The sequence below is a fragment of the Hyperoodon ampullatus genome, assembly GCF_949752795.1.
Source record: "Hyperoodon ampullatus genome assembly, chromosome: 1".
In the NCBI taxonomy this organism is placed as follows: Eukaryota; Metazoa; Chordata; class Mammalia; order Artiodactyla; family Ziphiidae; genus Hyperoodon; species Hyperoodon ampullatus.
Genome location: NC_136914.1, coordinates 141,053,449 through 141,125,537, shown reverse-complemented (window position 1 = coordinate 141,125,537; position 72,089 = coordinate 141,053,449).

Below are 72,089 nucleotides of genomic sequence, written 5' to 3'. Positions count from 1 at the left end.
AATATGTACATAAGACATGTATACAAATATTGTGTTGAATTATACATTAAGAACACATTAAGACTTGAGAAGAAAATAAAGAAAAATATGCTTCATAGCATAAAGTACAAGGAAATGAGTTTAGAGTCGTTAGTTCTATATGCAAATAAAATACCAAACTAGACTCTCATAAGAAGGAGAGAATTTCAAAGTGGAATTAGTTATATCTACCAAAAGTGTCTAAAACTTAGAACTATCAAAGGATCAACTCTATCTCTCAGCACCTTACTATTTAATCTCCTCATGTGCCAAAGCATCTTTCACATCCTAGTGGAAAAATAATTAGGTATATATTCACATACACTTCATCTTTCACAATTCTGCATGCTTCTTTTAATATTATCTGTTTAAGAAAATATTGCTTTTTTGGTAGTCAAAAGAGTAATATTTTATCCTTAACAGGTCAGCATGCAATATTGTTTTCCTCAAATATAAAAATGTTGGAATGTAAAGAAACTTCTACAACTTTGTAAAGATAAAATGCAGAGTTTTTTGAAACTGTTTTCTCTTATCCAACTTCAGGTTCATAGTGGTGAGAAGATCTTCCTTCCTTGCTTTGGTCCCAAGAGTTAACTTGAAACGATGCAGGATAAACATTCAAACTGAAAGGTCTAAAACTCTAGCAGTCTACTTTCCTGCAAAATAAGGATAATCTGTATCCACATTCCAAGATACAGTCAAATAGTAAAGCATCATAAGGTACCAAAGAGATGAAACAAATTTTGTCTCTCATATGAAGTTATTATCCTAACAATACTGAGTTTTCTCCATATATATGCTATTCATGTATGGCTTTAAGGAAGACACGACATTTTGAATTAGTGTATGTTTTCTATTATGGAAACTTAAAGTACACATGCTGATGAATATTACTCTATGATAAAATAGAAAATGCACAATTTCCTTCAAGCTTGAAACTGTCTTTGTTTTCTATCTAAAATTACACTGATCATTCTCAAAGTGTATGAAGAGAAGACATAATTAGCTTTAAAGAAGTGAAATGTATTCAGCCAGAGTTATAATAATAAGATGGATATATTTTTACTGACAGTGTTAAAACCTTAATTTTAAAAAAAATCCTCAACTGATAGCAGTATGGTTGAAATAACAATATAATTCCAGTATAATAATTTATCAAGTTTCTTGGTATGGTTTTAAATGTTTTGCAATTTTGGTGAAAGATTTTAGAAGGGAGATAAAGTGAATTTATTTTCAAGTAAATTTCTCTATACTTTTTTTCCCATCTCTTTCACTTTATCCAAAGTGATAATGTATAAATTTGTTTCAGACCTCATTTTATAAAGGAAACATCAAGGTAGTCCTTAAAAGTTTTTACTTATTTGAGCAAAAGAGATAGAATATAGTATCCAAAATTTGCCTTTTTAAGCTTAATAGATTCTAAGGAATTTAAATGAAGACTGTAGCTAATTAATATATTCATCTTCTATTCAACATAAAATATTCAGTATATATCTGGCATTGGTAAGTACTAGAATTATAGTTCCTTGATGTCAAGATGTTAACATGCTTGCTATGATCTGAATGTTTGTGTCCCCCCACCCCCAAATTCATGTTGAAATCCTAACCTCCAAAGGCAATGGTATTAGTAGGTGAGGCTCCATCGTCAGAAGTGGGATTAATGATCTTATAAAAGGGATCTCACGGAGCTCCCTAGCCCCTTTTGCAATGTTAGTATACAAGTTAAGCACTCATCTGAGCACACTGACATGCCCATCTTGGTCTTCCAGCCTCCAGAACTGTGAGAAATAAATTTCTGTTGTTTATAAGCCACCCAGTCGGTGGTACTTTGTTGCAGTAGCCTGAACAGACTAAAACAGTAGTGAATGAGGAAATTCATTCAACTATTTTTAATGAGGTAAATAAAAATAATGATTTTAAAGTGTGTTGGGAACACAGAGAAAGAAGTACTGATTCCAATGACGTAGAAGAGGTGATAAGAGTCTGCATGTGTGGGACAATGGGTCTTCTAGAAGGAGGTGAGATTTCAATTGATCCTAAAAAATGAATGTTTTATGGGAAAAAATGATATTGAGCTATTCCAAGCAAGAATTAAACTTAGAGACATCATGGATTGGGTAGGTAATATGCTTCTGCTCACATTCAGATGGTTAAAATCATATCATGGACATCCCTGAATCCCAAAAGATCTGCAAAATACAGCTCATGGCTGCACTACTACTTCTAGCAAAAATAACACACAATTTTGCAGAGTCTGTGGAAATTGTTGGACAGCAACAAAAGAAGATAGTTCATCTTTCCATTTGTTTACTGCTGTGTTATGTACCTCACAAACCACAGTGGCATAAAACTAGAATTTGTAATTATTTCTCATGGTACTGAGGTTTCACTAGGAGCAGACAGGTGGTTCTTACTTGGAGTCTCTCAAGAGATTACAGTCAATTAGTGGCTGGGGAAGAAATCATCTGAAGGCTCAGCTGGGCTGAATATCCAAGATGAACTCAGGGCTGTCTACTGGGGTGCATTTACTCAGCGTTTCTGTGTGGCTTCAGCTTCTCATAGCATGGTAACTGAGATCTAAAGGTAAGTCTTTAAAGGATAGGAAGTATATGCTGCTAGTGTCATAAGGACTGAGACACAAATCTAGCACAGTCTCACTTCTGGCTTATTCTGTTGGTCAAAGTACTCAGAGAATCTTCCTACAGTCAAAGGAAGAGGAAGTAAGCCCCATCTCTTGATGACAGAAATCTTAAAGAATGCTTGGCCGTCTTTAATTCACCATGGGTCTCTCTCTAGACACATGTTGATTATATTCTGGCCTCCTTCCCCTAAAAATATACATTCACTCCATCCCAACATCCTTAAAGTTTCATTCTAATACAGCATTATTATAGCTCAAAGTTCTGGATCTTATTACCTAAGTTAGATCCAGGTGTTATGATATTCCTTAGGTATCATTTCATGAGTATGGTTCTTCTCACTCTAAAATTGTGTAAGTTCAATTGATAAGTTTTCTACACCGTTTTTCACCAAAAAACCTACTAAATAGCGATAAGAACGAGACAGGAGAACCACAATAGGCATTCCTATTCAAAAAGGAAAAAAAAAAATCCTTAGGCACATAGCAGCCACTGTTTCACAGAATTCTGAGATTCAGCCTGGAAAATGTTACCAGATCCTTGATTAGTTCTGAATCCTGCTTCCTGGGAATATTTTCTGTGGCTCTTAATTCTATCCTATTGGCTCTTGGTTTTGTCCTCTGAATTATCTTTCTTGGCACGTGTTTGCAACCACATGGTCTTCTATGCCTGTTTGGAAACTAGGGAGGCATAAGAGCTCTTTTCATTTTGTACTTTCCGTGTCCCTTTTAGTCTAAGCTATTGTTGCTTCTGATGATATAATTCTCTTAAAAACATTACAGGTTTTCAATGAATATTATCAGGTCACTAGATTAGATAGATAGACCCTTTCAATCTTGTGAAAGACCCTGTGTAAGGTATCTGTGAGACAATGTCTTTAAGATTCTTAGAAGCTTTCTGTCTTAGAAGAGAAGATTTATAGAATAATCCCTTTGGCTTTTGACTAGCTGAAAGTGTGTTGCACTGCCACAGATCTTTCTGCAGTCTTAACAAAGAATCTTTCAGCTCCATGCTGGATTTGATATTTATCCTGACGCCATTTTTTTCTTTAAAAATGCTTTGCTGGAAGAGAATGTGGATAAGAAACAGATTGGTTTTCCAACCCAGGAAGACTTTTCTCCTTTATATTTCCCGTATACTCTGCTTAAAAGTGAGCAGGTCCTTCTTTAGTTCATATCTGCATTTCGTATTTTCTCATAGGAACTAAGAGAAATGACTGGCACCTTTTACCTTCTGCTTGAAAATCTCCAGAGTGAGATCGGTAAGTTAATTAGGTACCCTTTTTATTTTCCACATTACTGCCAAATTTTCTGCTACACATTACGAAGGTATCATTTTCTCTAACTACCGACTGCAAATTCCTCTCTGTTCTCTCAGCCCTCACCATAAATCTCATTGAGATGCCTCCAGATTTTATTAAGAATCTCCTCTAGGGCCATCCAACTTTGCTTACCACCTGGTCCAAAAGTCAGTGTTATTTCCAGATTCCAAATTCCATCTCTTGTTGCACAACAAATTACCTCCAAAATTAGAGGCTTAAAACTCTAAGAATTTTATTTTATCTCATGATTTTGTGGGGCAGAAATTCAAGCAGGAATCATCTGGCCAAATCTTCTGCTCCATGTGGTATTGATTGAGGCCACTCAATAGTATCCAGCTGGTGGATGGGCCAGTCTAGAGGAATCAGAGCAGCTTCATTCACATGCCTCATGCTTTGTCAAAGAGGACAGGAAAGATAGGCTCAGCTTGTACTATTAACCATGTTATAATGTGTGGACCCCAAGAATGGTTGTCAAGATAGTCAGACTTCTTATGTGGTGGATGAGGACTCCTGGAGGGAAAATTTCCAGAGGCAGACATGGAAGCTGTCAGTCTGTAAAGACCTGAGCCTGGACTCTGGCACAGTGTCATTTCATCATTTTTCACTGGTGAGGGTAGTCATAGAGCTTACCCAGATTAAAAGTGTGTGTGCATGTTTGTGTGTGTGTGTGTGTGTGTGTGTGTATGTGTTGGGGGTGGGAGATTTGTAAAGGAATTAGCACCCCTGTTTAATCCATCACATATGTACTTGGAAAATGAAGCAGGAGAGATTTACACATGATATTAGGCTTTCAGGAAAGGCACCATGTGGAAGGAGAAATTGATACATAAGAATAAAAGAATAATTGATGGGACAAGGTCCTGGGGTGAAACCAGAGGAAATGAGATCACTAGTATAGGCGTTAGGATTAGTCTTGCAAAGAAGTAAGCTTGCTCTTTTCCTGGACTCCAAAAAATATAGTAACTATGGCTAAAATATTAATAAATTTGAATTGGAATATGTGATGGCTGAAAAACAATTCACTTCCTAATTCTTGGATCCTATGAATGTTGCTTTATGTGGCCAAAGAGACTCTTGGCAGAAGTGATTAAGGATTTTGAGATGATGAGATTACCCTTGATTATCCAAGTGGGCACTAAATACAATCAAATATATCCTTATAAGAGGAAGATTCGAGGACTTTCGGGTAAGATGGCGGAAGAGTAAGACACGGAGATCACCTTCCTCCCCACGGATACACCAGAAATACAGCTACACGTGGAACAACTCCTACAGAACACCTACTGAACGCTGGCAGAAGACCCCAGACCTCCCAAAAGGCAAGAAATTCCCCACATACCTGGGTAGGGCAAAGCGGAGAGATTCCCGCACAGAGGATCGGTGCCGAGCGGCACTCACCAGCCCGAGAGGCTTGTCTGCTCGCCCGCCGGGGCGGGCGGCGCTGGAAGCTGAGGCTCGGGCTTCGGTCAGAGCGCAGGGAGAGGACTGGGGCTGGCGGTGAGAACTCAGCCTGAAGGGGGCTAATGTGCCACAGCTAGCCAGGAGGGAGTCCGGGAAAACTCTGGAGCTGCCGAAGAGGCAAGAGACTTTTTCTTCCCTCTTGGTTTCCTGGTGCGCGAGGAGAGGGGATTAAGAGCGCTGCTTAAAGGGGCTCCACAGACGGGCGCGAGTCACGACTGAAAGCGCGGAGCCCAGTGACGGGCGTGGGACGCTGGGGCTGCTGCTGCCGCCGCCAAGAAGCCTGTGTGCGAGCGCAGGTCACTGTCCACACCGCCCTTCCGGGAGCCTGTGCAGCCCGCCACTGCTGGGGTCCCGGGATCCAGGGGCGGCTTCCCTGGGAGAATGCACGGCGCGCCTCGGGCTGGTGCAACGTCACGCCGACCTCTGCCGTTGCAGGCTCGCCCCGCACTCCGTGCCCCTCCATCCCGCCCGGCCTGAGTGAGCCAGAGTCCCCGAAGAGGCTGCTCCTTTAACCCTGTCCTGTCTGAGTGAAGAACAGATGCCCTCCGGCGACCTACACGCAGAGGCGGGGCCAAATCCAAAGCTGAGACCCAGGAGCTGTGAGAACAAAGAAGAGAAAGGGAAACCTCTCCCAGCAGCCTCAGAAGCAGCGGATTAAAGCTCCATAATCAACTTGATGTACCCTGCATCTGTGGAATACATGAATAGACAACAAATCATCCCAAATTGAGGAGCCAGGAGTCAGTGCTGTGCCTCTGAGGTGGGAGAGCCAACCTCAGGACACTGGTCCACAAGAGACCTCCCAGCTCCACATAATATCGAACGGCGAAAATCTTCCAGAGATCTCCATCTCAACACCAGCACCCAGCTTCACTCAACGACCAGCAAGCTACAGTGCTGGACACCCTATGCCAAACAACTAGCAAGACAGGAACACAACGCCACCCATTAGCAGAGAAGTGGCCTAAAATCATAAAAAGTCCGCAGACACCCCAAAACACACCACCAGACGTGGACCTGCCCACCAGAAAGACAAGATCCAGGCTCATCCACCAGAACACAGGCACTAGTCCCCTCCACCAGGAAGCCTACACAACCCACTAAACCAACCTTAGCCACTGGGGACAGACACCAAAAACAATGGGAACTACGAACCTGCAGCCTGCAAAAAGGAGACGCCAAACACAGTAACATAAGCAAAATTAGAAGACAGAAAAACAAACAGCAGGAGAAGGAGCAAGATAAAAACCCACCAGACCTAACAAATGAAGAGGTAATAGGCAGTCTACCTGAAAAAGAATTCAGAATAATGATGGTAAAGATGATCCAAGATTCTATTTCCCAGATCCAAAATCTTGGAAATAGAATAGACAAAATGCAAGAAACAGTTAACAAGGACCTAGAAGAACTAAAGATGAATCAAGCATCGATTAAAAACACAATAAATGAAATAAAAAATAATCTAGATGGGATCAATAGCAGAATAACTGAGGCAGAAGAACGGATAAGTGAGGTGGAAGATAAAATAGTGGAAATAACTGCTGCAGAGCAAAATAAAGAACACAGAATGAAAAGAACAGAGGACAGTCTCAGAGACCTCTGGGACAACATTAAACGCACTAACATTCGAATTATAGGGGTTCCAGAAGAAGAAGAGAAAAAGAAAGGGACTGAGAAAATATTTGAAGAGATTATAGTTGAAAACTTCCCTAATATGGGAAAGGAAATAGTTAATCAAGTCCAGGAGGCACAGAGAGTCCCATACAGAATAAATCCAAGGAGAACTACGCCAAGACACATATTAATCAAACTGTCAAAAATTAAACACAAAGAAATCATATTAAAAACAGCAAGGCAAAAACAACAAGTAACACACAAGGGAATCCCCATCAGGATAACAGCTGATCTCTCAGCAGAAACTCTACAAGGAAGAAGGGAGTGGCAGGACATAATTAAAGTGATGAAGGAGAAAAACCTGCAACCAAGACTACTCTACCCAGCAAAAATCTCATTCAGATTTGATGGAGAAATTAAAATGTTTACAGACAAGCAAAAGCTGAGAGAGTTCAGCACCACCAAACCAGCTTTACAACAAATGCTAAAGGAACTTCTCTAGGCAAGAAACACAACAGAAGGAAAAGACCTACAATAACGAACCCAAAACAATTAAGAAAATGGGAATAGGAACATACATATCGATAATTACCTTAAATGTAAATGGACTAAATGCTCCCACCAAAAGACACAGATTGGCTGAATGGATACAAAAACAAGACCCATATATATGCTGTCTACAAGAGACCCACTTCAGACCTAGAGACACATACAGACTGAAAGTAAGGGGATGGAAAAAGATACTCCATGCAAATGGAAACCAAAAGAAAGCTGGAGTAGCAATTCTCATATCAGAAAAAATAGACTTTAAAATAAAGACTACTAGAAGAGACAAAGAAGGACACTACATAATGATCAAGGGGTTGATCCAAGAAGAAGATATAACAATTGTAAATATTTAGGCACCCAACATAGGAGCACCTCAATACATAAGGCAAATACCAACAGCCATAAAAGGAGAAATCGACAGTAACACAATCATAGTAGGGGACTTTAACACCCCACTTTCACCAATGCACACATCATCTAAAATGAAAATAAATAAGGAAACACAAGCTTTAAATGATACATTAAACAAGATGGACTTAATTGATATTTATAGGACATTCCATCCAAAAACAACAGAATACACATTTTTCTCAAGTGCTCATGGAATATTCTCCAGGATAGATCATATCCTGGGTCACAAATCAAGCCTTGGTAAATTTAAGAAAATTGAAATTGTATCAAGTATCTTTTCCGACCACAATGCTATGAGACTAGACATCAATACAGGAAAAGATCTGTAAAAAATACAAACACATGGAGGCTAAACAATACACTACTCAATAACGAAGTGATCACTGAAGAAATCAAAGAGGAAATAAAAAAATACCTAGAAACAAATGACAATGGAGACACGACGACCCAAAACCTATGGGATGCAGCAAAAGCAGTTCTAAGAGGGAAGTTGATAGCAATACAATCCCACCTTAAGAAACAGGAAACATCTCGAATAAACAACCTAACCTTGCACCTAAAGCAATTAGAGAAAGAAGAACAAAAACATCCCAAAGTTAGCAGAAGGAAAGAAATCATAAAAAGCAGATCAGAAATAAATGAAAAAGAAATGAAGGAAACGGTAGCAAAGATCACTAAAACTAAAAGCTGGTTCTTTGAGAAGATAAACAAAATTGATAAACCATTAGCCAGACTCATCAAGAAAAAAAGGGAGAAGACTCAAATCAATAGAATCAGAAATGAAAAAGGAGAAGTAACAACTGACACTGCAGAGATACAAAAGATCATGAGAGATTACTATAAGCAACTCTATGCCAATAAAATGGACAACCTGGAAGAAATGGACAAATTCTTAGAAATGCACAGCCTGCCAAGACTGAATCAGGAAGAAATAGAAAATATGAACAGACAAATCACAAGCACTGAAATTGAAACTGTGATAAAAAAATCTTCCAACAAACAAAAGCCCAGGACCAGATGGCTTCACAGGCGAATTCTATCAAGCATTTAGAGAAGAGCTAACACCTATCCTTCTCAAACTCTTCCAAAATATAGCAGAGGGAGAAACACTCCTAAACTCATTCTACGAGGCCACCATCACCTTGATACCAAAACCAGACAAGGATGTCACAAAGAAAGAAAACTACAGGCCAATATCACTGATGAACATAGATTCAAAAATCCTCAACAAAATACTAGCAAACAGAATCCAACAGCACATTAAAAGGATCATACACCATGATCAAGTGGGGTTTATTCCAGGAATGCAAGGATTCTTCAATATACACAAATCAATCAACGTGATACACCATATTAACAAATTGAAGGAGAAAAACCATATGATCATCTCAATAGATGCAGAGAAAGCTTTCGACAAAATTTAACGCCCATTTATGATAAAAACCCTGCAGAAAGTAGGCATAGAGGGAACTTTCCTCAACATAATAAAGGCCATATATGACAAACCCACAGCCAGCATCGTCCTCAATGGTGAAAAACTGAAACCATTTCCACTAAGATCAGGAACAAGACAAGGTTGCCCACTCTCACCACTCTTATTCAACATAGTTTTGGAAGTTTTAGCCACAGCAATCAGAGAAGAAAAGGAAATAAAAGGAATCCCAATCGGAAAAGAAGAAGTAAAGCTGTCACTGTTTGCGGATGACATGATACTATACATAGAGAATCCTAAAGATGCTACCAGAAAACTACTAGAGCTAATCAATGAATTTGGTAAAGTTGCAGGATACAAAATTAATGCACAGAAATCTCTGGCATTCCTATATACTAATGATGAAAAATCTGAAAGTGAAATCAAGGAAACACTCCCATTTACCATTGCAGCAAAAAGAATAAAATATCTAGGAATAAACCTACCTAAGGAGACAAAAGACCTGTATGCAGAAAATTATAAGACACTGATGAAAGAAATTAAAGATGATACAAATAGATGGAGAGATGTACCATGTTCTTGGATTGGAAGAATCAACATTGTGAAAATGACTCTACTACCCAAAGCAATCTACAGATTCAATGCAATCCCTATCAAACTACCACTGGCAATTTTCACAGAACTAGAACAAAAAATTTCACAATTTGCATGGAAACACAAAAGACCCCGAATAGCCAAAGCAATCTTGAGAACGAAAGATGGAGCTGGAGGAATCAGGCTCCCTGACTTCAGACTATACTACAAAGCTACAGTAATCAAGACAGTATGGTACTGCCACAAAAACAGAAAGGTAGATCAATGGAACAGGATAGAAAGCCAAGAGATATACCCACGGACATATGGTCACCTTATCTTTGATAAAGGAGGCAGGAATGTACAGTGGAGAAAGGACAGTCTCTTCAATAAGTGGTGCTGGGAAAACTGGATAGGGACATGTAAAAGTATGAGATTAGATCACTCCCTAACACCATACACAAAAATAAGCTCAAAATGGATTAAAGACCTAAATGTAAGGCCAGACACTATCAAACTCTTAGAGGAAAACATAGGCAGAACACTCTATGACATAAATCACAGCAAGATCCTTTTGGACCCACCTCCTAGAGAAATGCAAATAAAGACAAAAATAAACACATGGGACCTAATGAAACTTCAAAGCTTTTGCACAGCAAAGGAAACCATAAACAGGACCAAAAGACAACCCTCAGAATGGGAGAAAATATTTGCAAATGAAGCAACTGACAAAGGATTAATCTCCAAAATTTATAAGCAGCTCATGCAGCTCAATAACAAAAAAAGAAACAGCCCAATCCAAGAATGGGCAGAAGACCTTAAAAGACATTTCTCCACAGAAGATATACAGACTGCCAACAAACACATGAAAGGATGCTCAACATCTTTACTCATTAGAGAAATGCAAATCAAAACTACAATGAGATATCATCTCACACCAGTCAGAATGGCCATCATCAAAGAATCTAGAAACAATAAATGCTGGAGAGGGTGTGGAAAAAAGGGAACACTCTTGCACTGCTGGTGGGAATGTGAATTGGTACAGCCACTATGGAGAACGGTATGGAGGTTCCTTAAAAAACTACAAATAGAACTACCATATGACCCAGCAATCCCACTACTGGGCATATACCCTGAGAAAACCATAATTCAAAAGGAGACATGTACCAAAATGTTCATAGCAGCCCTATTTACAATAGCCCAGAGATGGAAACAACCTAAGTGTCCACCATCGGATGAATGGGTAAAGAAGATGTGGCACATATATACAATGGAATATTACTCAGCCATAAGAAGAAATGAAATTGAGCTATTTGTAATGAGGTGGATGGACCTAGAGTCTGTCATACAGAGTGAAGTAAGTCAGAAAGAGAAAGACAAATACTGTATGCTGACAGATATATATGGAATTTAAGAAAAAAAAATGTCATGAAGAACATAGGGGTAAGACAGGAATAAAGACACAGACCTACTAGAGAATGGACTTGAGGATATGGGGAGGGGGAAGGGTAAGCTGTGACAAAGTGAGAGAGTGGCATGGACATATATACACTACCAAACGTAAGGTAGATATCTAGTGGGAAGCAGCCGCATAGCACAGGGTGATCAGCTCGGTGCTTTGTGACCATCTGGAGGGGTGGGATAGGGAGGGTGGGAGGGAGACGCAAAAGGGAGGGGATATGGGAACTTGTGTATATGTATAACTGATTAAATTTGTTATAAAGCAAAAATAAAAAATTAAAAAAAATAGAAAAAAAAAAGAGGAAGATTCAGGGTTATTTTACTATACCCAGAGGAGTAAACAATATGAAGATGGAACAGAGAGAGAGAGAGATTTGAAGATGCTGGCCTTGAAGATTGGAGCAATGAAGCCAAAATTCAAGGAAGGCAGACGGACACCAGAAGCTGGAAGGAAATGGAATTTATTTCTGGGCTCTCTATTCTGTGATTCTAGACAAATTAATCTTTCTAAATTTTAGGTTTTTAATTGTAAAATGGCAAGAAAATAATACTTATTTTATAGTGTTCCTGGGAAGATAAAAATACAATGTATACTATAGCAGCAAGTATAGTGGCAAAAATATTTTTAAAAACAACTGAATGTGTGTGTGTGTGTGTGTGTGTGTGTGTGTGTGTGTGTGTGTGTGTGTGTGGTTCAGGGGAGGAAAACATATAGCCTAGAAGCAGTGTGAAGAACACCATGGTTGATTTAGGGCTTCAGAGTCAAGTTCTCTATGTTCAATTTCTGGGATTACTGCTTTGTGGATTAATAACATTGGACAAGTTATTGAACTTCCCTGTTCCTCAGTTTTATTCTTTGAAAAATGGTATTTATCATAAAATCTACTTCATGGAATTGTTTTGTTGATAAAGTAATGTATAATTATAATCCATTTATAAAATGCTTAGAACTTTGTACAGACTTAATTTATACAGTGATAATTTACTACAGCATAAGGAAGTTCTAAATGTTGTTTAATAATTTTGAAGATTCTCTTTCTCCATTCCAGGATTTTTAATTTTAATTTTAATGATTCTATAATTATATGTTAATTCTATTTGTTCTGGCTCATATGCCAGTTTATGGATATAGCTCAAGCCTGGGGATTTAATTTTATGAGCCAACTAAAGCAATTGATAGAGCTAATGTGGAACATTAATTCATTATTTTGGCATTTTGTACAGTGCAAAAAGGTCTGCATCAAAATTTAAATTACTTCTGTGGATTCTGTGAGCTGAGAGGTAAGAAACCTATGCAAGGGTTAGGTTTTGTGGTTAATTCTTCTGAAATCTGTAGTATTAAATATAAAATTATCCTCATCACTAAGGATACTTGTTCTCATTTTATCTTCAGTCATATTCATTATGACTAAATGATCAGGAAACCTTTAAATAATATGTGGGTTTTCTTATACTTTTTCTTTTAAACACCCAGTCAATAAATGGATATATTCTGATAATTTATCACAGCTATTAGCACATAATTTAAAATAACCATGTTGCATCTGATATGTGTATATTTGTTCTTAATGAAAACAATGAAACTTCAAATGTTGAGAGTCATGAATTTGTAAAAAACACTACATCTGCAAAATTTCAGCCTCTGGTTTCCATACTTTCCTGCTCGCTGTGATCACTTTTATTTTTTTATTGAATTATGGTTGATTTACAATATTATATTAGTTTCAGGTGTACAACATAGGGATCACTTTTATGCTACTGAGCACTTGGTTACCCCACTCTGCTGGCAGAAGGGAATGTAAGCTAGTAAGAAACTTGGAGAAAATTATCTACATTAAAGAGTAAATTTATACCTCTCATTTCAGGAAAAAGACAGAATGAGGGAAAGTTATATTTTAAAAAATAGGGGTGAAAGAAGAGTTAGGTTTGAAATTTTGGTAATAACATAGATAAGCATAAATGAATAAGAAGAGAGGGCAAAAATCCCACATATAGACTTAGTCATTATAATTATTTCAGGTTGTTAATTAAGGTGGTTAGTGGAAGACACAGTCCAGTCTTCTAAGCAATGGGGCCTCCCACTGCCAGGGCGAGATGGAAGAAGTTTGTCGAAGGAGGAAACTGGGTTGCCAGAGCCACACAGGAAACCGGAGCAGTGTGGGTGTGTTGGGGTATAATACACCCGCCCTTTCAAATATCCTGATAAAAGAAAGGACTAAATAAAAGACTTGCAAGCTTCAGGGATCTGATGATGAAGAGCAAAGGTAAAAGGCCAGAAATACAAGCCTTCTATTTCTTAGCCTTTGAATTATAGTGAAGATATGATTTGTTAAATAAATGCATAAAGCAAAGTAAGCATTGGTGTTCATTGCGAAGTGTAGCAAATCACTTAAGCATAATTCTCCGAAAGGGAGGAGAGAAATGGAACAGTGCATAGTACACCCCCAAAAGCTGGACCCTTAATTTGCCTACTTCTTTGGTTAGAAGACCAAAAAAGCAGAGTGGGTTGCTTGGTTCCAACATTCTATTCTTCTAAATGCTAAATGCACTTTTAAAGAACAAGGTTATGGGAGTGTGAAAATCTCACCCTCTGATTGAAAATGGAAATAAGTTTGTGTCACCAGCTTTGAAAAATATGACTGACTTCCTTCCTGAATTTCCCACTCTATAACCAGTGTGTTGTTTTAATGCATCATCTTTTCCAAGCAAAAGAAAGCCTCAGAAGTTGTATGTGTGTGACCAGAAGAGATTAATCTGGCAGTTTATCAAGAGCTCATAATACCACTTAGTACTTTTCTCTCTATTTTACTTTATTATTTTTCCTTTATGAAATGGTAAGTTTGTCTTTTAGTTAAAAGTGAATGCCAAGTTTGATACTTTTGAGATAAGAGAAGCAGAAATTCAATTTCAAGGACTTTACAATTCCATTTATTTAAGTTTTTTACATTGCGAGCAGCAGCTGATTATTTTTCAGAACATACATTTTATTTTACATATTTATTTATGTATTCAGAGGCTTTATTCTTTCAATAAAAGATAATTCATAAGCACCTACTAGATGCCATGTACTCAGCTAGGCTTGGGAGTTACAATAAGGCATACACATTTCTCTGTCTCACAGGTTCTATATTCTAGTGGGGGAGAGAGACAAACAAGTAAACAGATACATCAATGAAATAAACAAGATTTTGATTACTGTTAAGAAGGAGACCTTGTTAACTGTACAATTTAAAAGTAAGTTAAAAGGAAGAAACAAAAGATGATGAACAAGAGACAGTGTTTTATATTTTTAATGAACTTTATAAAGCTCATTTAAACAAGATGTTGAGGAAAGCTATTTCACAGATACCTTATTGGTAGACAGTTTTAGGAAATTTAAAGTAGTCATGCTTGTGTAATACTTGAGACTGATTGTAGATTAATATAGATTCGTATTTTTAAGTCCACATAATGAAGTCCTAAAATATTGAAGAAGTTTGGGTTTCAGAGCATACAGACACTTCTGAATGTTTGGGAAACACATATTATTATTTCTATTGCCTTATAATTACTTTTCCCTCTGGCAAATGATCTGCTCTCCATAACACTTGTCTTTTGTTTCTCTCTTAGACCCTGAAGCGGGGCATTGGTCAAGTTTTTATCTTTCCTTGTTTTGCTATCTAAATTGTCTCCCTCATGGAACCATCTACTGCTATAGCTTTAAGCATTATTAACATTTTAGTTTTCAAAAGTGAATCTAAAAGAATTATGTTCCCTCCAGAATCTGCTCTATCCTGACTCCATCTTTCCCACATCTTAGGCAAGAAAACTCAGAGTAATGAAAGAATCCTCTCTTTGCTTACATGTTCCCATATCTAATTTACTGTCAGATATTAAAGATATTAATTCCAGTGTTTCTCACATATATTACATCCGTTTTATTGTGACAGTCAACAATCTCTTTAAAATAGATGATTATTTACTGCAAGAAATGCCTAAATAGTCTCTCTCTTACTTTCCCCCAATTTTAATTTGTTATTCAAATCTTATAGATTAATCTTTTCTTAAGTGAACCTCATAGTTCTCTGTTCAAAATGCCCTAACATCTGGCCAATTTTATTGATTTAAACACAACCCCACTGGCCCTGACATTCAAGAAGCTTACAATTATTTTCTTGTTATAATATAGTAAGGACTATGTAAGCATTTACTTACATTTTTAAATTATAGAATAATAGTAATTACTATTATTATTATTATTGTTATTAATAGCAGTAGTATACTCACTTTACTCCTCTTTATTTGTAGTATTTTGGGGTTCAAAGAACCCAACTATAGCATTCCAAATCTGTCTTCTACTTTTAATCAACCATCAAAGTATTCCATCAGGTTTCATTTAACTGCCTGATCATTTGTGTTGAAGTACGGGAAGTGTCCCTATAGCATCCTCTCCTCTCCTTCACACCTTCCTAATTTTGCCAATAGCCAATATAGATGTGTAGTTTTTAATATACACATATTGATGCATTTTCTCTGAAGTTTTGAAAGTCTTGATCACAGTTTTAAAACTATTTGTAACATTATGGTCCTCTCTCTTCTAGTGATATTACCCATTTAGATCACATACTTCTTACGGTTAAAGATTGTGTCTCATTTTTTTTTTATTATCTTCATGTAATGTAGAATAGGATGTTGCACAGTTGATAAATATTAATTAATTATTAATAATTGTTATTAAATTATAATATATAATAAATATTTAAAATATATAATTTGTCATATTGCCATCTTATTTTATAGCAATTTTGTTAGCTAGAAACATGCACTGACAAGTGAAAGGGCAGAACATAGATACAGAAATCACTCATTGGTCACAATCTATAATTTCTTTACATTGATATGCATTTAAATATCTGGAAATGTCACTTCTACAGATGTGTAGATTTTATGGAGGCCTATTTCTTCCAGATTAGTTAAAGAAATCTGAAATAAAACCATATTCAGTATCCAAGTATGGGGGATATTTGAGGAATACATCTCAAGATAAGTTCTTGTTTATTTCTATTCTTTGTTTCATACAGTTTAATTTTCCATACATGAAAAAGATTTTTTTAATCATAGTTTCACAGAACTTGGTTATATGTTATGTTTACAAAAATCTGTCTAAAAACTGTCTTTTGGGGGAGACCTTCAAGATGGTGGAGGAGTAAAAGATCAATTTCTTCCCCACAAATACATCAGAAATACATCTAAATGTGGAACAACTCCTACAGAACACCTACTGAATGCTGGCGGAAGACTTCAGACCTCCCAAAAGGCAAGAAACTCCTCACATACATGGGTAGGGCAAAAGAAAAAAGAAAAAACAGAGACAAAAGAATAGGGACGGGACCTGCACCAGTGGGAGGGAGCTGTGAAGGAGGAAAGGTTTCCACACACCAGAAGCCCATTCATGGGCGGAGACTGCGGGTGGTGGAGGGGGGATGCTTCGGAGCTGCAGAGGACAGCACAGCCACAGCGGTGCGGAGGGCACAGCAGAGAGATTCCTGCACAGAATATCGGTGATGACCAGCACTTACCAGCCCAAGAGGTGTGTCTGCTCACCCGCCGGGGCGGGCCGGGGCTGGGAGCTGAGGCTACGGCTTCGGTCGGATCCCAGGGAGAGGACTGGGGTTGGCGGCATGAACACAACCTGAAGGGGGCTAGTGCACCACAGCTAGCTGGGATGGAGTCCGGGGAAAAGTCTGGAGCTGCCGAAGAGGCAAGAGACCATTGTTTCAGGGTGCATGAGGAGAGGGCATTCAGAGCACTGCCTAAACGAGCTCCAGAGAAGGGTGTGAGCTGCAGCTACCAGCGCAGACCACAGAGACAGGCATGAGATGCTAAGGCTGTTTCTGTAGCCACCAAGAAGCCAATGTGCAAGCACAGATCACTATCCACACCTCCCATCCCGGGAGCCTATTCAGCCCGCCACTGCCAGGGCCCCGTGATCCAGGGACAACTTCCCCGGGAGAACACATGGCACGTCTCAGGCTGGTGCAACGTCATGCCAGCCTCTGCCGCCGCAGGCTTGCCCGGCATCCGTACCCCTCGCTCCCCCCTGCCTGAGTGAGCCAGAGCCCCCTAATCAGCTGCTTCTTTAACCCAATCATGTCTGGGCAGGAAAAGATGCCCTCAGACAACCTACACAAAGAGGCAGGGTCACATCCAAAGCTGAACCCCAGGAGCTGTGCGAACAAAGAAGAGAAAGTGAAACTTCACCCAGAAACCTCAAGAGCAGTGAATTAAATCTCCACAATCAACCTGATGTACCGTGCATCTCTGGAATAACTGAATAGACAAGGAATCATCGAAAAATTGAGGTGGTGGACTTTGGGAGGAACTGTATACTTGGGTTTGATTTCTGCATCTAATTTGTTTCTGGTTTTATGTTTATCTTAGTTTAGTATTTACAGTTTATTATCATTGGTAGATTTGTTTATTGATTTGGTTCTCTTCCTTTTTTTTTTTATAGCTAGGTATATATATATATATATTTTTTTTCTTTTTAGCTTTTTGTGAGTGTGTATGTGTATGCTTCTTTGTATAATTTTGTCTGTAAAGCTTTGCTTTTACCATTTCTCCTAGGGTTCTGTATGCCCGTTTTTTTTTTTTTAATATGGTTTTTAGCATTTGTTATCATTGGTGGATTGGATTTTTGTTTGGTTGCTCTTTTCTTTCTTTCTTTCTTTTTTCTTTCTTTTATAACTTTATAATTTTTTAATTTTTAATTTTTCTTTTAATAACTTTATTCCTTTATATTTTCTTCCTTCCTTCCTTCCTTTCTTTCTTTCTTTCTTTTTCTTTCTTTCTTTTTACTCCCTCTTCTTCTGAGCTGGGTGGCTGACAGGATCTTTGTGCTACAGCTGGGTATCAGGCCTGTGCCTCTGATGTGGGAGAGCTGAGTTCAGGGCATTTGTCCACCAGAGACTTCCCAGCTTCACATAATATCAAAGAGAAAAAGTTCTCCCAGTGATCTCCATTTAAACGCTGAGACCCAGCTCCACTCAATGACCAGCAAGTTACAGTGTTGGACAACCCATGCCAAACAACTAGCAAGACAGGAACACAGCCCCATCCATTAAGAGACAGGCTGCCTAAAATCATAATCATGTCACAGACATCACAAAACACACCACCGGATGCAGTCCTGCCCAGCAGAAAGACAAGATCCAGCCTCATCCACCAGAACACAGACACTAGTCCCCAGGAACCTACACAACCCACTGAAGCAACCTGAGCCACTAGGGACAGACACCAAAAACAACAGGATTTACAAACCTGCAGCCTGCAAAAAGGAGACCCCAAACACAGTAAGTTAAGCAAAATGAGAAGACAGAGAAACAAACAGCAGATGAAGGAACAAGGTAAAAACCCACCAGACCAAAAAAATGAAGAGGAAATAGGCAGTCTATCTGAAAAAGAATACAGAGTAATGATAGTAAAGATGATCCCAAAACTTGAAAATAAAATGGAGAAAATACAAGAAATGTTTACCAAGGACATAGAAGAACTAAAGGACAAACAGACATTGATGAACAATATGATAAATGAAATTAAAAATTCTCTAGAAGGAATCAATAGCAGAATAACTGAAGCAGAAGAACGGATAAGTGACCTGGAAGATAAAATAGTGAAAATAACTAGTACAGAGTAGAATAAAGGAAAAAGAATGAAAAGAATTCAGGAGATTCTCAGAGACCTCTGGGACAACATTAAACACATCAGCATTCGAATTATAGGCGTCTCAGAAGAAGAAGAGAAAAAGAAAGGGACTGAGAAAATATTTAAAGAGATTGTAGTTGAAAACTTCCCTAATATAGGAAAGGAAATAGTCAATCAAGTCCAGGAAGTGAAGAGACCCCATACAGGATAAATCCAAGGAGAAACACGCCAAGACACATATTTATCAAACTATCAAAAATTAAATACAAAGAAAAAATATTAAAAGCAGCAAGGGAAAAAAAAGCATAACATAAAAGGGAATACCCATAAGTTAACAGCTGATCTTTCAGAAGAAACTGTGCAAGCCAGAAAGGTGTGGCAGGACATATTTAAAGTGATGCAAGAGAAAAACCTACAACCAAGATTACTCTACCCAGCAAGGATATCATTCAGATTCAACGGAGGAATTAAAACATTTACAGACAAGCAAAAGCTAAGAGAATTCAGCACCACCAAACCAGCCTTTCAACAAATGCTAAAGGAAGGTCTCTAGGCAGGAAACACAAGACAAGGAAAACACCTACAATAACAAACCCAAAACAATTAAGAAAATTGTAATAGGAACATACATATTCATAATTATCTTAAAAGTAAATTGATTAAATGCTCCCAACAAAAGACATAGACTGGCTGAATGGATACAAAAACAAGATCTGTATATATGCTGTCTACAAGAGACCCACTACAGACCTAGGGAAATATACAGACTGAAAGTGATGGGATGGAAAAAGATATTTCATGCAAATGGAAATCAAAAGAAAGCTGGAGTAGCAATTCTCATATCAGAAAACATAGACTTAAAATAAAGACTAATACAAGAGACAAAGAAGGACACTACATAATGATCAGGGATCAATCTAAGAAAAAGATGTAACAATTGTAAATATTTATGCACCCAACACAGGAGCACCTCAATACATAAGGCCAATACTAACAGCCATAAAAGGGGAAATCTACAGTAACATAATCATAGTAGGGGACTTTAACACCCCACTTTCACCAATGGACAGGTCATACAAAAAGAAAAGAAATAAGGAAACACAAGCTTTAACTGATACATTAAACAAGATGGACTTGATTTTTACAGGACATACCATCCAAAAACAACAGCATACACTTCCTTCTCAAGTGCTCATGTAACATTCTCCAGGATAGATCATATCTTGGGTCACAAATGAAGAATTGGTAAATTTGAGAAAACTGAAATCATATCAAGTACCTTTTCTGAACACAATGCTATGAGACTAGATATTAATTACAGGAAAATATATGTAAGAAATACAAACACATGGAGGCTAAAGAATACACTACTAAATAACCAAGAGATCACTGAAGAAATCAAAGAGGAAATTTAAAAAATACCTTAAAAAAATGACAAGGAAAACAGGACAACCCAAAACTTATGGGATGCAATAAAATAATTCTAAGAGGGAAGTTTATAGCAATACAATCCTACTTCAAGAAACAAGAAATATCTCAAATAAACATTCTAACCTTACACCTAGAGCATTTAGAGACAGAAGAACAAAAAAACCCCAAAGTTAGGCGAAGGAAAGAAAACATGAAAATCAGATCAGAAATAAATGAAAAAGAAATGAAGGAAACAATAACAAAGATCAATAAAACTAAAAGCTGGTTCTTTGAGAAGATAAACAAAATTGATAAAACATTAGCAAGACTCATCAAGAAAAAAAGGGAGAAGACTCAAATCAATACTTAGAAATAAAAAAGAAGTAACAACTGACACTGTAGAAAAACAAAGGATCATGAGAGATTTCTACAAGCACCTATATGCCAGTAAAATAGAAAACCTGGAAGAAAAAGACAAATTCTTAGAAAAGCACAACATTCTGAGCCTGAACCAGGAAGAAATAGAAAATATGAAGAGACCAATAACTAACACTAAAATTGAAACTGTGATTAAAATTCTTCCAACAGGGTATTCCCTGGTGGCACAGTGGTTGTGAGTCCTCCTGCAGATGCAGGGGACACGGGATCATGCCCTGGTCTGGGAAGATCCCACATGCCGCGAAGCAGCTGGGCCCATGAGCCATGGACACTGAACCTGTGCATACAAAGCCTGTGCTCTGCAATGGTAGAGGCCACAACAGTAAGAGGCCCAAGTACAGAAAAAAAAAAAAAAATCTTCCAACAAACAAAAGCCAAGGACCAGATGACTTCACAGGCAAATTCTATCAAACATTTAGAGAAGAGCTAACACCTATCCTTCTCAAACTCTTTCAAAATATATCAGGGGAGGAACACTTGCATACTCATTCTATGAGGCCACCATCACCCTGATACCAAAACCAGACAATGACATCACAAAGAAAGAAAACTACAGGCCAATATCACTGATGAACATACATGCAAAAATCCTCATCAAAATACTAGCAAACAGAATCCAACAGGACATTAAAAGGATCATACACCATGATAAAGTGGGGTTCATCCCAGGAATGAAAGGATTCTTCAATATATGCAAATCAATCAATGTGATACACCATATTAACAACCTAAAGAATAAAAACCATATGATCAACTCAATAGTTGCAGAAAAAGCTTTCAACAAAAGTCAGCACACATTTGATATGATATGATAAAAACCCTGCAGAAAGTAGGCATAGATGGAACTTACCTCAACACAATAAAGACCATATATGACAAACCCACAGCCAACATCGTTCTCAATGGTGAAAAACTGAAACCATTTCCTCTAAGATCAGGAACAAGACAAGGTTGCCCACTCTCACCACTATTATTCAACATAGGTTTGGAAGTTTTAGCCACAGCAATCAGAGAAGAAAAAGAAATAAAATGAATCCAAGTCAGAGAAGAAGAAGTAAAGCTGTCACTGTTTACAGATGACATAATACTATACATAGAGAATCCTAAATATGCTACCAGAAAACTTCTGGAGTTAATCAATGAATCTGGTAAAGTTGCAGGGTACAAAATTAATGCACAGAAATCTCTTGCATTCCTATACACTAATGATGAAACATCTTAAAGAGAAATTAAGGAATCATTCCCATTTACCATTGCAACAAAAAAAATAAAATACCTAGACATAAACCTACCCAAGGGGACAAAAGACTTGTATGCAGAAAACTATAAGACACTGATGAAAGAAATTAAAGATGATACAAATAGATGGAGAGATATACCATGTTCTTGGATTGGAAGAATCAACATTGTGAAAATGACTATAGTACCCCAAGCAATCTACAGATTCAGTGCAATCCCTATCAAACTACCACTGGCATTTTTCACAGAACTAGAACAAAAATTTTCATAATTTGTATGGAAACAAAAAGGACCTCGAACAGCCAAAGCAATCTTGAGAGAGAAAAATGGAGCTGGAGGAATCAGGCTCCCTGACTTCAGACTATATTATAAAGCTACAGTAATTAAGACAGTTTAGTACTGGCACAAAAACAGAAATATAGATCAATGGAATAGGATAGAAAGCCCAGAGATAAACCCACACACATATGGTCACCTTATTTTTGATAAAGAAGGCAAGAATATACAATCGAGAAAAGACAGCCTCTTCAATAAGTGGTGCCCAGCAAACTGTACAGCTACATGTAAAAGAATGAAATTAGAACATTCCTTAACACCATACACAAAAATAAACTCAAAATGGATTAAAGACCTAAATGTAAGGCCAGACACTATCAAACTCTTAGAGGAAAACATAGGCAGAACACTCTATGACATAAATCACAGCAAGATCCTTTTTGACCCACCTCCTAGAGAAATGGAAAAAAAAAACAAAAATAAACAAATGGGACCTAATGGAACTTAACAGCTTTTGCACAGCAAAGGAAACCATAAACAAGACCAAAAGACAACCTTCAGAATGGGAGAAAATATTTGCAAATGAAGCAACGGTCAAAGGATTAATGTGCAAAATTTACAAGCAGCTCATGCAGCTCAATATTCAGAAAACAAACAACCTAATCCAAAAATGGGCAGAAGACCTAAATAGACCTTTCTCCAAAGAAGATATACAGATTGCCAATAAACACATGAAAGGATGTTCAACATCACTAATCATTAGAGTAATGAAAACCAAAACTGCAATGAGATATCACATCACACCAGTCAGAATGGCCATCATCAAAAAATCTACAAACAGTAAATGCTGGAGAGGATGTGGTGAAAAGAGAACCCTCTTGCACTTTTGCTGGGAATGTAAATTGATACAGCCACTATGGAGAACAGTATGGAGGTTCCTTGAAAAACTAAAAAGAACCCCACTAATGGGCAAATATCCTGAGAAAACCATAATTCAAAAAGAGTCATGTACCACAATGTTCATTGCAGATCTATTTACAATAGCTAGGGCATGGAAGCAACTTAAGTGTCTATCAACAGATGAATGGATAAAGAAGATGTGGCACACATATACAATGGAATATTACTCAGCTATTAAAAGAAACAAAATTGAGTTATTTGTAGTGAGGTGGATGGACCTAGAGACTGTCATACAGAGTGATGTAAGTCAGAAAGAGAGAAATAAATATCGTATGCTAACACATACATATGGAATCTAAAAAAAACTTTAAAAAATGGTTCTGAAGAACCTAGGGTCAGAACAGGAATAAAGATGCAGACATAGAGAATGGACTTGAGGACATGAGGAGGGTGAAGCATAAGCTGGGACGAAGTGAGAGAGTGGCATGGGCTTATATATACTACCAAACGTAAAATAGATAGCTGGTGGGAAGCAGCCACATAGCACAGGGAGATCAGCTCGGTGCTTTGTGACCACCTAGAGGGGTGGGATAGGGAAGGTGGGAGGGAGATGCAAGAGGGAGGAGTTATGGGGATACATCTATATGCATAGCTGATTCTCTTTGTTATAAAGCAGAAACTAGTAGACCATTGTAAAGCAATTATACTCCAATCAAGATGTTAAAAAAAAAAAAGTAGAGGGAACCAGAAAACATCAGTTTTTGCATTAGGACTAGATGGGAGGTTGTTGTTACTTAGTGATCATACATATTTCAAAATAAATTTATTGATATGCATAAATTAATTTGGAAAACACATTAATAAAGTAATAAAATTAAAAAAAATAAGTTTAAAAAATTAAAAACTTCCTTTTTTGCTAATGGTTTTCAAGAATAGAAATTTGTTGCATTTTTGTTTATATGGTGTGCAGTACCAGAAAAAATTATAATTCAATATCATATTATTTGTGAAATGAAATATAAATTTGAATAACAAAGAGTAATTAAGTGACTGTCAGGAGTAAATGAAGGAATTTTGTCGTGGGGAAAACCGAGTCACATTTAAAACATGATTTTCTTGTGTAATATTTCACAGCAGATGTTGGCTGATAAAGAATCATTTATTATTTTTACCTTAAATCTACCAGGATAAATCTGAAGATTGATGATCATACACCATTAGTTATAACAAAAAAAAAAAAAGCTGTAAAAACTAGTTTTCAGTTATTACAGAATGCAAATCTAAACATTTAAATTTAGAAAGTATAATTTTTGTGGTTTTCATTTAAAAATTGTATTTTATGTACCTTAGAGACTATTCTAAATGGGAACATTTAACCCTTTTTTAAAATGATTTTTTGTGAATCTTTTTTTTTTTCTTTTTTTTTTTTTTTAGCCATGCCGTGTGGTTTGCAGGATCCTATTTCCTGACCACAGACTGAACCTGGGGCCATGGCAGTGAAAGCACCAAGTCCTAACCACTGAACCACCAGGGAAGTCCCTGTGAATCTTTAACAGTCAAAAAGCCAATACTAGTTTTATGATACATATTTTGAATGTCAATGCTATTATTATTTTGCATTTTTATGGTTTCTATATACACAGAATTTTATTTCTATGTATTTCATTAAATTAACCCTATATAACTATTTTTGTGACCTTAAGCATTCTACAGTAGACCTCTGTTCCTCAGTTTCTTCCTCTATAATATGTGAATGGTATTACCTACCCCACTGTATCATTGTGAGGAATAGATAAATTAGTACATGTAAAATCCACAAAATTATTCTTGGGACAACACTTCAACAAATATAAGCTGTTATTACAGATTCTAATGTGAACAGTAGAAAAAAATGTGTCTTCAAACATGAAAAGTGACATTTTGAATGTCTGTACTCTTTGATGGACAGAAAATATTGAGAAAGAAGTGCCCACATCTATTTAACTGATCCCAGAATCTCCTGGCCTAGCAGAGTATCTGACACAGAGAACTCCTAATGGCCATTCACTGAGTCAATGAATGATTTAAAGACCAAATTTGTTAGACTATGAGAAGACGGTGGGATTTTATATGGAGTTCCCTCCTACTTGCTGTGAATCCATAGCCAAGTAGCCAATATTGTATATTGTTTGATGTATAATTGTTATTATATTTAATTAAATTACATTGGGGGTTAATAATCTGAGCAGCTTTCTATACTATGATTTAATCTTAAGATAAAAAACAACCAAAAATGCAAACTCCATTTCACTGCAGTTTTTTCTTTTGCAACTAGATGACAATCTAGAAGACATTTAAATAGTTAGATTCAATGGGTATTTCATATTTTTGTGAATATTTGTATTTTTATTATAAAATATGTGTGAAATGATAAAATATTGTTTGTCATTTGTTTAAAATATGCATTTTGATATATAAAGAATAAGAATTTTAATAAGCTTATGTCTAAGACTTTACATTCATTTTTATCCCCTACTTTTAAAATCTTTTCCTTTGCCTTATTACATGACCAAGTATCTAACTTTTTATAAGATTATAAACTAAAAATAACACTTTTTATGAGCAAAGAGATATTGTTTATCTTCTAATTACCAAATGTATGTTTCATTTTTCATTTGTGATTATTAATTAATCTTTCAATGTTTGTTCTTTTTGTTGATATTAGCAATACATTGTTAAAACAAAATACTGTCTTTTAAAGAGCAATTCTTTATGTTGTTATACCTTCAAAATTAATTCATGTCTCATAAGCAAAATATTTACACATAATGTCTAAAACCAAGATGAGAACTTTCATTTTTAGTATCGTCCACATTATAGAAGCCTGTTACACAACATGAGACAGTAAATGTGTGTTTGAAAGTGAAGATCTGGCCAATAGTTATGTCACATTATACAGGGTTATCTGATTGTGTAATGGAAAAACCCCATCACAGCACATGACACCAGTGCTAGTTTCGAGTTACTGTGAGAACCCAACTTCTGAATCTTCTGATTTTTGTAGGGTTCAACATCTCAGCCTAATGCTGATAGAATGTTGCTACATTTAGACTTACATGCATGTGATCTGTTAATGGGAGTATGTGTATGAATATATAGGTCTGTGTTCACATACACAGGAAGCCTCAAATACACACACAGTCAGCCCTGCACAGCCATGGAAATCAATGTGTAGATTATCACCAGTAATTGCAGGGAAGATAGTCTTGTAAGAGTCCTTGGATCCTAAAGGTAGGTATTAAAGCTAAAATAACATGAGTCAAAGAGAAGAATAGCCTCATATGCTGTTTTTACATATGGAACAGATTAACTTTAGTAAGTTGGCAACAAATGTATCCTTGCATTCAACTGTCAATCTACTAAATTTTTATTAGCTTCATTAGAATTTGGCTTCAATTAGGATCCTCTGAGGGGAACAGAGCCATAGGCCCCCAAAACTCAATTTTCTATCAAATATTTCAATATGTTCTGAAATTTAAACTAAAAACTGTACTTCATTGGTTGAATGTGCCCTTGAATTAGAAATGTAATTTGTGAATCAGAGCCACATGCTGCATTCTCCGTCCAGTAACCAGCAAAGTAGCAATAAAGCCTTACAAAATTATATTAAATAAAATTTCCTTAGGCAAATTTGTCATCATTTAAGTTCCTGTTCCTAAATGCCAATATGAACATGGCCTGGTAGGGAAAAGAACTGTATTAGTATTTGGATTTTTATTTTAAATGATTTCCTTGTAGAACTGAAAAGCAAAATCTGGGCTGTTAGTCTGAAAAAGTAATAACGTTAAGCTACTTTCTAAAGGAAATGAAATTTGAGTTAGAAAAAAAGCAGACCAAAGACCAGGTTTTTCATAAAGCCTTTGTTTACACAGTTTCAACAAACATTTCCTGAGATTCTACTGGGGGTAAGACTGCCCAAATAATGTCAGATCCAGGACAGTCCTCTATAAGAGAAGGGAAGAAGGGAGAGACAGTTCTGAAGGTTGACTGGACAAAAAAAATGACTTACTCTGGAGACTATGAAATTGTGATCCTAAAAATCACCAGAGCAATGGTTCTTAAATTTTGATGTGTCTTAGAACCAGGTGGGAGACTTATACAAGTACAGAAGTCCTAGCCTTGTCCTCTTGAAGAAGCCTGTGCTTCTGTGTTCTTTATTGGCTCTCCAAATAATTTATTACACAACTTTGAAGAACCAGTGCATCTGAATGCCTGCACCGAGTAAAGAGGTGGAGCAGAAACACCAGCACAAATCTAAGGAGTGATTTGACGTTTGAGCTGTCAGTAATGTAGACAGCTCTTTTGATATGGTGGTCAGTGAAAATTCAGAGAGAAAGGGAATAATGTCAGGAAAAGTAGTCTCGTCAAATGGAGAATGATGGGAATGATGCCATGACCAAACAGTCTAGTCAAAGATGAGTGTAAAGGTGAGGGAAGAGACAGTAAAGATGGAGAAGTATTCAAGAAAGAGAAGGATCCAAGGGCTAGAAGAGATGAGAAGTAATCGAATCCAGAACTCCACTGCAAAGACTAACTGGAGATAGAAGGCCGTTTTTTTCCCCTTGAGACAAAAAGGAGAAGATGTGTAAAGACAGCGATATTGAGATGTTGGGGGAGATAAGGAGAATACGAGTGTGTCAGTTGTTAAGACACAATAGAAGCAAAGATAGTTGGTTTTACAAGAAGTTGCTTAGTGATATAGCAAGAAGACTTACAACATCAAAGTTTGAAGGATCTTATTCTATCATGTTAGTGAGAACATTTTATTAGGCATTTTATACCACATATAAATTTACTGAAATGAAAGACATACTAGATAAATACTAATTTTCTAGTTTGCAAAGGATTGAAATTTGTACTTTTCATCACTGTTGTATTTTTGCACTCATCATCTGAGATTGTTCTTCAGCTCATTAATTTGTATGAATATCAGGTGCATAAACTTCATAAAATAAACAAGAAAAAAGAGTATTGGTTAGAATTTTTATACTCCAATTAAATGCACATAATGGGGATAACAGTTAAGAATAAAAATATACTTCCTCTCTTCTTGATTGATATCCTCTCATGACCTTTGATTATCAAGGCTGATCTAAACATTTTATTTGCTCAGAAAAGTAGAATGGCCTCACATAGGAAGGGGGGCCATCAGTGATCAGCTTGGTGTCTCAAAATGACTTTCTAGAGTCCATAAAATGAAAATAGTTTCCAGGTTTCATTGAAAAGATAATGGTGTTTTAATATTACTTGTATTCTATTTAGCATATCAAGAACAGGGAAAGAATCCTACTACATGAGAGAGGACTCAGATTTTGATATGAAGGAATACACAAAAATCTAAATGTCCAGTCCAAGGGAATTATAGGGAGAAAAAGGGCACTGAAATGGAGGAAGGGCAGAGAGAGGATAAGTACGTAAACCACAGAATTAGGCTCCTGTGTGCCTTCTCATTCACAGTCTGCAGTCCTAGAGCTGAGACTGGGAAAGGTCGAGGAGTGAGTGAAAAGCAGGATTTCCCATCTGGGACTCTTGGAGGAGTCTGTCTTGCAGGATTCTCTGTTTATTAACTGGTATAGGAAAATTTGAGTTAAATTAATAGTTGACAAGTTTGAGCAGATGGAGAGCATATGATTATTCCCTAACCTCCCAAACTCCAACCCCTACATATACACACACTCTTTTTTTGTTTTAATTTATTTATTTTATTTATTAAGTTTTGGCTGTGTTGGGTCTTCATTGCTGTGTGTGGGCTTTCTCTAGTTGCAGCAAGCCGGGGCTACTCTTCATTACAGTGCACGGGCTTCTCATTGCAGTGGCTTCTCATTGCAGTGGCTTCTCTTGTTGCGGAGCATGGGCTCTAGGCACGTGGGCTTCAGTAGTTGTGGCACATGGGCTTCAGTAGTTGTGGCTCCCGGGTTCTAGAGCACAGGCTCAGTAGGTGTGGTGCACAGGCTTCGTTGCTCCATGGCATGTGGGATCTTCATGGACTAGGGCTCGAACTCATGTCCCATGCATTGGCAGGCGGATTCATAACCACTGCACAACCAGGGAAGCCCACACACTCTTGAGTGGCATGGAAATGTCAAAAGTCCACAAATGTCAAAAGTCCACACATGTCTTGGAGTAATAGCTGACAGTGCTGGACTGGTGAGTCTACCAGGGATGATAGAACATCTGGAGTGAAATGATACTGTAACAAAGGTACAAAGCAGCAAAGCAGAAGCACATCAAAACCTCAGGAACAGGAGGTAATTCCATCAAGAATCAAGATGTGGTAAAGTCAATAGGGGTAACTACTGAGTTCTAACCAATCTGGGAGTGGAGATAAATTCATTCATTAAATATTTATTGGCTACCCACTGTATGGCACTCATTGTTCTAAAAATTGGGACTAGAGCAGTAAACATATCAATCTTCTCCTAACCATGGAGCTTTGATTCTGGTGGTAGGAAACAGATAATTTTTGACACAAGCAACTGGGAATGACTGGGATGTGAATATTTTTTTGAGAAGGTCTGCGTGGAGGTAGGGAATTAAGAGTTCCAATGTATGTTTACTATGTTCTATCAGTAGCTACATATCCTTTGATGCCAATAAGAAACAAAGCTAACAGGTGTAGAGGGATATTTCTATGAAGTTCAAGGAGTCAGAATATATATGAAAATATATTGTCAGGGACTTCCCTGGCAGTCCAGTGGTTAAGACTTTACATTCCAATGCAGCAGGTACCAGTTTGATCCCTTGTTGGGGAGTTAAGATCCCACATGCCTCGAAGCCAAAAAAACAAAACATAAAACAGAAGCAATATTGTAGAAAATTCAATAAAGGCTTTAAAAATTGTCCACATCAAAAAAAATCTTTAAGAAAAAAAACATATTGTCATAGATCTGAGGGCTTAATTCTTCCTAGACACACAAGGTAAAGTAGACCTGTCCCCCAATCCATTCAGGCACCATTTGATAAAAGCACAGAGGAGAGGAAATTTAGAAGACTGAATACATATCCAAAAAAGTCAAGCTGTTTAAAGGTCTGAATAATTTATTGGAGTAGTCTGAATTTACCTTTAGAACCTCAGTAGGAACTTGAATTAAAACATATTACATCATGCAAAAGAAAATTTAGCTTCTGTATTTCCTATATCAAATCTCATCTTTCATGTTTACATTTCAATGGATAGTGGGTAAAATAATTAATTTCTCCCTATTTATCCAATATTCTTATGTTATTTTAACTGCTTTGTATTAATAAGTTAATTGAGCTACATGGCAAAAGCCAGCATTTTTATTTTGACTACAAAAAATATATAAAAGGCCAATAAACCCTAATAGTACTTGCTGCCAGTGCATGAATTTACACAGATGATAATAACAAGATGAAGAATGAGTAGAGGGGGGAAAAGAGGAGTAGAAAAAATAAAATAGGATGGTAGTTTTCTGTGAATAAATTATTTTCATCTTTCATTGATACAAAAATATTTATTGATTGATATTTATTGAGAATGGACCATTTACCACGATAGTTCCAGAGGATCAAATATGGTGATGGATAACTTAGAACAATTTCCTGCTTTCATGGCAATTAATATTTTGTCAATGAGACAGATAATAAGTAATAAATAAGTAGGCAAATAAAAAATTATAATGTCAGTGATAATTGTTCTGAGAATAGAGTTTAGTAAGGGGATAGAAACTGTGGGGCAGGGTGCAAATTCTCTTAGATAAAGTAGTTAGAAAAGGCTTCTCTGATGTGGTGACATTTGTGAAGAGATATCAAATATGAGACTTTATTACAGGCCCATGGCTTTATTTCTATTACAGATAGATAAATAGATGATAGAGATAGGTAGATAAAGATATTAGAAAAACTAGTTGAAAAAATTTGTTAGCCATAACTGTTCTTGTCTTTCAAAGTATTAGGCCATAAAAATGTGTGTCCTCAAAATTGTGAAGTACATTTTTGTTTTGTGACATACTTCAGTTTCTAGTTCTATTTGCAAAGAGCTTGGAAGTCACTACATGGTCCTAACAACTAGTAGAAATCTTAATTTATTCAATTATGTATGCTTTTGTATATATCATAGGTATAGCTATGCTTATATATATAAGTGAGATGAATGACAGCAATGATACCAGGGATGGGAGGGAGGAATAAGGATTAATTTTATTTTTTAAGATTTACTTTTTTAAATTAATTAATTAATTTTGGCTGCATTTGGTCTTTGTTGCTGCACAGGCTTTCTCTAGTTGTGGTGAGCGGGAGCCACCCTTTGTCGGGCTTCTCCTTGGGTTGGCTTCTCTTGTTGAGGAGCATGGGCTCCAGGCGTGCAGGCTTCAGTAGTTGCGGCCCACAGGCTCAGTGGTTGTGGCTCATGGGCTCTAGAGCACAGGCTCGGTAGGTCTGGTGCACGGGCTTAGTTGCTCCACAGCATGTGGGATCTTCCAGGACCAGGGCTCAAACCCATGTCCCCTCCATTGGCAGGCAGATTCTTATCCGCTGCACCACCAGGGAAGTCCCAAGGATTGCCTTCATGTTATAAGGTACTCATACTCACCGTGAAGTGGCATAGTGTTATTTAGAAGTGGACTTGGATTAGCTGTAAATGTGTATTGCAAACTCCAGGGCAACTACTAAAAATAGTTTTTTCTTTTTAAGTAGAACTGATATTTTTTGTGTGTCTTATACTATCTATTTTATTTTATTTTTTTAAAGAAACTGCTGTCAATTAAAAGAGATTTAATAGTTGTAACAACCAAATGCAATGTGCAGAACTTGTTTGGATCTGATTCAAACCAACTAACTGTAAAAAAAAAAAAAATTCTGAAACAGTTGGTGAAATTTGAGTATGGACTGGGTATTATGTGACAAGAAGGCTGTGTTTTATAATTTTGTTAGTTGTGATGATGGCCCTGGGGTTATATAGAGAATTTCCATATTTTAAAATGATAAATACTAAACATATTAAGGGAGTGGGAAAAAAAAGAGAGGGGAGAATCTTTTGATAAATAGAGGTAAAGGAGTTTTAATGGTTTCTAATATCTGAACGAATAAACATATAATTTATCTAAAAAAAAGCACAACTGATATGCAAAGAAAATAGAAAAAAGGGAAACACGAAATTCTCATTTAAAACCATAAAAAGCAGATAAAGAGTGGAAGGCAAAAATAAAAAGTGGAACAAAGAACAAAGGCAACAAATAGCAAACAGTAATGAATATGATAGCCAGTAATCTGATTATGTCAATAATTGCTTTGAACATCAATGGACCAACTTAAAGGCAGAGATTGTCACCGTGGATCAAAAACAAGGCACAACTACATTTTGTCTACACAAAGCCCACTTTATATAGTAAGACAAATAGATTAAAAGTAAATGGATAGAAATTGTTTGAGTGGAGTAAGTTTTGTTAATTTTTTAAAAAATATGAAGCCATAATATATTTTCCTGCTAACTCTTTTAATATCTTATCTATGAACTGACAAATAATCATAAAATTATATTTCTATGAAAAAAGTAAATGGATAGAGAAAAATATACCATGCTAACACTAATAAAAAGAAACCAAGAGTAGCCAAATTACTTTCAGAGAGAGCAGACGTCACTGAGGAAATTTATAAGGGATAAAGAAGAACATTACATAGTGATAAAGGTGCAATTCATCAAGAAGGCATGATAGGGCTTCCCTGGTGGCACAGTGGTTGAGAGTCCACCTGCCAATGCAGGGGACATGGGTTCGTGCCCCAGTCCGGGAAGATCCCACATGTCACGGAGTGGCTGGGCCCATGAGCCATGGCCACTGAGCCTGTGCGTCTGGAGCCTGTGCTCCACAACGGGAGAGGCCACAACAGTGAGAGGCCCATGTACCGCAAAAAAAAAAAGAAAAAAAAGAAGGCATAATAATTCTTAATGTGTGTGTACCTAACAACAGAGCCTCAAGCTACACATGGCAAAAACTGATGGACATGCAAGGAGAAATAGATGAATTCACTATCATAGTTGGAGACTTCAACACCACTCTCTCAGAAATGGACATACCTAGTGGGCAGAAAATCAGTAAGGATATAGCTGAACATAACAACACTAGCAAGCACCTGGATAGAATTAATCTCTATAGACTACTTCATCCAACAAGAGGGAATTACACTCTTTTCTCAAGTTGACATGGAATATTTGCCAAGATAGACCACATTCTGGGACATAAACGCACTGTAACAAATTGAACGGAACAGAAATCAATGTCTTCTCTCAGATCACAATGGAATTAAAGTAGAAATCAATGACAGAAAGATAACTGGAAAATCCCAAAATACGTGGAGAATAAGCAACACACTTCTAAATAACACATAGGTCAAAGAAGAAATCTCAAGAGAAATTTAAAAATATTTTGAACTAAATGAGAATGAAAATACTACTTATCAAAATTTGTGGAATACAATGAAAGCAGTGCTTAAGAGGGAAATTTGTAGCACTGAATGCATACACAGTAGTTCCCCATTGTTTGTGGGGGATTTGTTCCTCTTGGATCCCCCAGTGGATGTGTGAAACTTTGTATAGTACCAAACCCTATACATACTATATTTTTTCTATATACACATGTCTATGACAAAAATTAATTTATAATTTGGGCACAGTAAGAGATTAACAATAACTAATAATAAAATAGAACAATTATAACAATGTATTGTGATAAAAGTTATGCAAATGTGGCCTCTCTCTTTCTCTCTACCTCTTAAAATATCTTATTGTACAAATTTAAAGATTTTTCCATTTTAACTAAGCACTTACCATGCACCATGGTTGTAATTTTGGGGGTCTGAGGTGCAACAGCAATACTAGCACAAATTTCTTTCTCCTTCTTTACAGTTTCATGGACAGAAGATCCGTTCTTACAGGAGATCATAGCAACTCCACATATAATTTATTTTTCCCTCTCCTAATTAAGCTGAGAACTTTCACCTTTTCACTTAAAGGAAGCACTTTATGGCTTCTCTTGGCATATATGAGTTGCTAGCATTATTACTCTTGCACTTTGGGGCCTTTAGAAAGTAAAACAAAGGTTACTTGAACACAAGCACTGTGATACCTGGACAGCTGAAAAGGCTACTAAATGACTAAGGGGTGGTATATGCTGGACAATGGGGTGATTCACATCCTGGGTGGGACGGAGTGGGAGACTGTGGAAAAGTTCGAGTTTTCTCCACACTACTCAGAATTTAAAATTTTTGAATTATCTATTTCTGGGTTTTCCCACTTAATATTTTCTGACCACTTAATATTTCCTGATCATTGTTGACATCAGGTAACTGAAACCACAGAAAGTGAAATTGAGGAGGGGAGGGGCTAGTATTAGAAAAGAAGAAAGGTCTAAAATTAATTATCTAAGTTTCCACTTTGGAAAACTAGGAACAGAAGAGTAAATTAAATCCAAACTAAGCAAATGAAAAGTAAGAATAATTAGAACAGAAATCAATGAAATTGAGAATAAGAAATCATAAAAAAAATCAATAAAACCAAGAAGTGGTTCTTTGAAAAGATCAATAAATCAATAAGCCTTTGGCCAGGGTAACTAAGAAAAAAAGAACGAGGGCACAAATTACTAATATCAGAATGAAAAATGGACACCACTACAGATCCTATGGGCATTAAAAGGATAAAAATGGAATACTTTGAATAACTCTATGCCCACAAATTTGACAATCTAGATGAAATGTACTAATTCTTTGAAAGACACAATCTGCCTAAACTCACATCAGAAAAAAAAAAAGAAAAAGTCTGAATAGGCCTCTATCTATTAAAGAAATCAGATTGATAATTAGTAAACTTCTAAAACAGAAAGCACCAAATTCAGATGAGTTCACTGGTGAATTCTACCAAATATTTAAGAAAAAATGTATACCAACTCACTACAATCTCTTTCAGAGGTTAAAAGCAGAGAGAATACTTCTTAATTCATTCCATGAGGCCAGTATTACCTTAATACCAAATCCAGACAAAGACATCACAAGACAACTACAGAACAATATTTCTCATGAACATGGATCCCAAAATGCTCAACAAAATATTAGTAAATCAAATCTAAAAATATACCATGACCAAGTGGAATTTATCCCAAGTATGCAAGGCTGTTTCAACATTCGAAAATCAATCACTGTAACTTATGACATCAACGGACTAAAAAAGAAAAATTACATGATTATATCAATAGATGCCAAGAAAGAATTTGACAAAATCCAACACCCCTGGACTTCCCTGGTGGCACAGTGGTTAAGAATCTGCCTGCAAATGCAGGGGACATGGGTTCAAGCCCTGGTCCAGGAAGATCCCACATACCACAGAGCAACTAAGCCCATGTGCCACAACTACTGAGCCTGTGCTCTAGATCCCATGAGCCACAACTATTGAAGCTTGCGTGCCACAACTACTGAAGGCCACGTGCCTAGAGACCATGATCTGCAACAAGAGGAGCCACTGCAATGAGAAGCCCGCCCACCGCAAGGAAGAGTAGTCCCCACTCGCCGCAACTAGAGAAAGCCAGCAAGCAGCAATGAAGACCCAACGCAGCCAAAAATAAAATTAATTAATTTAAAAAAATCCAACACCCCTTCATGATAAAGATTCTCAGTAAAATAGGAACTAGGGGAATCTTTCTCAACTTGATAAAGTCTATCTACAAAAGACCTACAGCTAACATCATACTTATTGGTGAGAAACTCGAAACTTTCACACTAAGATCAGGTGTAAGGCAAGAATGTGTATCCTCACCACTCATTTTCAGCATAGTACTGAAGGATACATGTCATTATATATATATTTGTCCAAACCCACAGATTGCACTGAGAGTAAACCCTAAGGTAAACTATGGACTTTGGGTGATGAGGATGTGTCAATGTATGTTCATCTTTGATAACGAATGTACCATTCTGTTCTGGTGAGTGATGTTGAAAATGGGGGAGACTATACATGTTCGGGGTAGGGGGCATATGGGAAATCTCTGTACCTTCCTCTAAATTTTGTTGCTCTAAAAAATCTTTTAAAAGAAACAAGCAAAAAAAAAAAGTCCTCAATAGCCATAACTGGAATAAAATCTTTTTATTAGTGATTTTTCTGAAATCAGTTTGTTTTTTCTTTGGTCATTGAGAGAAAGATTTTCTAAACTTTGTTCACAAATAGAACAAGTTCCAGATGTTTGAATTCCAAACAAATAGATGTCATAAATTAATATAGTTTATTTTCATTTAAAATAATTTTGGATTATTACTCATTAATTTAAAACTCTGAAATTATTTAATTCATAAAAGCTAGGTTTTATTCATGACCATTTGTTTATAATTTAGTTTATCTAGGCCATGTTTGGGAAAAACAATGACAATAATTGGTATAAGTAAGTGATTATACAGTTTATTGTCATAAATGTGATTCTGTTGATAAACAAAGCACTAATACCACACTGAGAGAACAGGTTATAATCAGGGTGGTCATTTAATTTTCACAGCATGATCAATCTAGCTATAACCGTTTGAGTGTTCAGACTGAATAGATTAAAAGATCTGTAGTTGAAAAGCGTGTATATTTTGTGTCAGGTGTTAAGTAACTGTAATGTAAATCTTTCTCATTCTGAAAAAAAAATTGGAAATTCTTTAGAATATAAATTCTTGTGAATACATATATAAAATAAGAGTTATATGTCCTCATATTAGGATGTCCTTGTCTCTAAAACCTTAGAAACATGATTTATCTCTTTGATAGTATTGTGGCTATTGATTAATTATAATTTCTATGCTTAATTGTCTATTATGTTTCAGAATTATGACTGAGTTCCAAAAAGCACACTTCTAGTTCTAAATCTCTAAAACTGTATTTATATTATGTAGAAATCTTTTTTATTTTTTTTCTGGAACAGACATATCAAAGAGTTTCAGCCTCTTTCACACCTTCTAAATGGCAAGATGGAAATTCAATAGATATGCTAGAACATAGCTTTAATGGTATAATCAACAATCATTGTGTTTCTGGCTTATTAGAAAAGTAAGTCTGTTACAGATGGAATAAAAATTTTTCTTTATGAAACCAGATTGGGGAAAATGAAATTTGGCTGATAATCAGAACTAGTGGAAGAAGAGATTTTATTAATTAGACCAGATGGAGACCATCAATAGCAATAATGTGGAAAAGAGTTAAGTTAAACTGATAGCTATTAATTAGAATTAACTAAATGCTTCTGAGATTAGAAACTTCTAAAAAGTTTACTTCTTGAAATAAACTTCCTTGACTTTGTTCTTAGATTTTTTTTTCCTTTTTGTAGTGATACTACCCATCACAGTTTGCTCAAAGTATATGGTAACCATGATGAAGTGATTCCTTCATTTAAAAAAATAAATTTAAAAATGCTCATTAAACATGTACTGGGTGCCAGGTAACAACTAGGAACAATGTTAACTTAAATATCTTGCAGGAGGTCAGGAACTTAGGTCACAGCAAATTTCAGGAGGCAGAGAATTCAGGATATTAAGAAGAAAATAAATAACATATACATAAGTTATTTTTAATACATGACAAATCTATCTATATAAAATACACATATTATATATTAATTTGCCCAAGATATGACTTGGTGTACATAGCAAAAGTACCTGTACAAGTCTAATTTGTTGTTCAATAAATTTTAAGTCTCTTCCTTCCCTTTTTGCTCCCTTCCTTTTCTCTTTCTCTCTTTCTAATTTATTTTTCTGAAGGAAATCAAGTGCCTGCAAAATGAAGGAAAATTTTCCTGAAGTCTTTAGACTTACAACCAGGGTTCTTGGAGAAACATAAGATAGCAAGTCTGGCAAGAAGGGTTTTATTTGCCTGAGAGCTATAGGTCACATGGGAGGAATTTGGATGGTAATTTTGGAAGGAATAGATCTAGTCCTCTGATACCAGGAATAAGTTATGAAAGCCAAAGAGAAGAACTGATGGCTGTCACCTTAGTCCTGAGATTTACCTGGACGTAGCAGAGGGTTGAAAGAGATGCACTGCTTTCAGAGGCAGGCCTGGAGTAATGAGGGACATCTAACAATGCTGCACATATCGGTGTCACCTAGCAGAGGGGGTTGTAGAATAAAATAAGTATAATTATTTGGAGGTCAGGCCAGCCAACTTAGCTGGAAATCTTGGCCTAAAAAAAGTGTTTCTGCCATTGGTGAAACCAACCATAGTGGCTTTGACTTCATTAGTTAAGCAGAGCAAAGATTTGTAGGCTGTGTTGTGATAATGATTTTGTCCAGATTCACAACAGAAAAATCAGGGTTTTTAATAAACAAACAGAGTTAAATAAATAATAAGTTATAGACAAGTAAAATATTTTTGATACCCAGAATCAATAAATGATAAAGATTATCAATTAGGCAGTATTTAAAATTAAGTGAGGCAAATATACAATTATAATAAACTCATGGGTAAAGAAAATCATGGAAAGAAGAAAAAAGAGTAATTTCCTTCATTAAAGGATTTTAACAAATCATTAGAGAAAGGTTTATAACCCATTCGAACAATAGATAAAGATATTAACAGGTGTTCAGAAAGTTGTTCACACCTCGACTAAAAATTTTCAATTTAAAATAATGAGATAGAAGATGGACTTCGATCAAGACAGCGTGGGAAGCTCCACGGTGAAACTGGTAAAACTTATTTAAAAAATGCAACCATTTAAGCCCTGTGGAAATGGCCCTAAATGCAAACAACAAATGAAGAAAATGCATTTGGGAAAATTCAGTAAGAAGGGCAAGAGACTGTGCTATTTGAACCAAAGTGACTCTCTGCTTCCCCACTCCCAGCTCAGCAAGGCAGACACGCCACTCTTGATGACTGCAACTAAAAGACACCAGGCTCCCGCTTTGAGCTCCCAGGCAAAGGGCTTTTTTTCCTGGGAGGAGCATGAGTTCAGAATCTTTCCTCCTTCTTCAACTGAGCAGTGGATCTTGAGCAAATGGTTGAGAGGAGAAGGCACCCTTCATTTGTCCAGATCCTACTCATGAAATGGAGCCTCAACCTCAGGCATGGTGTACTGAGAATCCTGGGGTCTCCATGGCTGTTGCCCTGGCCCAAGTCTAATTTATTGGTCCCCAAGACCTATCATAGTGTCTCACACATAGTTGGTGCTCAATAAATATTTGGTAGAAAGAAAGGATTTAGAGAAGAAGGAAAAACAGAGACATAAAGAGAAGAGGCATACAGTGAACATTTGAGTAGCAACCAGAAAGTTTATAAGCCATATGTCAACATCAGTAGGATATTATATATAGATGATGTTTGAATCCAATTTAAAATTTGTTCTGGAAGAAAGGGCCAACTGGATAGGAAACTACAGTTTATTTTTTTAACACTGTGACAGAATTGATGGTCTAGTGAGCCTTTAAAACACCACTTTCACAATAAAACTAGTTCTTGGCTTTTCTTTTATTGTATACAATTTTGATTTACTGAGCTGAATTGTGAAGTTCTAAATTGAAGACTTTATGAACAGAACTATTCTTTTTGGCATTTACATTCTCTTCTGGTAACAGGTGCTTTTATTTCATTTCAAAAGAACAGACTTTTCCCTGTAAATCAATATTGCATTTCTTCTTTCTTCATTACAGTGTCAGCTTCTAGCTTTATTACATTCTGTTAGGTTACACTCAGTATGGGTGCTGAACATATTTATAATATTGGTAGATCAGTTCACAACATCTGTTTATTTTTTTTCCTTAATGAGACAAGTACAATGCATATTCTTTTCTAAAACTGACAAGAAAAGTAATTTTAAGTGACTTATAAAAGGGCTCACTTTAACAAGTTTTCAATTTTATCTAAGAGAAGCAGATTCTTCTTATATGCAACTTCTGCATTTACTTAACTCACTACATATCTTTGTAAAACTAATTTGCCATCTTTATGGAAAATGAAACAGCTAGATTGGGTATGACATAGCTGGTTTAATTGCTTCAGAGACAGTCTATTCAAGATTAATTAAATCATGCTTAACATGTTGCAGTAGTAACTGTGAAGTTCTTGAAAAACACCCTTACTCTTCAAAACATTAATACTGTGAGGTTGAATCAGAAGAAACCTTAATACCAAATGGTAGAACTAGGAAATAAAATTTCCAGCCTCATAAATTAGATAGTTGTGCACTTTTATTTCATAATAATGAAAATCTGAGATTTATAGATTGTAATATGATGCATGTATGCTTCTGGGCTTTGGAGGGCACTGAAATACTTCATGTAACTTATTACAAAACATTGTTTTATCATTTCTAAATAATATTCTGTTTGGAAAATTCAGTTACTAAAAAAATCCATATTTGACAAAACCACATTGTTGTAATATTTATAATGATGTGAACTAAAGAAGACATTTGCAATGCAAGACATGCTATCTCCATCAGTGACTCTGCCTAGTGCTCCCAATATCCTTCACAGTCTACCTAGAACATGATAGTAGTACTTGCAGGGCACATATTGTAAACTGACAAATCTGCTGCTGGAAGGGAAGGAAGTTGTTGGCTGCTGAGAGGAACCCTACCCAGCGCTCCCTAAAATATATGTTCTCAAATATAACTATGATTTTTAGGCAATTTTCCCCCAAAATTTATAGGCAAAGAGTATTTGTTACATATGTCAAATCAATACAGAATAAGTATACCTAATTTTCACAAGTCATTTGACTTCATTAAGAGTTACTACCATTATGATGTCATTTCCTTGTTCTAGAATTCACAATCACTATCAAGTTATTCTCATACTATCATTACTATCCTTCCTTTTTACAATATAAATATTTTACAATATAAAAAGTCTCTAGTATCCCTATATTCCATGAACTCAATAGAAGCATTTTTGTTTCTAATTATGTAAACTTTTGAAAAATGTACTCTTTCTTTTATTAGTATTTTAACACAACTCCCTGAAGCTGGCTTGATATAGACTTTGGGATAATGGAACAGTAGGTAAAGGTTATTGTTTTCTTCTTCACAGAGTCATGATCATAATCTGTGCAGCATTGAGAAGATCTGGGCAGAGAAGACTTGTTCTCTAGGGTCAAGGATGACTTAATTAAGAGAGCTGATTTAGAATCCTCTAGATATGGGAGCACAGACTATATAAATCCAGGCAAAGAAACACAGGGACAATGATTTAGGAGCAAGGGTCTCTGTTCTCTCAACAGGAGTTTGAGATCTTATTATCAAAATGGGGAATGAATAGTAGAGAGTCACGGCAGCCAAAATCAGTAGTCAATTCAAGAAGAAAGTAGGCTTTAAGGGCAGTATGAATCTATATAGTATGGACCTGAGCCTCAAGAAAAGGAATCTTAGTCAGTGGGTGATTGATGTCCCCAAATCAAAGCAGCACCAATATCAAGGATGACCCCATTCTGATGTGGAAAGCTAATGAATGACATTCCACATATTAGGTTGTGACAGGCCCAAAGTTTGGTGACAGCATTGAGTGAATTAGTGGGTAAGTAAAAGCTTACTTGAAAATATCAGGCAGATAGAGACTAGAGATTCACGTCGGGAATTACACAATTACCCGGTTTGTGATTTAGAGCAGTACAAGAGAGGCATGTTGACCTGGGTTGGCCTTTGAAACTCCACTTAAGAAAGAAAGGATGGGTAAGATTGTTCCTTCATTTGTTTCTCCCTGCAACCACTAGCTATTTAAAAAACACCTTCCTGGTTATTGAATACAGAATATTTTGCATATTTGTACATGAGAAATCGATATCCAAATTTTAACTTAAACTACTTAGAAAAAGAAAATAGGTTTTCTTACTTCCATTTATAGGGTATAAATAGTATATTAAATATCAACAGATAAAAATATACAAAAAAGGAGAGTAAGTGATTTTCAAGTTCATGACCCATGGCATGTATCTATTACTATTTCTACTTGATCATCTACCTACTTATGGGTCAGCATTTCCAATCAAGAGAATCTCTATCCACCACTAAAATTTACATGTTTTGACAGATTAAACAAAAGGAGTAGAGGACATGAAAAAGAAACTTACTAAGATTTTAGAGTATTTTTAAAACTTTTTAAAAAGAAGACTGATGATCAGTTTTAGACAGTAAAAACATCATGCATATAAAATGCATTAAAAAACATCCTCAATCTTTTGTGCAGTGTACTTTTTTACTTAATAAATGACTCAAAATTAGTTAATTATTTAAAAAATTCAATCTCAAGAGAAATCACCCCAAAAGCTTCTAAGTATAAAAATATTGTCTTTAATATTTAGCCCTAATGATTAGATTGTCTTAACAAGTTTTCATAGTCTTCTCTCCATTTTCTTCTCCCTCTCTCTGTGTCTCTGTCTCCATTTGTCTCTCTGTCTCTCTCCACTATATTTATGTACATGTATATATGAGTGCATGTTTGTGTGAGTTTTTGCATACATACATATGTACATATTTTTATCTCCCCTGGAGCTGTACATTAAATAAAAATATAATTACTCTGTTACTCTGGTCAGTGTATTTACAATATTACAGAGTTCTGAGAAAATATATGCAATTATATCCTATATCCTAAGATATATTCTTAGAACGAAAATGGTGGAAATTTAGCAGATATAAAATTGTTTTTCCATCGCTTCAAACATTATCATCATCTTAAAGCAAACGTACATTTTTTATTATTTTTATTCTAATAATAGATTCATAATGAAATAACTGCCATAATGTGAATATTTTGTGAGTAAGTTTTTTTTTTAATAATCAGTTCAGTCACATACATGAGGGGGTTTTGTCTGTGCATTTTGAAAAGCCTAGAAAAGTTTAATTTTTTCCTCAAATTTTTTCACTTATATTTAGTTTTAATAATTTTATGTAGGAAAAGATGCAGCATGGCAACATAGTGTAAAACGGGTATTAGTTTCCTCTGACTGGACTTGATAGGGTGGTGGCATGAGAATAGATCAAGAATGCAATAGATGACCAAGGACATTAAGGTTGGTGCCAAATCACAGAGTCACTGAGGACTGGAAAAATGTCAGGATCATTCATTTGATCTAACAGGTTCTCCTTCTGCCTTTCCAACACATATGTATACCTCCTGGAAGAGGAGTATTGACAATAACTTTTGAATAAGCAATCCTGTCTCTCTTGGGTTTGGAACCAGTAGATCTTGGTGGACTCTAGAGATTTAGGACAAACTGAGAAAAGCCAGAAGATGGGCAGGTGGAGAATTATGTCCTATAATCAGGCAAATAGTGTAGGGATCCAGAAGCCAAGGAAAAGGAGGTGGAAAAACCAGGTGCATGAGAGTTGGACATTCCTATTGAAAACGCAAGCCCCAAGCAGGCTGGGCGAAACAGTAATCCCAGGCTACCAGAAAGAGTAAGGAGGGTTTTTGCCAGAGTGTCCCAGATACTCTGTCTGCCACATACACAGTCCTTGCTTATTCTTTCTAGACTTCTCTAGAAATCCTCTAGAATGGATGGGAAATCAGACACACCTGGCAGCTTCCATTCCTCTCCAACTATCCTAAACTCCTTTCCTCCAAAAAATGTTGGGGACATGAAAAAATGAAACTTGATGTACTCTACTCTAACTGGGTTCTGATTTCCAAGATATAGGGTGACAGTAAAATGTTATTGATAATGGTGATGATAATGATGATAAATAAAATAAAAAACAAGAGAAAATCTTAGTATTGCAAGACTACTTGAAGCTAAAATTGTACAACTTTTCACTCCAGGTACTACATCCTTAGTGACAAGATTTGCCAGAACAAGTTTGAGGGAATGTGTTAGCTAAGCAACATACTATGGAAAATAATGTACTATGGGAATAAGCTTAGTTTCTGAAGATTTCAATCAGGATGTGGCATCTATTTCAGTTAGAATTTATTGCTTTAGATTTCATTCTAGAGCATCATAAAAGGATCATGTGGTTTTTGATATAAAGCAGAGATCACATATACAACAACCCTAAAGAGGTTATCAAGAGTCTGTCAAAATTTAACTCATTTCAGTTTAACACAGATGAACTTTTTTTATTTGGTTGACGAGAAATCCATGTATGTAAAGCCTCCATCCACCAGTTCTATGTCTTTCTTCTGCAATTAGACAGAATAAGTCCAAATGATATCCATTCAAATATTTTAAACTTTCTTCTTATCAAGACTACTATAGGATACTTTAATCCCTCATAACAGCTTACATACACACACACACATACACATATACAAAATTTTCTTCAAGCTACACAAGGCAGAGTCTCCAAACTGTTCATCATCTTGTTCAAGTACCTTTAAATGTTCTTGAAGTCCCCAGTATTTTGCTAAACATATTTTTATGTTAACCAGAATGGAACATAATATGATCAGGAGACTATCACTTCTCTGAGCTTTACATAGTCATGTTATACTATTGTCATTTCAAGCTTATAGTCAAGTAATTCTTTGTTTCTGTCCTCCATTCTTTCCTCTACATCAAAGGTTTTGCTCAGTCATACACAACATCTCTTTAGGGATTTGTCTGAATAACCCAGTGTAAACTTTACCTTATATCTCCTTATGACATTCTTGGTTCTTTTTACTATTTACCTTGTGGTTCAATCTTCTTCTATGACATCTTATAAACAAGTGTTAGCTATAGTTTTGTTTTTTCCTTTAAGCTTGATTCTGTGTTTCTTTCCTGGCATAACTGACTTGTTTGGCTGAAAAAAAAAGAAAACCTAAAGATGAGCTGGTTCTCTGCACTGTTTAAGCTTGACTCTTGTGCCCCCCAAATCATGGTAGAAGAGTCCTATTGGTAAGAACAGACTCTAAATTATTTTACTTAAAATATTCCCATGTTGTACTGTCACATTTAAGGCTGTAATGTGCCTCTAGACTTAAGAACACAACATCACCCTATCAACCTGAAGTAGTCTTATGAGGAAATAAAACAAAAACAAGAATTAATTCTGATTAAACCAGTAGACCCAAATACCAGTATAAAAGTAATAAAATAGGGAGAAAAATGCTATATTGTACAACAAGATCCAGATAGTGAGACACTCTAAATGAAAAATACATTCAAGATAAAAAGATATTGGTAGCTAATCTATACATTAAAAGTTGAAAACCTTTACTTCATTTATTTTTAAATTAAAAATTTGAGCAAAATTTAATGTTTGATGATGTCAAGAAATTATTGTTTTAATCGTGGTAATGGCATGGTGATTACATTTTTTAAAAAAGAGATCTTGCCTTTTAGAGCTCATAATGAAATATTTACAGATGAAAAGATATAACTTCTGAGATTGACTTCAAAATAATCCATGAAGGGAGAATTGTGTGCGTAGAAATGAAACAAGATTAGAAATGAACTGACAATTGTTCAAGCTGATTGATGGTTATTTGGGAGTTCATTGTATTATTCTGTGTATTTTTTGTATATGTTGATGTTTCCCACAAAAAATTTTATATATGAGAGATGTTTTCTAAAGCATCTTATTAGCTAAATGCTGATGTAAACACACACACACACACACATATACATAAGGGATCATATAATAATCTTTTTTTCTTTAAATTTAGGGTTCCATTTCTACGTCTAGTGGGTTCAGGCAATATTGAGAAAAAATAACTTTGAAATTAAAATGCAATATAAAATGCAAAATGAAATAAATTCTAGAGAGTATAAAGTGTGAATTACTGTGCATGAGGTGCTTGTCTCTGACAAACTAATGTTATAATGAAAGAAGCAGATAGGTAAGTAACTGAAAAGCAATGTGTTTAATGTTCTAATACATGCAAATAAACTGAGCTGTGGAAACAAAGGAAAACTATGACTAACTCTGCTTACTTAGATAGAAGAAATACTTGGAAGGAAAGATAGACCAAGACAACAAAAAAGTAGGTTGATACTTGATTTTGAAAATTTCTAAATTATGTGCCAAAAATTTTGAAGTTAATCATGCAGAGGAGTCTTAGAGTTCTGTATTACACAAATTACCTTAAAAATAAAGAAAATAGTTAAAATATTCTGGTGATTTTATGGAGTATGACTAGGAAAGGGAAGGATGAATAAAAGAGGCTTGATTGAAAAACTATTCTGAATACACACAGGGACACGCACACACACACACACAACATATATGTATTACTGGATCTCTCTCTCTTTTTTTCTTTTTGGTCTTGGTATAGTGCTCTACATAATAAGAGCTGCATAATTCATATCTGTCAAAAATTGTAAGGATAAAATAAACACTACTGTATTGAAACTTCTCTGTAGAGTAATGGATTTGAAATTGAGAATTGTTCTACTTATGTGTTAGTGTAATCATAACTACTCAGATTTGACTAATATGTGACTTGAATACTTTTCTTAGCCTTCTAATATATATATATATATATATATATATATATATATATATATATAATATTTTGAAAGATTGGACTTAATAATTTTGCCAAACAAATCTATATCTCTATTTTAGAGCTAATAACAAGTTTCATTTTCTAAGAAAAATTCTTTTAAAGGAGAATGATTAGTAATTCATATTAGTTGATTACAGACCCACCAGGAAAGATATTCCAAATTTCAGTGGGTTATGCACGATGGAAGTTTATTCTCTCTCATATAACAATTCAATGGTAGGCAGGCATCAGACCTGGTAAGTGGCTCTGCCAGGGTTTTTACATGGCTAAAGTGGGGGTCCAATATGGCTGTTCCAGTTCTGGCATCTCCAAGTTAGTGAAAAGAGGGTGGGAAACTTGGGGAGCAATGCCAAATTGTTTTAGAGCAAGACCTGGAAATAGTGTATGTTTTTTAATAAAACTCATGTTCTCTCTCTTTCTAAAATGTAAATTGTGCTTATCATGTACCAGATATTATTTTAAGCCTTTATAAGATGACAGCTGAGAACATCCCATGACTAATCACATAGGAAGCTGGGAAATATAGCCTTTAGTTTGGCGACCATGTACACAACTAAAAGAAAGCCTATTACTGTGGAAGAAGGGGAGAACAAATATGAGGAATCTCTAAGAGTTTGCTATAAAGCCTACAAAAAATTACATAAAAAAGAAAAAAAGGGGCTTCCCTGGTGGCACAGTGGTTGAGAGTCTGCCTGCCGATGCAGGGGACACGGGTTCGTGCCCCAGTCTGGGAAGATCCCACATGCCGCGGAGCGGCTGGGCCCGTGAGCCATGGCCGCTGAGCCTGCGCGTCTGGAGCCTGTGCTCCGTGGCGGGAGAGGCCACAGCAGTGAGAGGCCCGCATACCGCAAAAAAAAAAAAAAAAAAAAAAAGAAAAAAAGAATACTGAAGTTGAAGAAATGCCTTAGTTAATCAAAGAAAGAAAATAGAGCACCCAACACATGTGGTGATAGTTTACCAAAGTTCTTCCTGTTCTTTTTAAATTTACTCCTGGAGTATTTTATTTCATGAATAGAGTATTGTTTGGCTGACCTAAAAAAGGAGAAAAATAGATGGAAGACAGATAATTATTTTTCTCTATAATGCTCTTTTTTCTCCTTTAACAGAGAAGGAAAAATTTAAGATATTTAATTATATTCCCTTAAAAAATACATGCATATTAATTGTTTAATTTCTTCTTCAAAATATTTTGATAGGACTGAAGTATAACAAAGCATGTATTTTTCTTATTCTAGAATTCAGTCAAATTCAGTGTCATGAATTACTGTGAAAAAAGACCCTCAAGAAAACTGCTCACATGGTCTTGTCAAACTGTATAGTATAAAAGAAAATTACCTTGACCACAGTGAACATAAAGGTACATAAACTTTAAAAATTTTTTAAATCTTATAGTGTTTGCCTATAGTATACAGCATTTGAGACTAAATGGAAAACTCATTTGATTGACTATGCTTGTGGCTAGAAGCAGATAAACCAAAAGGAGGAAAGGAGAGCTATCAAATTGCAAATAACTGCCAGCCTTATGGCAGTGTCTGGTGAGTTCATTCTTAATCACCACACACTGTCCTGACATTGAGTTAAAAATTACTCAAAATATTCAACTACTTCTGCCTTTCAGTTAAATAGATATGAAACACATAGAAATGGAAACAAGACAGACTTTGAACTTTTGATACTTCATGTGAACTTCCATTTTAAATATACATTTCTCAGCTGTTAGTTCTCACTTCAGTTTCAGAACAATATTTTTGACCTAACCTCCCTACTAGTTCTGTTATATGAAGCGAGTAAGTGTATTCTCCCCTGGGATCCTCGAAAAATGACTTAATTTGACAAAGAAATAATCTCTCTCTCTCTCTTTCTTTTTTCTTTCTTTTTTTTTTGACCATAAGCCAATGTTAAACCTGAAAAATGATACTCTGCCTTATATCAGCAGACTTCCCAAAGCTAAAAAACTAGAAAAGGCTTTCAAAATAAATTATTTAAGGATACTCTAAGATTCCTTTATGGTACTTTTAGCTGTCTAATTAGGCAGGTACAGTAAATCCTGCTGTACAATAACAAGTAGCTATAATAATACAGATGTCTATTGTTTGGCTCATAAAATTAAGAAAAAAAAATAAGCTCTTTGTTGTTTTTAAAATACAGCAAAAGCTGAATTTTTAACTTTATATAAATCTTAAATCAGTCTGACAACATTGCACAGAGTAAAATGCCAGTTTTCAGCTATAATATCTGCTTGTCTATGAAAGAAAACAAAAGCAAAAATAACAGAAATGTTTGGTGTCTGATTATTCTTTTCATTTACTTTTATCTGTTACCAATAATTTAATGACAAATGATTATTTGTTCTTAAATTAAAAGTGGAAAGAATAAATGTTTGGAAAAACTTCATTGTCATGAGGTTTCTGAATTTGTAGTTTTGTCAGTTCACAATATTTCCACCTTGTGAATAAAATGTACCTACTTATTTTAGTTGATCTTTCTTCTTTTCAGCTTTCTAATATATGAGAACATAATTGTCCAGTTGCAGAAAATAGATGTGTGTACAATAAATACTAGTAAAATTTCCAAGTATTGTGATTAAGGCATTTTTACTTTCTATATTTAAATTTTTTCTTGGTTTCTCTTGTAAGAAACATGTCAAACAATTGTTTTATTCTTAATTGACAATATCTTTTTCTGGGAGGTCAAATTGGGTATAGGAAGTAATGATAGAAGAAAAAAATGTTTTGCAGTTAATTTATTTGCTGTTTATGTAGTATGACGTTTGTTTTAATCTATTCTTATATTATTTACACACATCTCACCTTTGATTATCTTCTGTTAGGATTCAAAAACATCATATGGGCAACAGGGAAAGTCATAAGAACCTCAAACTCTAATCCAGTGATTTTTGGATTTTTTTTTGAGTGCCACATATCCTTAGAGGTAATAAACTAAATTTAACAGGTTATGAATGATATTTTTAACAAAATAAAATCAAAAAGTAAAAAAAAATGTGCATCACATGTGGTAAAAGTAAATAGGGCTTCAGGAAACTTTGTTTGAGTTTGTATATGTGTGTGTACTGGGTAAAATGTACTACTTTCTTTAAGGCATGGTCAAAGGCTTGACAAAACCAAAATAGGTGAATTTCAGAGGCCCTTCAGTACACTCAAGTTGCCTTCTGATCCTAGCTAGTCCCTTTCCAGTTCACCAAGGAAAGTTGAAAACCTCATACCTAAATCACTGCTTCTGGTAACTGGGCAAAAATAAAGATTACAATTTCCCCCCAGGAGAATAACAGACTGAGCTTCTAAACAGCCTCTTGCTGTACCTGTTGCAGGATTTCATACCTAAATTTTAAAGACATAATAAATAATCAACAGGCTTGTTTTTTTTTTATGATTGAAAACCACACTTTCTACTAACTTTCTCTCAAAACACCTAGGAATAAAATGGAAAAGTCAGAAATGACATCAATATCAGAAATCGAGTCTATTAAATAAAGTAATGCTGGAATCTGGGATAGTTCTCTATTAACTATAAAGCAGATGGAGTCAGACGTTTCAGAAAAAAAAATTGTCTTAGGTTTCAACGTAAAAATAGGTAGAAATTCTCTTTGTAATTTACCCCTTTTTTCAAGGAACTTCAATTTTAACCAGAAAATTTGGCTTTCATTTTGATACTCTTTCTTACTGAGTCCTGACATTTTTAATAGTGGCATGATTTTTTTTTACACATATTAGTATCACCACATTTTGTCAATGGGGAAACAGGGAAAGAATTAAGTAACATAGCTAAAGTCACATTGCTGTGATGTGATGGAGGCAAAATTTGACCCCAGCACTCTGACCCCTAATCTGCATGTCAAATCATCACAGTACACTGCCACTGAATATTACTCTAAAAATCATTTATTTTATAACCTAAGGTAAGTATCAAGAAAAGTTTTAATGTATTCAATAGACTTCAAGAATCCTATGAAATGTAATCTGTTGACTAAAACCACTCTTTGAGTTTTCAGAAGAACAAGAGTTTTATATAAAATATCTTCAAAAAACTAATAATTATGGCATTTCAAAAGTTGTAATGGGAGAATATGAGACAAAAAGTCAATAGGTTGAGATGAAAAGGGAAATTAATAAGCAAAAGAGGCATTCAAAAAAACCTAAAACAAAGAAAATAGAATAAAATTATATACTGATGGATATAAAAGCAAGACTAATTGAGAAACCTGAAATACAGAAAAATCTAAAGTAGATTAAACAATAAGATAGGATTTGATAGATTTGGAGGAAAAATAATGGAGATACCTGATGTTCTTGAAAATATAGAAGCAAGGAAGCCTGAAACAGTAGAAGAAAATCTTTCCTTTGCTGACAAAAAGCAATGTATCAACAAATAACTTATGCCAGAATTCAAGAAAAACTAAGATGTAAAGACCCTTAACAAGATAAATACTGGCAAGATATTTCTCCCCAACAGGAATAAGAAGATTATCCAGGCATATAAGCAGAAAAGAGTTCCATTGCAAATGAACAAGCTTTCAATGTGTACTTTTAATTTGCAACTTTAAATAACAAAGTGCAATCAACACACATGCATCTAGATAATGTTGTGGTAAAAAAAATGTGTGCACTCAAAATTTTATATTATGCATTTAATGCATATGTATGAATGCAAATACATGAATCCTTAGCTATGCAAAGTAAGAAAAGTGTCACATATGCATCTTTAAAAATTACTTTCTAAAAATTTACTATTTCTTAAGAACTGCATTATCTCTTTAATCAGAAAAAAATTATACATAGATATAAATATAAACTATATCTATTAAACCTAATATGAAATGACATGAAATATATTTACTTTTTAAATCAGCATTTAATAATATGGATAATTATGGATAATAATAATAATAATAATACATAATATAATGATAATAATATGGATATGTCAGTAAATTACATTTATATAAAGTTTAAATTAGTATTCACTTAAATAATATTATATAAACACAACTACACTTTAAAAGAACACAGGAAGAGGTGCCCTAAAACATCAAGAGCATTTGTCTGTTGTAGTAAGTCTATGGATAATTTTTTCTTTTTTTTTTTTTTTCTTTCTTCTCTTGGGTATTCTAAACATTCTGTTTGGGAATCATTTACTATTTCCAAGCATGAGGAATTAAAGCATATTGATAAATAGAAAGAAAGCCCTCTTTTGTCCCACCCATCCTCCAGAAGGAGTAATGTGAGACAGCTGAACAACAGTCTTAGGTGCCTACTAACAGTCCAAGAAGGCCAAACATTGGAATCCTCACTGCCTTGCTTTTAATCTCAGTTAACAATTAGTCCTGAATTTCCCTGCAAGACTTCTTGGAAGAGAGCATAAAGAGCATAGAGAAGATGCAGCTATCCTTTCTTTGTATCTTTGTTTCTGTTTTTATTTTTTATGTTGTGCTCAGTTTACCTGGTTTTAGGTACCTTAGGTTACCTGATCCAAAAATCTTCTAACAACTAGGAATTTTTAAACTATTCAGCCCAAGTGAGTTATCTAGTCCTGATGGTATTAGAAAATAGGCAAACTTGAAATCATATAACCTCATGTTCCAAAAGTTGAATGATTGCACTTTCTTTGACCTTTAAGTATATTGTGACACACTCTTATGTTGCCTGAAAAATCCTCCTCTGACATGTGGCAGAAAGAGATTTAAATTAGCTTTTTTAGCTAACGATTCTTCTGGGCTTTGTTTACAATAATCCTAGTTTCAACAGAAAACAAATTACCTCATGTACAAGGCTTTTGGCCCAATTTTTTGATCTAGCTGCCTATGTATAACTTTAGTAGATAAAAGGTGAGCAAGCCACAGTGATATCCAAAGAAACGAGAAAATTTCTGAGACACCAAACTTGTTAAATGTGTGTTAACTGAATGAAATTGTAATTCCTGGTGAGACAACCATTTTCATAAAGTACATCTAGAACCATAAATTGGAGGGTCCACCTTGACAGCTTTTAAAATGTTATGTAATCACTCATTAGCAAATAAATTATGGGAGCTTGAATGATGGAATATTTCTATTGAAGAAAGATATATCTGAATAAAATGAGAAATAATTGGCTATACCAATTTATATTCTAAACTATACTGTTAAATTTCACTTTTAGGGAAATATTGAGATGTAGTTATAATCATTAACAATTGAGGAACATGCATTATTATTTATTAAAAAGTTATGTTTCATATTTAAATTTTCAGGTTATGTGTCTTAAACTTCATTAAAAGTAAATGCTTCCCTTTCCACTTACCCTATTCTGTCAATATTTCTATCTGTGTGTTTTGCATAAAAATACAATAAGCCAAGAAAAGATGTTGAAAGCCTTTGTGCCTTTTGATAAAGGAAGTGGGGATAGGGGATAGGGGGTGGGAAGGGGATTAGATTAACAACTTCTAAGAGGAACAAGAACATTTGCTTTGCTGCTGCTGTTTGGATGAAAGTTTATATCATTTCAATGGAAAAATTAGAAAAAAGGGTGAGATTATGTTGGTAGAAAGAAATAGTAATATAGTAGGAATGGAGCTAAGGAAAATGTTTCCTTGCTAGAATCTTCCTCCATACTGGGCATTCTTAAATGACAATGACTGATTTGTGAGAACTGTGCACATGGATACATAACTGAGGACCTTCTGGTTTGGGGTCCTAGAAATCTGGAATAGGAACAATGCTAAAGCTCTCTGGGATAATGAATGTGAATGAAGTTAATAGATGTTTTAAATACTTACTAAAAGTGATCTCTTATCTCCACTGATAAACACAGAACATACATGTCACACACATATTTAGTGAATTATATCTTAAAATATTCATCTTTGTGCTTTTCTTTCCACACTCACCAGTCTTCCACACTGAATCAAGAACAATTAAGATTTATATAGCAGAAAAGGTATAAGAAAGAAAGAATCAAATATTTTAAATATCAAAATAGTATCTTGAGAATTAAAAAGAACGCCTGAAACCACTAGTATCTCGGTTTTTTAAAAAAATATATATTATTTAGTAATAATAATTTAGTGTTGACTATTTAGTAAATTATAAAAGGAATAGAGAGCCAGATTACCATGCTGTGCCCTTCGGCTATGAGGAAATAATAGAAGAAACCCTGGATAAATCTGTGCCATGAAATGAGACAAATAGATCTGGAGGACCGTGTGGAGAGGAGGGAAATCAGTATGAAGAGACTTCCAAGCTCCTCATATATCCAGCACCGGAAAGTTTCATGGAAAAGTATTTCAAGTATCTATAGCTTTATAACAAATCATCCCACAATTTAATGGATTAAAATAAGAAAAATGATTTTTTACCTCTCATTGTTTCTACAGGTCATCAATTTGGATAAGGTATCTCTGTTCTGTGATTTTTAGGGTCTTAATTGCAAGACCTGAAGTCTGGAAGCTGTCATCTTCTAAAGACATCTCCTAAACACATCTTCACTCACGTCTTGCAGTCAATGCTCGCTATCAGCTCAAACCTTAGTTGGGGCTGTTGATAGGAATACATACACATCGTCTCTCCATGTCATCTGGTATTCCTTACAACATGGTAGCTGGGTTCCATAGGTGAGTATCTTAAGAGAGAATAAAAGAGAATGAGAGCACCAAGCAAAAGGTATTTTATTTATCCAAAATAACTGAAACCAGAATTTTGAAGAGATATTAGCACTCCCATGTTCATTACAGCACTACTTACAATAGCTAAGACGTGGAGACAATCTAAATGTCTATCAATGGATGAATGGTTAAAGAAAATGTGGTATATACATACGATGGAATATTGTACAGCAGTAAAAGAGAAGGAAATTCTACATATGTGATAACATGGGTAAACCTTGATGTCATTACACCAGGTGAAATAAGCCAGTCACAGAAGAACAAATTCCACTTTATATCAGGTATCTAAAATAGTCAGATTCATAGAATCAAAAAGTGATTGCCAGAGGTCAAGGGAAAGTGGGAATAGGGCATAACTAGTCAATGGACATAAAGTTTCAGTTAAGCAAGAGGAGTTAGTTCTAGAGATCTGCTGTACATTATTTAGCAATACTGCATTTCACACTTAAGAATTTGTTGAGGGTAGATCTCACGTCAAGAATTCTTACCACAATAAAATAATTATTTTAAAGAAACAACAAAGAAAGTCACATAGCATCACTTCCATAGTACACCAATGGTCAGGGCAATTATAAGTACCTGTCCAGGTTCAAGAGAGGGAACAAGTCCCATCAATTTATATACATATTGCTATTTTTGGAAAATACAATCTGCCAAACTGAGGTGATAGCAAACCACCCCAACAACCAAAACGAGTATATCATGATATCTGTGGGGAAAAGCCACAAGAGGTGTGCTCTTGTTCACAGTTTGAATGAGAGCATCCTTTGATAGTGGCTACACATAATTTCCTGAGGAAGGTGAAAGCTTATACATCAGGACTTTGATGCGCCCCAACCAAAAGCCCCCCTATAGCACTGGATACCCTCAGCCCCATGAAACTTAAGGTCAAGTCTTAGTCACCAGAGGGGTGTTTAGAGTTTGGAAGGAAACACCCAAGTAATTGACAAATTACAGTAAAGAAAATTGTGTCAAGGATGCTGTTGCTAGAAAATGCTTCCACATTCTACCTCTTGTCACTTGATTTGTGCTGGGATTTTACAACTCATTGTCACCGAGTCCCAGGACAGCCCTCATATCCAGAGTTCCACAGTTGTCCTTAAATGAAACCATCAACATTAGTTTTTTTAAAATTCCTCTCCTCACAGAGACCTCAAAAAGAGTTCAGAAGACCTGCTATGGGAAAGATGTTACTCCATTCCTCTCATTGTGTCTCTTTCTCACCCACTCCCCTAATAAAATCTGTTTCTTTTCCAATTACAAAATAATGCTACTAAGTAAATAGAGATATATGTCTATGGGTTAGAAGATTCAATGCTGTTAAAATGTCAACTTTATATAAAAATTTATCAGAAAGGTTTAAGACAATCCCAATCAGAATTACAATGGGTTTTTGTTGTTAGAAATCATCAAGCTGATTTTAATATTCGTATAAAAATGCAAAGAACCTGGAATAGCCAAAATTGCTTTGAAAAGGAATGTTGAAGTTGAAGGATATACATGACTTAATTACAAGACTTAGTAAAATGCTATAGTAATTGAGCCAACATGGTACTGAGTAAAAGATAGACTTGTACATAAAAGGAAAAAAAAATTGAGCATCTAGAGGTAGATCCACACATACATACTAAATGGATTTTCCACAAAGATGTCAAGGTATTTGACTATGAAAAATTATTTTCAACAAGTGATGCTGGAACAAATGAATATCCTCATACAAAGTTAAATGAATTAAAACCTTGACTCTTACATCATACCATATACACAGATTAACTCAGAATTGATCATAGACCTAAAGGTTAGATCCAAAATTAGAAAACTTGTTATAAGAAAATATAGGAGAAAAATTCTTGTGATGCTGGGTTCTGGATAGATTTCTTGGAAAGCACACAAAAACATAAATCCTAAAAAAATTGATAAATTGGACTTGATATATATTAAAACCTTTTAATCCTCCAAAAATACTCTTTTAAAAAATTAGAAGACAATCCAGAGTCTGGGAAAAGAATATTTGCAAAATATAACTAAGTAGTTGTACCCAGAATATATAAAGGATTTTTACAACTTAAGAAGACATGAAACAACTTGACAAAAAGTTGGTATAATGTTGAGATCAAAGGGGCTAGAGAAACATTTTAGGGTGATGGACATGTTCTACATCACAATTATGGAGATGGCTACAAAAGTATATGTTTTAGACAAAAGCAATCAAAATTTAAACTTAAAATGGCTAAATATTATTATATGTATATGATAACTGATTTAATTGTTAAGAGAAAAATATTACCCATGGGCTGTTATTGTTGAAGTTGGTGGTGATGGGTACAGAAGGCTGAATCATACTATTCTCTCTACAAGTTTCCATGCTGAAAAGTTAAAAATTATATGTGGTTAAATGTTAGACAGGAAAGTTACATAGTTCTTTCCAAATATATGACTAAACAAATCAAATCTAACCTGAAGAGGATGGTGATGCTTAAGGAAACCTTGATGTGAAGGATGAACTAGAGTTAACTAGGTGAAAAAACATTCTGGGTTTTGGGAGAAGAAATTCTCTCAGCACAGAAACAGCTTTGTATCTGGGTTGAGAATAGCATAATTGAGAGACAAAAAAGGGACCAACATGGCTAAAGTTCTGAAAATAGATTTTATTACAAAGTTCCAAATGCAACAGATTTGATCATCAAAACAGTCAAGGCACAAATTTCAGTTGGCATTTCATGATGTCAAGAGCAGAGATGAAGCCAGTCTCTCGAGTCTGAGGAGAATGTAAAATTGATGACTTTGGTCTTGTCTCATTTAAATTTGATTAAGTAAAAAAAAACTTTTTTTTAATTTAAAATAAGATATTATCTGTAAGAGTTTGATAGTGTTTTCTTCTAAGAGTTTGATAGTGTCAGACACTATCAAACTCTTAGAGGAAAACATAGAACACTCTATGACACAAACCACACACAACAAGGTCTTTTTTGACTCACCTCCTAGAGAAATGGAAATAAAAACAAAAATAAACAAATGGGACCTAATGAAACTTAAAAGCTTTTGCACAGCAAAGGAAACCATAAACAAGATAAAAAGACAACCCTCAGAATGTGAGAAAATATTTGCAAATTAAGCAACTGACAAAGGATTAATCTCCAAAATTTATAAGCAGCTCATGCAGCTCAATAACAAAAAAACCCCGAACAACCCAATCCAAAAATGGGCAGAAGACCTAAAGAGACATTTCTCCAAAGAAGATATACAGATTGCCAACAAACACATGAAAGAATGCTCAACATCATTAATTATTAGAGAAATACAAATCAAAACTACAATGAGATATCATCTCACACTGGTCAGAATGGCCATCATCAAAAAATCTACAAACAGTAAATGCTGGAGAGGGTGTGGAGAAAAGGGAACCCTCTTGCACTTTTGGTGGGAATGTAAATTGATACAGCCACTATGGAGAACAGCATGGAGGTTCCTTAAAAACTAAAAATAGAACTACCATATGACCCAGCCATCCCACTACTGGGCATATACCCTGAGAAAACCATAATTCAAAAAGAGTCCTGTACCACAATGTTCATTGCAGCTCTATTTACAATAGCCAGGACATGGAAGTAACCTAAGTGTCCATCAACAGATGAATGGATAAAGAAGATGTGGCACATATATACAATGGGATATTACTCAGCCATAAAAAGAAACAAAATTGAGTTATTTGTAGTGAGGTGGATGGACCTAGAATCTGTCATACAAACTGAAGTAAGTCAGAAAGAGAAAAACAAATACTGTATGCTAACACATATATATGGAATCTAAAAAAAAAAACAAAAAACAAAAAAATGGTCATGAATAACCTAGGGGCAAGATGGGAATAAAGACGCAGACCTACTAGAGGTTGGAGTTGAGAATACGGGGAGGGGGGAGGGTAAACTGGGATAAAGTGAGAGAGTGGCATGGACATATATACACTACCAAAAGTCAAATAGATAGCTGGTGGGAAGCAGCTGCATAGCACAGGGAGATCAGCTTGGTGCTTTGTGACCACCTAGAGGGGTGGGATAGGGAAGGTGAGAGGGAGATGCAAGAGGGAAGAGATATGGGAACATATGTGTGTGTACAACTGATTCACTTTGTTATAAAGCAGAAACTAACACACCATTGTAAAGCAATTATACTCCAATAAAGAGGTTAAAAAAAACCCCAAAAACAAAAAATAAGATATTAGATAAATTCTTTGCCCATCTGAAGATAATTCAAGAGCTGAAAATATTCCAGTTCTAAATTACAAATGGTTAAAGCATGCAAGGATTAATATCTTTAGCTTGTACCTAGATCATGTGTGAAGTTGAAGCTACTTTTTAAGGAAGATAACAGAAGTAAAATTCTTCAAATGGAACTTTATTAAGGAGAGTGGAAATGATTTCCAACTTTCTCATTTTAGAGGTTTGATAAAACTTCTTTGCAGGCAAATATCAAGCCAGCAGCTAGTATGAGAAGTTTGGGGAGAAAGGAGAGAACCTATCCCTGACTCCACACTTTGGGCTTTTAAACGGTTTCTGCTCTGCACATTGAGGGATAAAATGAAAACAAACCTTTTTTAACTAGTTGTAGCCAGTTCCTCACCAGGAAATCAGCAAGGACAGAGGAGAGGCCAAGCCAGTTTCCTCATGTTCCCCATGTGGTAATTAATGCACCAGTGTACCAAATGCAGTCAGGGACCTATACTTTCCTTTAGGTACTAGTTTCTTCCTAGTAGGTCAGACACTGAGGGAAATGATCCAATATTACCTCTTTTTTTTTTTTTTCCGTCTATTTTCCCCTCTTTTATCTCCAGTGCCTGAAAGAGTACCTGACACGTATTAGGCTCCAACGAATATTTATTGAATGAGTGAATAAAATCGTTAACCTGAAAAAATTATTGCATTTAACTGAGTGTAAGGAAGAGACTTAGCCACCTGGGACATTTTTTTTTCTCTCATTGTATTGTTGCCTTAAAATACCTCATCCTCTGCTCAGCAGCATTTGTTCTTAAACTGAATTACTATTCATATGACTCACTACTAAATAAAGTTCTATTTGAATTATTTTATACATTCTTGAAGGAAAGTGGCTCAGATCTCAATTTCCAATGCACTGATATGATTTACTCAAATGAGTGTTTCTATTGTACAGTATTGCTTTCTGTATTTTTCTTAAAAATAAAAAAGTTAATGTATTTCAACTAAAAAAATTTCCAGCCAATACATATCAAATAGTAGCTATCTGTTTCAGTATAAAAAAGGCAGTTTGTAGAATCATGTAAATTACTCAGCTAATAAGTTATAAAGTATATAAGAATGTTAAAGTTTTACTTTATTTTGAACATTCACATATGTCTTAGTATGGTTTTTGTATGACTGGACTGATTAAAAATGTTGGAGGAAGAAATAGCTTTGAGCACCGTAGAAAAAGATCAGTTTGAAAGAAAAATATTACAAGATAGATCCCTTGCAAATCAAAATGGATTGTGATTTAGGGAAATGTCTCATTTTTATAATTTTTTGGCCTCAGGAGCTAATGTAATAACTGTTACCAACTATAGAGAGTCCAGATGACTGGCTTGACCTCTGAACCAGCAGTCATTATTCTGCTGTATCATGTCATCTAAATCTTTGAGACTAGGAAATCCTGAGGCTTTTTTCCCTGTTGTTGAAGGAAGTCTGTGTGCGGTCTGGAAATTGCCCACTTTTCTGTAAGCCTTACCCCTCCTCCCTTTTCTCCCCTCCAGGCAACCCTCAGGCTATTTTTTCTTAACTTTATGTTTTCCTGTTTTTAGCCTCACTGCCCACACCACTGCCTTCCCTCTTGTCATATAGGGCACTAAGCAGAGCATTCACAAACTTATTTTCTGCAAAAGATAAAACACCAGCAGATCTGGATAATAAACGAAGTCATTTCTGAGTGATCTTTTAATTCACTTATACTCATTTCACTTGATAAAAGAAACTCCCACCCTTTACTTCTGGAACAAGTCTTTCATCCTTTATCTCTGAATTCTCTAACGCTAGATAAACTATACATACCACTGCAGTCCATTTCATTTCCTTCCTTTAATTTCCTAATTATTAACTTCTTCAAAAGTTTGACATTGGTCAGTACTATAAAAAAGAATAAAAACAGCATTATAAGTATGTATCTACCCACAGAACATCTCATGACATGATTTCCTACTACTCTATTTTCCATGAAAGGGCTAATATAAAATCTGCCCCCTGGGTCATTAGAGGAGCAGCTGTTGCTTCAGAGGCTGCTGCTGGGGCTGTATGTGTGTCCAGCAGATACAAAGTACTGGGCGGGCACTATGGGGTGGGGAGAACATGCAATTGGATCCCAGTCCCACAGAAATTCCATAAGTCCAATAATTCAAATTTTTTAAGCATAAAACATGACTTTTTACTAAATTAGAAACCTGGAACACCCAGGATTCATAAAAAATGTCATATGTGACTGGGTATTCTCTGCTCAAAAACTAAAAATAAATTCAGTTGTAGCAGAAACATGGGAAGTTTAAAAATGGTTCTCCATTGCTAAAGATGTAGGACCAGTGGTGAATTGCTATACATTTAACAGCGGCTCTCAGGGGAGGGGAAAGCCCTGTTGTACAACATTTGCTGCTTTCTATGGGCTAAATAATCCTACTAGGGTCAATTTTGAGCTACCTGGATGACATCAGTAAACATGGAGTAAACACCAGTAAACATGGGAAGAAAAGTATATAATTGGCTCCTGGGAGCAAGTCTGAGCAGTCTCCAACGTCCCACTGTGAGATGAAAAAAAATAATGTATTTGAATCTGACCTTAGATATTAGTTTGAAATCAGTGCCTTAGAAAACATACATACCAAGTATTACATGTTTTCGCTACTAAAAGAAAAACATTGCATGTTTTAGGGTGAAGAATTTCAAATCAAACAAATGAACAAACTTGAAAGAAGTTTGGATTAAGGAAAGCATTGCTTCTGTTTCTGGCACAGGTTTAAATTCAGTTCCTATAAGTAATGCTACCTGTTTGTAGCTTCTATCACTCATTTTCTTTTTCTGTCCTCCATACTTTCATGGTGCTGTACATGAATGTCAATCAATTTATGATCAAGTCTTTTTCTTAAGAAGAACACAATATTAAGGAGGCTTATGGCATAATAAGGCATTAGTAGTGACACATCATCATCAGTGCCATTTGTCCTCGTTGGAATCTGTCAAGATAGCTATAGAACATTCTGGAATTCAGTTCTTGATCCATGCTGTAGAAATGTCCCAATTTCCAGTTGTATGGCTTCTAGGTCTGCCCACTTCTACCCATTATACTTCTTGGCATTGTGAAAACCTAGAAGTGGATCTGTTTTTCCAACATCTCTCTGTTGTGATGTCAGCTAAGGCTGCATCTGTCTAGAGATAACATTTAAACACCTCTATCTGAGAATGATTCAGTATTCCCCTCTACTCTCAGTACCCACAAACCTATTCATTTTGCTATCTTTTAAGGGCTTCATTTAAGCACTCAGGTACAGGGTCTCTCCCTCCTTGAGACCCACCTTTATCTACATAATTAAAATTTCTCTCCCAACTATCCCCCTCCTTTACCAGTTCCAGCTTTGGGCACCTGTCCTCTGTCCTAGGTTAAGTGGTGGGACAGGGAAGCCTTGGACGAATTCATCATGTTTTCTTTCACGTCTTTTTCCAGGTTGTGTGCACTCTGTCTTCCCTTAAGGATTTTACCGTTTGGAGCTCTAGAGTTGGGGAGAGTCCCCCTTTTCCCTTTAATAGTGTTTCTTTCCTCTTTAACTCTTTAAGTAAAATAGTGCTAAATGCTCTAGCATTTCAATTTAAGAAGAGAGAGGAGCAGGGAAAGAAAATAGAGGGGGAAAAAAAAAACCCAGCAATATCATACAACACTGCATTATTGGAGCAGTAATTTTTGTATTTTTACTGTTTCTGCTCCAAGCATAGAAGAGCTAGTGGCATACTCTCAAAGAAATTTTTTCTTCAATATTAGATTTTAAGAAACACTAAAATCCTAAATAAACACTAAAATTTGAAAAACCCACGGGAAGAAGACTTAAATGACTGAGGAAATTCAGGTGGATTTAATACTACAGCAGCCAACAGCATAATGGACTGAGCTAATACAAACTGCTGTGCCCAAGTACAAATGCCTAGAAAGTTTGCATTTTTAACAAACACAAAATCTCAAAAGCACCCAGAAGCCAAAGATGAAACTTAAAATTGAAACCATAAACTTACAATAAGCTTGCAATATGCTCTTAAACTGATACCCTGATGGTTGTAAGGATATCATAGCAAAGATGGGACCTAAGTGGTAGGACCTGAGATGGTAATGCGCATTCTAGAACAGAAGACATTGTCTCAGGAGTGAAAGTCAGACTGAGATCACTACATAAAACTGGGGCCTGCCACCATCCCAGGAGAAGTAAAAAAAAAAAGTGAACCAATTCCTGGGAGAAGAAAAAATATACATATATGTGTGTGTGCATAATCTCTATTTATGTATTATATATGTATGCTTTATATATATATATATATACATATATAATATACATGAATATATACACATATAATATATACACATTTTTATATAAATATCTTTCATGAAAACTCTGGAACCCCAGTGCTACTGTGTCACATGTGGTATGAAATCTGAATTAACATTTTCTGTATGCATGCCATGGAAATCCCTAAGCCAAGGATTTAACACAAATTTGAGACTGGTTAGAAGATATTCCTTTTTTTTTTTTTTTTTTAAAGATTGTTATGATCATTTTCTTCAAATTTATTATTTGTATTTGTATATGTGTGTAGTTGTTCTTTTTTTTTAATTACTTTCTGCTTTATAACAAAGTGAATCAGTCATACATATACATCTGTTCCCACATCCCTTCCCTCATGCATCTCCCTCCCTCCCACCCTCCCCATCCCACCCCTCCATGCGGTCACAAAGCACCGAGCTGATCTCCCTGTGCTCTGCGGCTGCTTCCCACTATCTATCTACCTTACGTTTGGTAGTGTATATATGTCCATGCCTCTCTTTCGCTTTGTCACAGCCTACCCTTCCCCCTCCCCATATCCTCAAGTCCATTCTCAAGTAGGTCTGTGTCTTTATTCCCGTTTTACCCCTAGGTTCTTCATGATATATATTTTTTTAAATTCCATATATATGTGTTAGCATACGGTATTTGTCTTTCTCTTTCTGACTTACTTCACTCTGTATGACAGACTCTAGGTCTATCCACCTCATTACAAATAGCTCAGTTTCGTTTCTTTTATGGCTGAGTAATATTCCATTGTATATATGTGCCACATCTTCTTTATCCATTCATCCGATGATGGACACTTAGGTTGTTTCCAGCTCTGGGCTATTGGGAATAGAGCTGCAATGAACATTTTGGTACATGTCTCTTTTTGAATTATGGTTTTCTCAGGGTATATGCCTAGTAGTGGGATTGCTGGGTCATATAGTAGTTCAATTTTTAGTTTTTTAAGGAACCTCCATACTGTTCTCCATAGTGGCTGTACCAATTCACATTCCCACCAGCAGTGCAAGAGTGTTCCCTTTTCTCCACACCCTCTCCAGCATTTATTGTTTCTAGATTTCTTGATGATGGCCATTCTGACTGGTGTGAGATGATATCTCATTGTAGTTTTGATTTGCATTTCTCTAATGATTAATGATGTTGAGCATTCTTTCATGAGAATATATTCCTTTTAAGTAGCACTTTTCTTCCCCTCGTGTTGAACTGTATAACCTGTACAATTTTCCCCTAATTAATATTATGTAATACATTTGAGACATCATCCATACAAATTTAGTTTTACTTTATTTATTTATTTTTAAATGTCATTTATTTAATTATTTTTGGCCACACTACGCGGCATGCAGCATCTTAGTTCCCCGACCAGGGATCGAGCCTGCACCCCCTGCAGTGGAAGCGAGGAATACTAACCACTGGACTGCCAGGGAAGTCCCAGCTTTACTTTAAAAACTTAGGACCATAATATAAACCAGTAAAAAACAGGCCTGACTGAGCCTCAGGTAATCCCTGGGAACAGGTCCCTTGGGGTGGCCCTGGCCCAGCTTGGTGTGGAGTGAGACAGAGGGTGGTGGCAGGACCTTGTCAGAGCCAGACTCATGAGTCAGAACACTGACTCAAAGGGAGGGACACCAGGGGCTTGAAGGTTACAGCCTCTGCTAAGAACAAGCAAAGGCTCTTGGCTTCCTGGTCTAGCTGTGTCTCCTTGCTCCTTCTCTGCCCCAGGCCATGGCTAAATGCTCTACCATTATATTAGGTCACGGGGCACTATGAGCAGGTTCACCAGGCCACTGATAATGCAAGGAGTGGGTTCAAAGGGCAGACGGGGAGGAGAAATAGGAAGGCAGCCTTGGGGAGGAAAGGGTGGGGACCTGATGGAAATCCCAGCGTGTCCCCAGTAAGGGCATGCTAACAGTAATGAGGTGCTAGGAGTTCACCTTCATAGCAACTGCTGCCAACTGACACACAGTTTGATTTTATGTTTGTTTATGTATTTTCTGTCTCTTCCACTACACGTAATGTCCTAGAAGTCAGAGATTTGTTTTATCCTCACCTCCTAGAGAAGAGGGTCTCGAACTGGGCAAAAATATGATCAGTAAGCTTTTGGACCCTTGGTATAGCAGCTGCTGTTGACACAGTCCACTAAGAGGACAGTTAGCAAACTGCACAGGATTAGCATTCCAAAAAATTGTAATAATAACGAGATTTTAGAAAAGTCTCTTTTAGAAGGATCAACTGTTAATACATAAAAGCAGATATGAAAATAATTAGATAAAAGTTCTAAAAATGACTTGCACAGACACACACCAAAACACATGCTTGTTTAAATTTTAAAAAACTATATAATGTGAAAGAAAAAACCTATGCTCCATCTCTTTGAAGTCATAGACGGGAAGAAATGGGAATCCTGAAGAAGTTATATATTAAGGGCTAAGAAAGTGAGCTCTGCAATCATACTCCAGAGGTTCAAGTGAGCAAGTGTTTTCACATGTTATGAGGGAGAGATGAAAGAGAGGCAAGTAGAAGGAGGGAGAGAGAGAAGGAGGGAAGAAGGAAGGAATGGAGGAAGGGAGGGAGGAAAGGATAGAAAAAAAAAGGGATGAGAGTGAGTCAAGGAGCCCAGTGGTTTTTAAAGTTCCCAATAGCAGAGAAGAGGATTCAATTTGACCAGCATGCTTTGTTTTCAGACATTTTTGACATTCCCAGTTCTAAATTACCCTATACTTTCCAATAATTTCTGCCAGTGCCGTCTCTAAAATCCTATCCTTTAGGACACTGTTACAGACTTTCTGTTGTGGAGTTCCTATTGAAACCCTCCTTCATGCTAAAGGTAAGTGTTGCTGGGCATGTGTGAGTCTGTGTGTGTGTGAGTCTACTGGTTCCCTGAAGACAAGGAAACAGAAGAAAATTGAATGATCTCTTCTTCCTTTTCTTAAGTTTTAAATGACTGTGTGTATAACTTCATATAATCTCCTAGCCATTTACTTTGGAAAGAGATGGGCCAAAATATACACTCTTAGTGTGCATATATTCCAAAATATTTTTTAGGTTATTGTCTGACTTACCTACCAAAGAGACTGTGATTGTTCACAGAATGTGGTTGTGCTTTTAGCAAAATGGGGATGAAGAGTGTGGTTTGTGTCTTCAACAGTAAAACATATTTATTTAATTCATTAATCTAACTCTTCTCTATGTACTTAATCCCAAGATAATTTATTTGGTTAAGTATGGGATCTCTGTGGATTTGAATTTTGAAAATAGAAAAGGTTTTGTGAGCTTTAACCTTGGTACAAGATGTAAGATATTTAAACTCTGAATAAAATTGTGAATGGAGTCAATTTCCATCAAATAGAGCCTCTTAATAAGGAATGAGATAATATTTAAGGAAGTATTTTAGAATATGGCAAAGAAATGTAAATAATAGAACAATGTGTGATATTATACAGGGTTTAGTTTGAAACTGCTAAAAATATTATATATATTCACATATGTGTATATTTGATTTTATCATTTGTTAAACTTGTACATTAGGATAGTTATATAAATATTTAAAATTAGAAAGAACAATGAAATATAAATGATTAATAAGCATAAATAATGCTTGAAAGAGTACTTCCCAAACTTCCACTGCCAGTGTCTTTGTCACCGTGGTAAGCCACAACCATAACCCTGTCTCTGCAGGAGACCCTCCAACACTAGCAGCCATGTGGCTGACAGGGTCTTGGTGTCCTGGCTAGGTGTCAGGCCTGAGTCTCTGAGGTCGGAGAGCCGAGTTCAGGATATTGGTCCACCAGACACCTCCTGGCCCCACATAATATCAGTCGATGACAGCTCTCACAGAGATCTCCAACTCAATGCTAAGACCCAGCTCCACTCAACGACCAGCAAGCTCCAGTGCTGGACACCCCATGCCAAACAACTAGCAAAGCAGGAACACAACCCCACCCATTAGCAGAGAGGATGCCTAAAATCATACTAAGGTCACAGACTCCCCAAAACACAACACCGGACATGGTGCTACCCACCAGAAAGACAAGATCCAACCTCATCCACTAGAACACAGGCATCAGTCTCCTCCACCAGGAAATCTACACAACCCACGGAACTAAACTTATCCACTGGGGGAAGACACCAAAAACAATAGGAACTACGAACTTGCAGCCTGTGAAAAGGAGACCCCCATACACAGTAAGTTAAGCAAAATGAGAAGACAGAGAAATACACAGCAGATGAAGGAGCAAGGTAAAAACCCACCAGACCAAACAAATGAAGAGGAAATAGGCAGTCTACCTGAAAAATAATTCATAGTAATGATAGTAAACATGATCCAAAATCTTGGAAATAGAATGGAGAAAATGCAAGAAAGTTTAATAAGGACCTAGAAGAACTAAAGAGCAAACAGACAATGATGAACAACTCAATAAATGAAATTAAAAATTCTCTAGAAGGAATCAATAGCAGAATAACTGAGGCAAAAGAAAGGATAAGTGACCTGGAAGATAAAATAGTGGAAATAACTACTACAGAGGAGAATAAAGAAAAAGAATGAAAATAATTGAGGACAGTCTCAGACACCTCTGGGACAAGATTAAATGTACCAATATTCAAATTATAGAAGTCCCAGGAAGAAGAAAAGAAAAAGAAAGGGACTGAGAAAATATTTGAAAAGATTATAGTTGAAAACTTCTGTAATATGGGCAAAGAAAGAGTCAATCAAGTCCAGGAAGCACAGAGTCCCTTACAGGATAAATCGAGGGAGAAATATCCCAAGACACATATTAATCAAGCTATCAAAAATTAAACACAAAGAAAAAATATTAAAAGCAGCTGGGGAAAAGCAACACATAACATACAAGGGAATCTCTGTAAGTTTAACAACTGATCTTTCAGCAGACACTCTACAAGCCAGAAAAGTATGGCAGGACATATTTAAAGTGATGCAATGGAAAAACCTACAACCAAGGTTACTCTACCCAGCAAGGATCTCATTCAGATTTGACGGAGAAATTAAAACCTTTACAGACAAGCAAAAGCAAAGAGAATTCAGCACCACTAAACCAGCTTTATAACAAATGTTAAAGGAACTTCTCTAGGAAGGAAACTCAAGAGAAGGAAAAGACCTACAATAACAAACCCAAAACAATTAAGAAAATGATAATAGGAACATATATATCCATAATTACCTTAAATGTAAATGGCTTAAATGCTTCAACCAAAAGACACAGACTGGCTGAATGGATACAAAAACAAGACCCACATGTATTATGTCTACAAGAGACCCACTTCAGACCTAAGAACACATACGGACTGAAAGTGAGGGGATAGAAAAAGATATTCCATGCAAGTGGAAATCAAAAGAAAGCTGGAGTAGAAATTCTCATATAAGACAAAATAGACTTTCAGATAAAGACTATTACAAGAGACAAAGGACACTACGTAATGATCAAGGGAAAAATCCAAGCAGAGGATATAACAATTGTAAATATTTATGCACCCAACATAAGACCATCTCAATACATAAGGCAAATGCTGATGCCTGTAAAGGGGAAATCATCAGTAACACAATAAGAGTAGGGGACTTTAACGCCATACTTTAAACTATGGACAGGTTATCCAAAATGAAAGTAAATAAGGAAACAGAAGCTTTAAAAGACACATTAAACAAGATGAACTTAATGGATATTTATAGGATATTCCACCCAAAAACAACAGGATACACTTTCTTCTAAAGTGCTTATGGAACATTCTCCAGGATAGATAATATGTTGTGTCACAAATCAATCCTTGGTAAATTTAAGAATATGAAATTGTATCAAGTATCTTTTCTGACCACAATGCTATGAGATTAGATATCAATTACAGTAAAAAAATCAGTAAAAAATACAAACACATGGAGGCTAAACAATACACTACTAAATAACCAAGAGATCACTGAAGAAATCAAGCAGTAAATCAAAAAATACCTAGAAACAAATGACAATGAAAACACGGTGACCCAAAACCTTTGGGATGCAGCAAAAGCAGTTCTAAGAGGGAAGTTTATAGCAATACAATCCTACCTCAGGAAACAAGAAACATCTCAAATAAAAAATATAACCTTACACCTAAAGCAATTAGAGAAAGAAGAACAAAATAACCCCAAAGTTAGCAGAAGGAAAGAAATCATAAAGATCAGATTAGAAATAAATGAAAAAGAAATGAAGGAAACAATGACAAAGATCAATAAAACTAAAAGCTGGTTCTTTGAGAAGATAAACAAAATTGACAAACCATTAGCCAGACTCATCAAGAAAAAAAGGGAGAAGATTCAAACCAAAAGAATTAGAAATGAAAAAGAAGTAACAACTGACACTTCAGAAAAACAAAGGATCATGGGAGTTACTACAAGAAACTATATGCCAATAAAATGGACAAACTGGAAAAAATGGACATATTCTTAGAAATGTACAACCTTCTGAGACTGAACCAGGAAGAAATAGAAAATATACACAGAACAATCACAAGCACTGAAATTGAAACTGTGATTAAAAATCTTCCAACAAACAAAAGCCCAGCACCAGATGGCTTCACAGGAGAATTCTATCAACATTTAGAGAAGAGCTAACACCTATCCTTCTCAAACTCTTCCAAAATATAGCAAAGGGATGAACACTACCAAACTCAGTCTATGAGGCCACCATCACCCTGATACCAAAACCAGACAAAGATATCACAAAGAAAGAAAACTACAGGCCAATATCACTGATGAACATAGATGCAAAAATCATCAACAAAATACTAGCAAACAGAATCCAACAGCATATTAAAGGGATCATACACCATGATCAAGTGGGGCTCATCCCAGGAATGCAAGAATTCTTCAATATACACAAATCAATCAATGTGATACACCATACTAACAAATTGTAGAATAAAAACCATATGATTATCTCAATACATGCAGAAAAAGCTATCAAAAAAATTGAACAGCCATTTATGATAAAAACCCTCCAGAAAGTTGGCATAGAGGGAACTTACCTCAACATAATAAAGGCCATATATGACAAACCCACAGCCAACATTGTTCTCAATGGTGAAAGACTGAAACCATTTCCTCTAAGATCAGGAACAAGACAAGGTTTTCCATTCTCACCACTGTTATTCAACATAGTTTTGGAAGTTTTAGCCACAACAATCAGCGAAGATAAAAAAATAAAAGGAATCCAAATCAGAAAAGAAGAACTAAAGCTATCACTGTTTGCAGATGACATGATAGTATACATAGATAATCCTAAAGATTCTACCAAAAAACTACTAGTGCTAATCAATGAATTTGGTAGAGTAGCAGAATACAAAATTAATGCACAGAAATCTCTTGCTTTCCTATACACTAAAGATGAAAAATATGAAAGAGAAATTACAGAAACTCTCCCGTTTACCACTGCAACAAAAAGAATAACATACGTAGGAATAAACCTACCTAAGGATCCAAAAGACCTGTATGCAAAAAACTATAAGACACTGATGAAAGAAATTAAAGATGTTACAAACAGATTGAGAGATATACCATGTGCTTGGATTGGAAAAGTCAATATTGTGAAAATGACTATACTACACAAAGCAACCTACAGATTCAGTGTAATCCCTATCAAACTACCAATGGCATTTTTTACAGAACTAGAACAAAACATTCACAATTTGTATGGAAACACAAAAGACCCCGAATAGCCAAAGCAATCTGGAGAAAGAAAAATGGAGCTGGAGGAACCAGGCTCCCTGACTTCAGACTGTACTACTAATCTACAGTAATCAAGACAGTATGGTACTGACACAAAAACAAAAATATGGATCAATGGAACAGCATAGAAAACCCAGAGATAATCCCATGTACATATAGCCACCTTTCTTTGATAAAGGAGGCAAGCATATACAATTGAGAAAAGACTACCTTTTCAATAAGTTGTGCTGGGAAAACTGGACAGCTACATGTAAAAGAATAAAATTAGAACACTCCCTAACACCATGCACAGAAATAAACTAAAAATGGATTAAAAACCTAAATGTAAGGCCAGACACTATCAAACTTAGAGGAAAACATAGGCAGAACACTCTATGACATAAATCAGAGCAAGGTACTTTATGACCCACCTCCTAGAGAAATGGAAATAAAAACAAAAACAAACAAATGGGAACTAATGAAACTTAAAAGCTTTTGCACAGCAAAGGAAACCATAAACAAGGCCAAAAGACAACCCTCAGAATGGGAGAAAATATTTGCAAATGAAGCAACTGACAAAGGATTAATCTCCAAAATATACAAGCAGCTCATGTAGCTCAATATCAGAAAAACAAACTATTCAATCCAAAAATGGGCAGAAGACCTAAAAAGATATTTCTCCAAAGAAGATATACAGATTGCCAACAAACACATGAAAGGATGTTCAACATCACTAATCATTAGAGAAAAGCAAATCAAAACTACAATGAGATATCATCTCACACTGGTCAGAATGACCATCATCAAAAAGTCTACAAACAATAAATGCTGGAGAGGGTGTCGACAAAAGGGAACCCTCTTTCAGTGTTGGTGGGAATGTAAATTGATACAGCCACTATGGAGAAGAGTATGAAGTTTCCTTAAAAAACTAAAAATCAAACTACCATATGACCCAGCAATCCCACTACTGGGCATATACCCTAGAAAACCATAATTCAAAAAGTGTCATGTACCACAATATTCACTGCAGCTCAATTTACAATAGTCAGACATGGAATCTACCTAAGTGTCCATTGACAGATGAATGCATAAGGAAGATGTGGCACATATTTACAGTGGAATATTACTCAGCCATAAAATGAAATGAAATTGAGTTATTTGTAGTGAGGTGGATAGACCTAAGAGTCTGTCATACAGAGTAAGGTAAGGCAGAAGAGAAAAACAAATACTGTATGCTAACACATATATATGGAATCTGAAAAGAAAAAAAAAAGTGGTTCTGAAGAACCTAGGGAAAGGACAGG